Here is a 72089-nt window from a genome sequence, read left to right as displayed (position 1 = left end):
GACCTTCACTACCGTGGTGAGAAAAGAGCGAGCTGCGCTTTTGCTTGAAACTAGAACGCAGCACCCCAACGAAGGAGTCGTGATTTTCGTTGAGGAGATGAAGCGACTTTTTCGTCGTGCGGACCCTGAAATGACCGAGGAAAAGAAGCTCAGGTTTCTAATGCGAGGAGTGAAGCAAGAGCTTTTTGCTTGTCTAGTCCGTAACCCTCCGAAGACAGTGGCCGAATTCGCGTCTGAGGCGGCCGCGATGGAGAAGACGCTAGAAATTCGAACCAGGCAGTACGACCGCCCCGTCAACGCGCTGTTCTCGGAGACCATCGGTGCTGCAAATGGAAGCTCCGATACATTGCGAGAGACCATCCGAGCAGTGGTCAGGGAGGAGCTTCGGAAGCTTTTTCCAACGACGCCGCAACCTCAAGTGGCTTCCCTGACCGACGTAATTCGAGAAGAAGTCCAAAACGCACTGGGAACTTCTACGCCGTCGGAAGCACCCCGCGAACCACAAGCCATGACCTACTCCTCGGCTGTTCGTCAACCCCGCCCTGCTCCAACCCGTCGTCAAGAGGCTGAGCCATACCGCCGTCCAACGCCGCCCGCCCGACGCCCTGTAGACCAATACCAGACGCCAAGGAAGACCGACGTGTGGCGAACGCCCGATAATCGCCCGCTGTACTACCACTGCGGAGAGGCCGACCACATCTACCGTCGCTGTCCCTACAAGAGGCTCGGTTTGCGAGGGTTCTCCGTCGACGCCCCACGCCCCCGATACGGCCAGCGCCCTGCTGAGATCGAAGAATACCTCTCCAACACCAACCGAGGACCAGCCCGCTTCAACCGTTCACCGTCGCCCTACCCGTCTCAGTCACCAAACCGCCGCAGCACTGCTGACTTCTCACGTGGAAGGTCCCCCAGCCCACGCGGGGGAAACTAAAAGCAGCAACTTCGGGAGGTAAAGTTGCACAACGGCGGAAAAATGAAAACCCTCCAACGACGCAGCGACTAGCTGAAGACCATCATTCACGACATGCCCTCATCCCGACGACCCGACCTAGCCCTAACGAGACTCCTGAACACGACGACAGCTACACGGCGCGACGCGTACCCGACCTGACCAAGACGTCCGTTGAGAAGACGACGACAACGACGATGCACAGTGCCCGACCATCAACACGTACAAGCAGAGATACGACGCCCCGACGAACCCGCAACTCGAGGACGACTGCATCTGACGTCAAGGTGTCCATCGACGGCTTTGACGTAGTCGCCCTCGTAGACACGGGAGCTGACTATTCGGTAATGAGCGGACCATTTGCGTCTAAACTGAAGAAAGTTATGACCAGATGGGACGGTCCGCACATACGTACAGCAGGAGGCCACCTCGTGACGCCAAGTGGAACGTGCACATCGCGCGTCACCATAGACGGCACAACGTACCCTGCGGCGTTCGTCGTTCTGCCTAACTGCTCCCGCGACGTGATTCTCGGAATGGACTTTTTGACGGACAACGGCGCAATAATTGATCTGCAGGCCAAGTCGATAACATTTTCCTCCAATCACTCCACGACGCCGCAGCCGAACCCCGATCACCGTGCTGCTGTCAGGATCGCCGACGATCACATCACCCTGCCACCCCGCGCAAGCTTGATGATCGCCGTCTACTGTGAGGATGCTGCTTCGGACATCGACGCTATCGTAGAGAGTGATCGAAGGTTGCTTCTCGACCGCGGTGTCTCCGTCGCAAGAGGCATTGCGCACTTTAAGCAACGCCAATCTCACGTTTTGGTCACTAATTTCACCGAAGAGTACCAGCATTTAAACAAGGGAGCTGCAATTGCGTTCCTCGAAGAAACGCAAGAAGCAAGTGATGTGATCGCAGTCGCCGACTTTGAACGCACACCCGTAGAAACATTCAAGCTCCCGCAGCCATTCGACGTGAATCCGGCGCTACCGCAAGAACAACGGAAAAAATTATTGGCTTTGCTGCGTCGCTATAGCGAATGTTTTTCGTCGAGCGCAAAACTACGTCAGAACCCGCTAGCGAAGCACCGAATAATAACCGAAGATGGAGCCCGACCTAACCGACAGTCACCGTACCGCGTCTCTTCGCACGAACGGGAAGCCATCCGGACTTAGAGTTACATAATTTGTTTCAAACCAATAACATAGCAATGGTAGCATGCATACAGGAAACCGTGCATACTGCAACGAATAGGGCAATAAATATTTTATTGGTCAAGGTTGAAGCCGTAGGGTCTCAACCCGTCGGAGGCAAACTTGCGCCTCTGGAAGTTTATTTATTTATTTATTTTTATTAATTTTTTTATTTATGTATTTATTTATTTATTTATTTTTATTCATTTATTTATTCACTGTTTTGTTTATTTATTTATTTATTTATTTATTTATTTATTTTTATTCATTTATTTATACATTGTTTTGTTTGTTTATTTATTTATTTATTTATTTATTTATTTATTTATTTATTTATTTATTTGATGCCTGCTTGCCTTTGCATGCATTACAGAAGGGAGATACATAACACTAAGCATTAAATATGAGACAAAATAACAAAATAATTCTACAAAGCGCGCTGAAAATCGTCAATATAAACAGTTAATGCAATCATACGTGGAAGATAATTACACTGCAGTATTGATGTAAAATAAAATGAATCGCGCAAGGCGTCACCTTTAAAGGAAAGTTAATAATTTGCTTTAAGCTAGCGGTCCCACTTTGCGATATGTAGAATGGCGCTTGGACATACTTCTCCCCTTCTACTCCAGTTTTCGAATGATAGATATTACGAAAAAAGTTCAACCTGTGGTCTCGTCTGTGATCTTTCACGTCCTGCCATTTCAGTTTACTTTTACTTTCTCGCATGCTAAGTTGAGCGTGACAATTACCTAATACGAATCGCACTGACATATTCTGTATGTTTTCGAGCGTATCAACCAGCTATTTGGTGTAGGGATCCACGAAAACACATGCGTACTCCAAGATTGAGCGCACATGAGTGAAATACGGTTGTTCTTTTCAGTTAGATGGAGGTCCACTGAAATTTCGTCTCAGAAAGCCAAAACCATATGCAGCCGTAACTTTTATGGTGTGAACCTGCCTATCTAACCTCTCACCACTCCCTAAAGAAACTCCTAGGTATTTTTATTCCTCGGCCGTTGTCACAGCAGCATAATTTACGGTATACGTATTCAATTGGAATGAAGGTTTTCTTGTAAAGGTGCCACGTTAACACACTGTTTAACATCCAAAAACGTTTCTGAATCAGCACACCAGGATGTTATTAAATTCGAATAAAGCTGCAGGTACACGGAATCACGTTCATTCGCTGTAGTCCGGTAAACTACACAGTACTTTTGGACAAAGCTATAGGGCCAATAGTAATAACAATGCAAAAACCGATTCATTCAGTTCATAGGATGAAATGTACTACGCAGAAGGGGATATGGAACACCATCATTTGCGTTTTTGCAGTCCAAGAATATACAGTCAACCACTTTAAGCTTATCTATTGCAAGAGCCAAATCATGCGTGAACTCAACAATCTGCGTTGAGCAAGAAAATCCTGACAAAATCCGTGTTTCCTAGGATGCTGGCGATTATGTTTAACCAAATGAGTCATATCCCAAGAGTAGCTAAGCTCACCTTCAAACATCGGAACTAAATTAACAGCTAGGCTTCGTCAGTGACAAGGCTCTGTTGTTATTGAAAATTTAAAATAGTTTTTTTTCCAAATAGGCAGTCGTAAAATCCCATGAAGTAACATAGTGTAGGGCATGCAGTTGATCCTACCAATGCGCGAGCGAGTCTCTTCTACGTTTATAGTGCAACATTGCTTGTCGCAGTTTAATTGTACGCAGAATAACTTGCGCTTTTGCTCGCACTTGCCTTTCTTGGTGGGGAGTCGTTAACATGGTGGCGTTTAAGCTCCTGCGTGGTGGCCGCTTGCTCGACGCCCTTGAAGGCCAGTTATTCTGGTGAACCATCTCCATCTCGGATCGGACATCTCTGCCGGGTCGATGTCTCCAATGCTCTCCATTTCTTGAGGGGGCGAATAGCCTCGAGCTGATGCGTCGACGAAGCGGGCGGCAGAGGCGTCGTAGAGGCGATGACTGGCAAGGCTTAGCTCACCCGTAGGTGTGGCACAGTCTTCTTGTGGCAATAAATGACATTTCGATGGCCTAAAAGGTTCCCTGCTAATGTCAGTGAGTCCTTGCGCCTTGCCCGTTCACCGAGAACACTCATTACTATTTGAAAAACGATGTTCGTTCATTTAAAACGTAGAAACACGGAGCGGATGAAAAACGCGTACCCGTCGTTCGGCTCCCTAACGGCTTTCTCTGCCCCCAGGAAAAAACCGGTCGGTCTCCTTCCAAATGAATTCTCGGCGCCCAGGCGCGTGCCGTTGTTCGGCTGTATGCCGTTTGCCGAAAAATGACGGATAACCAGATACCTTAGGTAGGCCGGTCTCCTCTTGAACACCGGTTGCCAAATATTCTGTGGCCATTCGCGTGCCGTATTTCGGCCGAGGACAGCTAACCGAATGAAAAACGTATATTCTGGGGCCGTACGTCGGCCGGTATCCTTCATAACACTGGTTGCCCGAAGAAAACGAATATCCTACCGCCGGACGCACGGTTCACCGTTGAAACAACGCATGCACGGCAGCCGCGCTCCGGCCGGTCTCCTTTCGAACACCAACGGCCGCAAGAATACGCATATTCTGTGGCCGGTCGCTAGCCGTGCTTCGGCCTGTTACCGCTTCCCGAAGAAAAAACGGATGCCCTAAGGCCGTACTTCGGCCGTTCTCTTTCTCAACATCGGCAGCCGTAAGAGAACTGAATATCTGGCAGCCGGTTAGCTGCCGTTGTGCGTCCGTCCACGGGCGGACGGAAATATACCGAAGCGCTGTTTGCCGAATTTTGGCCGTTCAACCCATGATCAGTGGCTGCCAGAACCTGGATGCTGGCCGGACATGCCAGAAAGCGGCCATAGACGGGCCGGTCTTGGGGCACACTTTCCGTGCCGCCTGGGCTCATAGCAGTTAAAACGTGCGTGTTTGTATAGCCGCACCCAAGCACACACCGAACCGCTAATGGCTGATTACGTGGAACAGACATGTACGAGGCGACAGCGTAGTCAACTGAAAGCCCAAGCTTTTTCATCGCACCTCGTGACATATATAAACAGTTAAGATACGCTTCCCACACCCTTGCCCGGCTATTTTGCATTACAGCCTTTCATATCCATAATGTGTGCATCCACAGCCAGCCATTTGATCATAGCCTGGAAAGGAAAGCTTTCAAAACAAGCTATACGACATTATAATAAATGCATAATTACGTTATATCACGTGATGCTAAACCGTGAGGCTGTTATTTTGTGTCTCCTAGAGCGCACGTAGAAATAGAAAAAAAAAATAAGTGCGTCAGAAAGTTGATGAAACACGTGGTAAAATGGTTGACGAATCTTGTGAAAAGGAAATAGACGGCAGACGCCCATCAAAAAAGCTCTCAAACAATGCTTGTTAAGGATTTTTTATGACTGCGTTTTTTTCTCAACACTAACACACGGTCCAATTGGACACCAAGACTTATTTCCTCAAAAAATGAAAGACCTTGTAAAATTCGCCCACCAAGCCTCGCCGACGGTAACCGATGCAAACGAGCCCAAAACGCGCCCTAAAAGGCAAGCACCAGCAATGACCAACTCACGTCGTTCGACATGGCCTCAACCAGTGCGCCACACTGTAAATGTTGTATCGGTTTTATTCTCTGGCGTGGAAGGCATCAGGGCAAACCTGCGTTCGCGCCAGCTTGCATGTGCTGCAGATCCTGTTTACGAAGGGCTCCAAAAATAGGCGGTAGTTGGCCGCGCTGGTGCCCGATGGAGCACACGCTTATTAAAAGAAGAGCTGTTTGATGTTAGAAACTGAGTCGCAGTGAACGCAAAGTAGCATATCGACGCCAAGTAACATTCTGGGACGTGCGCGGGAACTGGACACCTGGACGTAGCTCGACCGCCAATCATCAACATCGGTGCTGAGTTGCGGAATCTATCTAGAAGCGGCAAAAGCTCGGTTACCGGGCTCCCTTTTTTGGGAGAAACTTCTTTTTTTTCAATATGAGTGTTGATTTCTGTCGAGTTGTAGCGTAGTTTCCCTTTCTGAAACATCGTCTTAACTCATTATTTACCTGTTCACGTGATCGATGAAGCAGGCGGGCGGGCTAGGTCAGCACATGCAGAGGGCGTGAAAAGATTATTGCTTCCCAGCCCGGGGTATCTTGCGATACTAGTATGAAGTACATCCCATTGCTCCCCACGAGCTGGGGGTTACTTGCTTGCGAAGTGTAGGACGTGATCTTTCCGCTGAGCCACTGCGACGGACGATTCCGTTGTTAGGTTGTGCTGAGTGCCAAAAATTAACGGCTAATTCACAATTTTTTTATCGTGCCAGTGTTGCAGACCCATGAAAATGTTTACAGCAGCAGCGGTGACACAAGCCACGCTGCATGGCCGGAAAAAATTGGCGCATTCAAAAGCTGACCCCTTTTAATTTACACGAATACGTTCAGTAAAAAAACTTTCACCATCTTTTCGTAGGGGAACACTGAGTAGTATGCGAAGCAGGCATGGGGTCGACTCAAGCTCCCATTAGTTTTCAGTTCGATCGTGGCGTTGCGGGAGGAGAATGAGGGGAGCGGAGCTCAGGCGCGCGTCATTTATACAGCAGAGCTACAGTGTCGCCCCCAGCGGGTTATGCAACGGCTACCGTCGCGTCTGTTACCCTAAGCTGCTTCGCATTATCGCGGGTGGAGCCGCAGGTGTTGCCATTCATTGCGCAATCCCAGAGAGGAGAGGAGCTTCGTGGAGAAGAGGAGTAATGCCGGAGAGGAGAGGAGTGTCGGATAGGAGGAATGCCTCGCATACTACTCAGGGTTCCCCCACGGGAAGATGACGACGTTGGTTGAACGCGAAGCTATCTCGTGATGGATTCTTTGGTTGGCCAATTCTTATGGGCATCCTGCCCCAATCATCATCAGCGGTGCCTGGCCAGGCATGCGCAGTGAGTGTGCGGACGGCTCACAACAACAACGACAAGTGAGGGAGAGACACAGCCCCGAGCATGAGATGCTTCGCATGTAATCCAATCATTAGGGGCATGCTGCCACAATCATCATCAGTGGTGCCTGGCCAGGCATGCACAGTGGGTGTGCGGACGGCGGACAACAATGACAAGGGAGAAAGGGACACAGTCCTCTGCATGAGATCTTCGCATCTAAAAAACGGAAGCAATATCCTCGGGCGGTCGGGGCAGAGTTTTACCAACTTTATCGGATTTATTTTCACTCTAACTTTTGGTGTGCATTTTACTTTCTGGCAGTAATCTGGATCTGGTAATTTAGAAACAGACACACCAGAATGCTGCGGTGCGCTCGATCCCGCTGATAAAACTATCGTACTTTGTACACAACATGACCTATTTATTCGAGGACCCCGCTCGTAGATGATCTGTAGGGTCAAGGAACGAGACGGCGTCATTTCTGACTCATGCTTTTGAAGATATTTAATACGCCGCCAATAAATTTTTTTATTCCTTTCCTCACCGAGTTGTACCACGCTTTTCCACCTGCTTCATAAACACAGTAAAGAAGCATTCCGGAAATTAGGTGGTAATGTAAACAGAAGCCGAACAGAAGATTTAAAAAAATCACGCATCTCCACGAAGTTAATCATGACGAGTGGGCGAAGCACTGGGGATCGTTCTTACCGTAAATCACCCGGAAAATTGCCCACTTGCGCATGTAAATAAGAGACAACGCGTGTGTCTGGTATATACTCCGTGGTAGCGGCGTTGTCGTTCACCCGCTGCTTCCAGAGAAATCAACTCCCGGGTCCGCTTGGCATTTTTACCGTTCTGCCGCCTCTTCCCAAACTCTCGCCTCCGGGGTAGCTTGTTCTCTGCGTAGACGTTGAGCCACCGCGTGCCGCGCCTTATATTCGTTTTCATCCATGGAAGAAAGAGATTGTGTGGTCTGTAAAGCGCTTATATAGGAATTTTAACCGCAGCACTGTCTCTCTATCTCTCTCTCTCTCTCTGTTTCACCTTTTGCGAGCCTTTCATTTTGTTCTTGTTAACCATTTGTGAATCTTTCGTTAACTGATGTTTATATTTACACGGTTCTCGACGTTTCTCTCTCTCTCTCTCTCTCTCTCTCTCTCTCTCTCTCTCTCTCTCTCTCTCTCTCTCTCTCTCTCTCTCTCTCTCTCTCTAACCTTTTTTTTAACCTTTTATTTTGTTCTTAACCTTTTGCGATCCATTTGTATACAGATGTTTCGATTTACACGGTGCTGTGCCGTGAGCACGGGCGGCTGTCGGGCAAGCCTCAGCTGTAACGTGCTTCTCCCATAAAAAGAGTCTCGGGCCCTCTCCAATAATGTGAAACCTGGGAAGGCGCGAAATATGCAGTGCTTAATGTATTGCCGGCTCCTTGGTGTTTTTGCCAACGGAGATGCAACCGTTTGGAGGTACAGGTATACAGCTTTGCTGTAAAAGTCTCTCTTGTCTTTAAAGCGCGAAGCTCTCTAGCGCGAGGCGTATACGAGTGTCCCGGTAGTTTTTAGCACGCGTTACGTTCTTGCGCGAGGCGTAAATGAGTTTTCCGGTGTTTTACTACCGTGACAACATAAGACGACAATCACGACGACACCGACAGGAGACGCCAACAGCCCCAGAAACTAAGGAACTTCGCCCTTAAAGGAGCCATGAAGAGAAAACAAAAGTTTGTTTTATTCGAAAGATTAGGTGTTTCATAGTACCCCAAGCGCTTTCCCGGAAGCAAATGATGCTTTATTCACCGGGAAATTAGGCAATTTAAGCCAAACTTTTAAATCTCCCGCTAAAATTGAACATTCCGGGACGTGTACAATGGCGTCATAGAGCCGGTCCATTAAACAGATACTTAGTATGTCGACTCCATATAGCACCCACACGCGGGAGTCGATCGAGACGGCGGCCATTTTAAAAAAACTAGTAAAACCTAGTGCACCTGCAGCCCTAGTCATGGAATCGCCTGATCCGGAGAACAAAACTCTCGCCGAGGAGCTCGGGCTTGCATTTAACAACCTCACACCACAAAAACGCTCAATGCTTCTAAGTGCACGAGCGGCAAGAGTTGTGGGATACGCGGTGGACGGGAAAGCGACCATTCCGCGATAGCCACAACAGACGAACGCCCAGCCGTCGGCACCGCTGCTTCGTCAGCCCCGTCGCGACGGATGAATATAGACTGGAACGTATGTGCCGCATTTTGATTACGGTTAATAATAGTTCAATTTCAGTAGCAGTATCACTTATGCCAGTTGGCCGGTGTCGTGTATGGAAAGCCGTTCGCGCGAGCTCTCTGCTTCGACCAGAAAGATACGAGCGTCAATGCGCGGTGTTTACGGCATTTTTTTACCCAAGGTCAGAGCGATTTGACGAAGTCGGCGACGAGCGCCAGCATGTCCCAGGAGTGAGCTAAGGTAAGGGTCCCTGCCGTAACTGAACAAACTGAAGTTTTCACTGGTTGTAAACTGGAAACGAGCTCGTAACGACAGCAGCAAGCCAACACCATTCGAAACGTACGCGACGACTGGCACTATCTCGTCGCTTCTTGCTGTTCCTTACTCCCCTCGTTTCTATTTTTACTTTTGCTGGTTGGCGATATGACGGCCAACCTCCTGTGAAGGGATTACGCTACGAAGCAAGGTCGCGGCTGTGCGTGCTGGAACGGTTCGTTGGCCTCGAAGAGCCTCGAACCCGAAAATTCGTCTGCGCGACGGTGAGATGTCGAGCTCGGCCGGCGCTAGTTTCGTATGCAATGGCGCACACGCTTGCGAGTTCGTTCGTACCTTCAACCGTTTACTCCACCGTTCTTTGTCATAAAAAGAATGTGCAGTATGTTTCACTGGCACTTAGCTCGCTATGCAAGCTGTAAGCCCTGCCTAACAAGCGTTTGCTTTTGCCGGCCTCCGCCAATCGCAGAGCATTCCCAAGTGACATCACAGGTTCTGTTGTGGAAAATGAGCTGGTGGGTCGCATGGTCATTTCCTTTTTTCCTAATTATGTAGCTTATTTGAGCGAAGTTTGCGTTATAAGTGGTGTCGTTATGGTTCTAACGAGGCAATCTTTCGAATGAACCAAACTTGTGTTTTGTCTTCATGGCTCCTTTAAACGTATCAGTTAATTCAAAATTCCCTTTAGTACATCGCAGTGAAAGAATTAATGAAAAACCTCGAAATGTCCCAGACAATATGGAAATATATATTCACCCTAATGAAAATATTTTACCCTAAAATTTCTACTTCACTTCATTACAGCAAAGCATCACCAAAAGCCAGTCAAATAGCACTTAGTAAGCAGTACAAAGCGGAAATGATTTTTTTAACTTGCCGAACTCATTCAAGTGAGTAATCAATAAATCTTTCGGTGAGTGTTTGAAGTACTAACGGTTTGGGCGATAGTTTGGAGATAAAAGCCTGTAAAACCCTCTGGACACCATCAGTACCAAGCAGAAGTGAGCTTTTGTTCTAACTTGTGTATATTCAAGTAAACGCATGTTCAATTTTATTTGGTACCTAAATATACAGTGAAACCTAAAATTAGGCTTCAAGAGGAATTTTGTTATTTACGGGTCACTCGCCGCTTCTGAGCATTTGCCTAAAAATATATGTTACTTCAAAAATGCACCACATTCTCCTCACTGCTTGCGGTTAAATGTAGTTCAACAGCAGGTATTGATTTGTTGCATTGTCCTTATTAACCTAAATTAAAGTACAGATAACGAAGCGTATCATTTACGTTATTCCAGCGATTTTAGACTACGCCGTGTAGCAAGGATGAGAGCAAGCTCCACGCACACGTGTGAAGGGAAGTCACAATCCAACGCTGTGCATACCACAGAATGCAAACGTGGAGAGAACAGCATTAGTCGATCTGTTTGCGCTATTCCTTAATACACTTGAATACGGGTAAGCGCCGCCGCTGTGGCTTACGACAGCCATTCCCTGTGGCGCTTTTCTTCTGAGCTTTAATGCGTTTGATGTTTTTGTTTACAGGAAGGGACTGTAACAACTGCTGTTCAGTTCTTTGGGAATGAATATTGTAACTGAGCTCTATTATAGTTTGTCTGCTTCGGTAAACTTGATGATAAAAAACAGTAGTCAGAACTGTTAGCTCCGTATTAGTTTAGTTATTCAGAACAATATCAGATGTACGGCTCGGATATTTTGGTGCTCTTGTCGTCGCAAATGAGAATTAAGATTTTCTGAATGGAACATTAAGGCTACTGAAATAAAACCCCATCTCTTTGGTTACACAAAAATATCTGCGAAATATACCGCGGCATTTGGCATTTTAGGCTAATTTATTGCTCTCGTGACTCGAAACTGATGGTGAAAAATGAAATATTTAGTATTGGGAAAATCCAAATGTTGTTTAAGCGAAATATTCTTAGGTGATTTTACGAAAGAAGATGCAGTTTCTGCCATTATAGAATAGAATGTTTGGGACGTTAAAATACAAATTTATGTCGTCTGAAATACAGTATCGTGATGAGCTTTCTTTTTCCGTGAAAACATCAGAATCACCATCTTACCAAAAACATTTCTCCACGAGAGCGACAAAGCATTCCTGGTTGGATGCTGGAATGTTCTTTTGCTAGGTGGACTTTATTTGATGAGACATAAAAATTCAATTTGCGGTGGGTACTTAGCTGGACACGCAAATGTTGGCAATGAAAAGAGTTGATACCGCTTTTTTTTATTTAAAAAAACTAAAATATATATATTGTCTCGTTTTCTTACTCCGAAAGAGAGAAAAATTGCTATATTGCATTTTGCCCCTCAAGCACATCCTATGCTCTCAGAAGAAGAAAGTAATTCTTGTAGCGTTGTCGTAGGCTCAGCGGAATAGAAAACCATGGACATAATGAATCCTGGCAAGCAAACATCCCGGTATAGAAAGCACAAACGTCACCCTTTATCATATATTTTTCCAACACTCCGTATGTCACCGGTAGACACGTTCGTTCTTGAATTTATACCTGCTTTCAATTTTCTTTTGCTGCCGTAGGAAGCCGTTATTCTAGCCTTCTAATCCCAAGGGATTCTAATATTTTCTAAGGACGTTTTCTTTTTCCCAGTCTAGAGAACTTTAGGTAGAGAAGCGATTAAGAAAAATATGTTGGAGTAAATTTAGGATTGATGCAATCCTTCAACTTGTTCTTCAATTCAGGCCAGAGGAATGTTCTTCCTCGAAGGGAGAGATGGCGATAATTAGAACACCATTCTTGGGAACAAAATGCGGCCTTCGATTCCCCGCACAGATATGAGTTCTCTGCGAATGAAGACCATTTGTATGCAAACGATGGAAAATGCATCTTCTGGGGAGGTGGTGATCAGAAATTCACCGCCTTAGTGTGTGACCGAGCTGTGTTGCCATTAGTTAAAGTTATCATTTTTTGATTGCAAACACAAGGGATTGAGTTTCAATGTCGATTGGCTCATTTTTTACAGATCCAAAAACGTTTTGAACACTGCATCCTCTTCAAAAAAGACAAAACGAAAAAAAAACATTTTCAGTGCTACAATACTGCGCGTGTAGCGAAGCTTTCAGAAATTATTTTCAGTGTCATGTAGGGAAGTGAAATTTTTTTGTGTGTTCCAGTTCAACGAACAAACTGAGATTCGCATTCGAAGACTGCTTTGGATGTCTTCGTTGAAACATAATTGTTTTCCAATTGTTTTCGAGAAATATTCGTCAAGGGGCATGCTAAATTTGGAAATTTGGTTGGGAAAGATAAGTACTTTTTTACTTGTGTACATTTGTACTTTTGTACTTATGTAATTAAAGAATTTAGAAAGATAAGTACTTTTTCGCTTTGCTGGAACACATCAAAAATGAAAGTGTGCGATTACTGGATATACAAAATGTTTTTTTAGAGTAAAGAGGTAGGAGTCATTTATTGGTAACTGCCAGCATAAACTATTCATGATGACATGATGCAAAAATAGAGAAATCAGTGCAATTGTTCATTTTAAATTTGTAGATTTCAAAGCTGTCACCATACAATGATATATAACATCCCCGAGAGAACATTCTATTCCTGTTTCACAAGGACCGTGTTATGTGTGGGGCGCCGTGGAAACGCTCGTGCCTAATGCGTATTGTATATGATGTGGTTAGGAAAGAGAGAGCCACGTTGCTTCGAAGCATCACTCTGATCGCTGCTAGGCATCGCGAGGCTTCAATACTTAAATGTGAAAAATGTAAACCGCACGAAACTATCCGGACGCCGAGTTCAAACTGAGCCACTTCCCTTTCAGGCATCCAAAAAAGGCGGAATACATACTGTATTTTTTTGGCAGTTCTTAGCTGCAGAGGGGAATGAACCCTGATTGTTCCTGGAGGCCTGATACCGGAATCCCTTATCGGCGGACTGGTTTGCTATCAAATTCGAAAGTGTGCCCCGCCATTGTATAACGGTGATATGTGCGTGCACATCATTGCGACCATTCACTTTGACGAGAGCCGTTTGTGGTGGTGGAGTTCGCGGCGGGGAATATCGTCTCCATGGAAGGGCTTCGATGCATTGCTCCGGGCATTCTATTGAAGTAAAAAAAATTTTGCCCAATGGTAATATGTCGCCCCTCTTTTTCTGAAGAAATCATCCCGACATGCAGCGCGCGAAGTCGAAACTGACAGCTGATGAGACGTATCCTCTTGCTGTGACGTAGGAAGTCACGGTTGACTCAAAATGGGTTCACTATACACCACTGCAGCGCTCCTCCTTGCTTTATGTGACGACCTTCAACGAGACACTAAAGGCTCTCAATGAAAGTTTCTCTTAACTGAAAGGTCGCAGGTTTCGTATTTTTCTGGGGGTTTTGTTCGACAAGCCACTCGGCGTTATTTACCGATAGATAAGAAAATAAAGCTGGTGTTTATCCCTCCCAATTCCCTTTCATTTTTATGACGTTGCCATCGCGCAGCTATCGCGTCACAAAGCAGGAGCGAGGCTCTGGCGCGGTCTCGAGCCTAAACGGTTTGCGCTAGGGGGCCCTAGCGCTCTCACGCCGGCACCGTTTGCGTTTACGACGTCAAGCCCACGTTGACCACCGAGTTTCGACAACGGTTCTGAGGTCAAGGGGATTGCCTTGTACTTTTAATATTTGACAATTACGAAACGAGAAATGTTTACAATACTCGAGGGTCTTAGCGGCCTCGCACACCAAACACCAAGACCACTGATCGCGGCCCGCGAGCAAAGTCCCTTCAGATGTGAAAATGTCGGCTTGATATATCACGCTAGCCCTTCCGCCCGGCACGGCGTCGCTCAGGCTCGCGTCTGCATGTGGCGAGAACGCCATTTCTTATTCTTATTTTCACGCGAAAGTTCCGTGAAATAAACACGCTCTCACCGGCCCCAGCGCCGAGTAGTCCTAGTCGCCAAGGCTTGACCCGGTCGTCCGGAGACAAACACAACAAGCGTAGAGCTACGGCTACGGTAGAGAACAGCGGCTTGCGGCGTAGACAATAGCACAAGGTCCGATCGGTCGGATAAGAACTGCAGTAAGTATCCTGGATCTTTCACGGCCAATACAGTTCGAACTGGGCGCGGTAACTCTTTACCCAGCGCATAGCAACAGCCACGCGCGACAACGGAAGACAGAAAGCCAGGGCGGGTTGCTTAAACACCCGAAGGGAATCTTCTATCTTTTGCCGCTTTCATAATCCTTTCAGAAGCACGTGAGTACAACGTCGTGGATTACTGACTTTGCTAACTGCGCACCGGCGCTTTTCCAAAACGAGATTGAAAACATGATGGCTGGCTGAAGCCCTAGGAAACCAGCACATGTAAAGTCTGCCTCGCAATGTATAAAACATGTAGTCTGTTTTTTTTAACAAGATTACCTCACGAAAAGTTTCTTTTTACGATTACTTCACAGACTCAAGACTTAAAAACTGCGTATTTGAGGAAAATATTGATAAATGCTTCTCCAATGGGCGCTTGCGTTTACAACATCTGTGACGTTACAAACCGTAGTACCCAAATGCGTACGCAGGGTCTTCCCCAATTTTCATGTTTCCGGGGTTTTCTTTCCTAATAAACAACTGGTATTGGCGAGAATGGCTTATTTAGATTCTTCATACCGTCAACTTCTTTTTAAACTTTAAAGTCCCTTTAATGTTTCTGTTCAGATCCGTGAGAGCATCCGAATTACAAATATTGCGGAAATTCAGGTAATCTTCTACTAATGCTCTGCATTCTTGCGCCGCTTGCTACAATGTGTGCTCCTTATAGTCGCATCTGGCTATCGCTAGCCAGACACGTTGAGGAATTTTATGGCTTTACAGTGTTTGATTTCTTGGAACCAATAAATGATTTTTGTCAATATAGCGCTTTGTTTCTTTTCCCAAATGATGTTACTTTCTATCATGATAGAAATGATGCAGCTTTATTTTGCAAATAGTTCTCCGCAGGCTCAAGAACAGTGCTGAGTTGCTCCGTTGGGCTTTTTTACTCGAACTTCTAACGTTTTCATGCGTGCTTTTTGTGTTTACTCTTCTGAATTCATTATAGATTAAATGCATATGTGATTCTACCAGATCATTTTTGAAGTTTCTCTATTTTCAATTTCGAATTGGTGATTTGTTGTTTTTCAAAATCGGTCTTGACCAAATATTTCGATTTCCGCCGTACGGGGCATTACAAGGCATAACAGGGTTTATTAATTTCGCTCTTTCTATTTCCATTTTCTATATTTATTTTCGGTCATTTTAATTTACTCCGCTTTTTTAAACATAGTGTGTAAGGTGCATACTTTTGATTTAATGAAGTAATTTTTATGAAAACTTCATTGTTTTCTGTTTGTCTTATTTTTTATAGGTGTATTCTACCAATGTCGCTGTGTACGATAATATCAGGATAGAATGTGTTAATTCCTTCGGTTATTTATTTTTGCGGCAATGCCGGAGTTTGACAGCTTGCTCATTTTCAATGTTTTATTTGTATTTCCAGCGCCCTTTTACGAACTCTTTTAGATAAGTCTTCGGTACACAACTTGATTTCGTATCATCAAGATTTCAAATTTTCTATGTTTAATGTTTCCCATTTTTCTGTTTTTCAAAGTATTGTTTGACATACTATTTTTGTTTAAGTTATTGTCACGATTATAATGCGCAACTTCGGCGAATTTTGAATGTTTGTGCGAATGCAAGACATTAAAAAGTCCTGGCGTGATGGGTGTTACTTGGCGAAGAATGCTAAGTACTAAAAAACAGTCGCGCTGCGAGTCCCTAGATTAGCCCGGAAGTTTGCGCAAGAGCTCGGGCTCGTCATAGCAGTACGCTATCCAGCGCCCTTTCCGACGCGTCTGGAACTTGTCTGCCCCGAGTCGCAGTTTAAACTCAAACGTGCAGATACGGCACATATCAGTGACAAGCACGAGAGCCGTTTGTCTTGTGCGTCTAGCGATATTGCTGATGCGCTTGGTGGCGTGATACCTACGTTGTCGATAGCAAACTGCACCCTGTTGTCTTTTCTTCCGACATCACACCTTTCAGCGTAATCTTCAGGTTTCTCTTGTACGTCGTGTAGGAACCATTACATGACGTCTAACTAGCCTTGACCGATACGAAAAATCTTAGTGTCCGGCTTTCTGAGATGACCGTGAAGAACTCTCCATTTCGGCCTTTCTGCGGTTCAGCTTCCACCGTAATTCATTGGAGACAGGGATTGTCGGCATGACATAAAATATAGGACGTTCCGTGTTCAGCAACTAGGCAGCTTTAAGAACCCTGGTAGTGCTGCAGTGACATGTGTGGCGTGATGAACACTTTTGTTGCCCTAAATGTTGATATATCTCAGAAGGTCGAACCGCCTTGGCCTGTTTTTTCCTCGCGCCTGCGATAGACTAGATTAAAAATAACCAATTCATTCGTAATCCCAATATTGTGTTTCCTTGTATTTAACAAGTATAATCCCAATATGCCATAAATACTTATATTTTGGTTTTCTAGCGGTGCTTTCATATTCGTGACAGCTTTTTTAGATGGAGTGTCGCAAATATACCACGAAGCTCAAAACCAAGGCGCCGTTTCTGTTATTTGGCTCCTAGAATTCAGCTATATACGACACCCCAAATTCCGCTCATGGGACCAATGAGCTCATTACCTGAGCTTTTTTTCTTAGAACGGTTATCAGGTACGATAAATCAAGACGCTTAAGATCGCGTTGAGGCAGCCATCCCCGTTTTTTCGTGCCACAAAGACTTCACGTTTGTTGGGCCAGCTGAAGCCAATACACCGGCATCTTAGTTTAGAAAACTGTGTGCGTCTGGGGCATCTTCTCTCTCTATGGTGTAAAGAGTAAAAGTTGTAAAAGTGTGAAAGGAACTTAGATAGGCAGTGAGAGCAGCAAACAATAAAGAAGGCAGTCATAACGGTGCGTGAAACTACGACGGGAGAGAAAAAATCACGCCACCGAGGAGTCAAAATGTGTCAAGTTCGATAGCTAGGCCTGAAACGTGGCAGGTTGTGGAGCGTCGCCCAACCTAATGTACTGGCTCCACTGCTTATTTTACGTCTCCTCTGGTCCTGCCGCATCATTGTGCCACATTCTGAGCATAAATTGTAATTTGTCCTTTGTCCATTTGCCATAGCTAAGTTTGGAGTGATGAAGTCTACGGCGTCGTAAACGGGAAGTTAGCGCTGTTGTACTATTGAAGAGCCCAGCTAACTGGCATGCAACCTCCACGTATGGTACCCTTAGGTCAGGGGTTCATGACGTTTTGGTTGTAAATTTCTGCGCTGCAACACTTGAACTCTGTTTTCAATACTACCGGTGAAAATGGTGACAACTTGTTCGCGCCCAACGTCAAAAAATAACAAAGTGCTTTGCATATCGGCCAGTTATTTTTTATTACTACTTATCTCTGCAATCAATATGCAGAGACAAGCGCAGTGGAGCTGTTACTTCGCTGTAACACGCTTCACCTTACGTGCACTGGAGAAGAAGGAAATACCGCTTCATCAAAGAAGGTCGACAATTTTATTTTTTGCGAAGAACCACACCTGAATATTTTCAGTAAAGGAACAAAACATCCAGGGACATATAAGCAACATCTCTTTTCAGAAAAGCTAGCATAATGGTTGGGGTTAATCCGTAGATGCTATTTTATACCAAGTGGGGATTTCAGCAAACTTAAGACACGAGTGTTCGGAGTTCTTCTTCCGGCGGAATACTCAAAGCAGAAAACTCTTCCTTAGCTTGGCGCAAAATTTCGGGGTCAGTAAACAGGTCAAGTACAGTTAACGCCATGATCTTTGCCGCCCTTAACGTAGGAGCCTGCGACTCAGCTGCCCCTGCCCAGTCGGTGAACTCCCTGGTGTGGTTCATTGGCCCTCTAGCAGCCGCTGTATCTCCCAAGCCGAACATTGGGTGCACGGTGGGAATGCGGTGCGACACGTTGCCACAATCAGTCGATGCGCCCGCCGGTGGCATGTTCTGTACGAAGTCATCCACGAAGGAAACGCCTGCAGCAAAGAAAAGAAAGATGCAGAAAAACTTGCAGCCGTTCCTTGTAAGCCTTCTGATTTTGACCAGAAGGGGCGGAAGCAATCGCCCCAAGTTGTTAATAAGCTTTTATTTTAACGGAAATGACAAAACATAGCATTCATTCAACAGCTGTGTGCGTATAAATAAGTAAAATGTTCATGCTGAATTCGGGGAGCCATTATCGCAGTCTGAGCCATTTTTTCGAGCACGCAGAATTTCGGCACTGATTATTTTTTTCTTTTTCATACGTCACATCTCAACGTTGAGTGTGACATTAGCTTGCATTACAATTCAATGGTTTTAATATTACAGAAAACAAATGCTGGACGAAAACAGGCAAAGTAAACTTGATGAGGGAGACGCTCTGAATATTCCACTGTGCAATGTCAAATCTTTATTCCAAAACATAGCTATCCCAGCAACATTTTTTTCGCAACGCAATGATACCCACCTAGTGAATTGGCGTGCTTGCGGTAAGCCTTGGCAATGGTGGCATTGTGAATAACGTGCATGTACGTCCCCATCGTCTCGATGGTAACAGTGCATCCAGTTGCCTCAGCCGCGCCGCGGAAGCACGCTTCGACTTTTCCCAGCGCCTCTACGAGCTCCTCGGTGGATGGCGACCGTACAAAGAAGCGCATCTCAGTCGCCTCGGGAATGATGTTGGGATACTTGCCGCCTTCGGTAATCACGCCTGTAAAAGACAGTGATATTATGCACATCTTAACCACGAGTTTTGTCCTCCTGAGTTTCACAGTTTTTAAAGAATTTTTTCATAAATATTTTTAACTAGGTGCCATGACAGACACCCATTTGGAACGCTAGTGTAACTCGTTGCAAAGCGCATTCATCTACAACAGTTTTGTTAATGTACCTGCGGAAGTTTACTGTAGTGCGTAGGTGTACCTGCTCATAGGTGCAGACTTGAGTGCATCTCTATGCCTGTCGAGGCGTGTTCCTGGCAGCCTTTATCCAGATGCGCAGATTCATTTCCAGAAACATTATCGGCGTTTTGTTATGATTATGAGCAATTGAAGTATTGTCTTAAGGTGCCTTCTCGCACTAGCAACCCTCTGGGATGTTATCACTTGTAACCCTTACTGCTGCGGCACCAGCATTGTTAATTGTCGGTTTCCTTAGTGCGTAATTTGGTGTACCTCGTGTTGAAACTTAGGGCATTGGGCAAATTTGATCTCTCCGGACAGTAATGCCTTAGAAGCCTTTTTTTTTGGTAGCGGGCGTTTAGGCGTAATACGGAACTCGTGGCGCGGCGGAGCGCTTGGCGTGATGGTGTCAGCGGGGAATTAATGCGAGCTGGAGTGGTGGACGACAGTATTAACCTAGTCGGCATTGATGCCCGTGTGCGTAATCCATTTCTTTGCGCGTTTCTATATACGCGCTTTGAGGCGGCCGTCGGGAATAACGGTTGATTTTATGAGCCGTACCGAGAGAGCCAATTACCAAATAACCCCCCGCTGAGGAAGTAGTACAGAACTTCCAATTCTTGTTTGGGCTTTGGAAAAGTTGAAAAATGTTGACCTACCAGCGGCGCGCAATGGAAGAACAATGTGCACCAGCGCTCGTGCTATCTCTAATGTGGCACCTACTAATTCTGGCAACATTCTTCTAATTAAGGGAAGCAGCTTCGGCCATGAAGTCTTGATTAATTTAACCATTCAGTGGCGTCTCTTTTTTCGTAATACGTATGCCGTATCGGAAACAGATTGGGAGCAATCCAGTATCTCATCATTTCTAGACCGGCCACCCCCGCTCGACTGCACACGAAATCTAGCTTGCTCTTATCCGCGTATTAAAACGTTTTGCGTCTTTCGAACGATACTTTGCTTTCCGGTAGACAGAAGATATTAGTGCAATGCGTTAAGGGCCTTTTCTAGGTCATTTACAGCACTGGATGGGGTTTTCTGTTCATTCGCTTCTGGCCAGGTCAAAGTGTCGTCGGTATACATGCTAAATTGAATGCTTTCTACATGCTGTATATTGTTCGACAGTGAGCTCACCACAATATTAAAAAGTATTGGCGATAAAATGCCTTTCTGCGGTAATTCGGCATGGTTCACGAATGTGTTAGTATTTGGCTTCGCATATGTGAGCTACACCATGCTGCTCTGCAAAGCCCGTTTTACGATGTTGATCATCCGTATTCTCGAACTAAGCTTTCTCCAGGTCCTTGATCATGAACTCATGCGACATGGTGTTAAATGGTTTAGCGGGTCCACCGCTACAATAATCCTCGTGAGCATTGGCGTGCTTCCTCGCTCTCTCTCAAGTAGTCATAGCATAAGTTAATGGTTGTCGTGAGAATCGAGATTGCGTGGAGAGTGCGCGAGAGTGCAAATCTCGCTCTTTCTACGTTCAAACTACCGGTACCCAACGCCTCACGCCATACGACATTACTGCACAAGGTCCATCTTCTTCCAGGAATCGGCTGCTAACACCTCGCCCACTTTCCCTGTCTAGGCTTTCTGTAGTGGGAGGGTTCGCGGCTACTGTAGGTTTCTCTGAATGCATGAAATTTTCACCACATGTTCTTGTGGTAAAGGTCTGCGCAACAGAAAGTTATCGAATGAATATTCCGCAGATGCATGGTTGGCTAATTATTTCCTGTAGGACGGGGAGTGTCACTAGCACCTTTTCCCAGTATGAATGGCACGAAATTGTAGCTTTACCTATATTCTAAGGTGGGACAACCTACTCAAAGCGATAACTCATGCGATCCCGCCGTTCATTTAAAGGGACACTGAAGTGATATGTAAACATTGCGGGATTACTTGCGCAAATTGTAGTCCGGAGTCCCCAGACCATGTTTCGACCACCCTGGGCGCGTTTACGCGATTTTATTTAGTAGAAAAATTAATTCGAAAATGCTGTCCTCCTCTCTTTACGCTCGCCCATTTTCTGCGGCGTTTTCGTGTGACGTCGAGAGGAGCCGAGCTCGCAATTGGCTGTGCTACTGCACGGCTCCCCTGCCTTCAGACAGTCAGTCGGCCCAGCGTTTCGTCCGCCGGCCGCCGACGGGTCGTCGCAATTCGTTCGCTCAGTTGAAACGAAGCCAGGACACGTTTGTGAATGGTAGAATCTGCCTTTCGTTACTTGGTTAGTTTGTACACTGTATCTAGCTCCAAGTCAAGGTCCCTTCACACAAGCGCTGCACAAGCGCACATGCGACGCTTCGCTGACTGGTACGCCAGTAGGAAAATATAAGGCCTCTTGAAGGCGGGAGAAGAGTCAGCGAAGTCAATATAGGTACTAAGGAAACAAAATCAACTGATATTTTTACCGTACAGCGTAAAACTAGGGTGCGGGAAGCACTTTTTTGCGCTGGGCGAACAAGCACAGCGGTCAGCAGCACGACTACGCATCTGCGAACGCTTTTCCGTCTACGAAATGCAATTGCTAGACGTGAGCTATTGTGGAAACTCGGGCGACGCTTATTGCACGAGCGCAATACAACAAATAGTCACCTAAGCTGCTTGAAATGCCAAGAATAAATAAAAGTGTAAACTGGTTGTACAATATATACCGTATATTACAAAGGCATGGGAAGCCCGCTCCGTGGCCGAGTTGTTTGGGGCGCTAGATATGCCACCGCAAGTGTTTTGCAAGTCAGGAGTTCGAATCCCCGCGGGTACGTGCTTTTTTTTTCTGTAAGTTAACTTTTTCGTTTTCCGCCGATGTTTTCTATATTGAGTTCACCTTTTTTTGGGCCGCAACGTTCATGGCTACACGAATTAGTTCACAAAACGCGCGCAGGCTGGCAGTGGCGCGCTAGCGAGTTCTCGTTGGTGTGCTGTTGCCATAAGCACCGACTGCTTGCAGGCAGTGGGCACAGGCCAGATTGAACAGACCCTTGGCCTGGTGCGAACACACTTTTTACGATACAGGCATGAGGGAGGCAAGCTCCAAATATGGGGGAAAAGAGCATGACATTTGGGCGTCTGCGGGTAGGCGGAGGGCGTTCATGCACTGCGCAGGTTTCGGCTAGTGAATGCTACGGTTCCAAGCCGTCCTGGGAGGCTTATCTTTATGCATTTTTACAGCTGACAACATGGCAGAAGCGCGGTACTACGATTACTGAGTTATTGAGAATGCCCATCCAACAACGCCAACGGTTGTGTTTTACAGAACCGAAAATGAAACCGAAACTTGTTTGGTTGCTCACCTTGGGCATCGTCCAATCACGGTGCCCGCTCCTCCTAACGTCACAGCTTTAGTTGGTGCGGCCGCCGCAAACCGCGCATGGTAGTTTTTCTTCTTTCGCGCTTTGTAAAATAATTACCTATTTGTCAATCGTAAACACGATGAAAAGTGTGCTAATTTGAGCCAGTCTACACAGTGCAAGCAAAAACGGGAGATTGACAAATTCACTTCAGTGTCCCTTTAAAGTTGTAAAAGGCAAAAAATGAGGCTGTTTAAGTGCTAAGACGAAATTTTGTGCGGATGGTCTTGGCATGTGTGCCGCAGCCCTTGTTCTTACCACACGTACACGAAATTTAAATTTCAAGTTATAGCTGGCCTTGTGCATAATGTATAGTTGTCGTCAAATTTTTTGGGTGGTACAGGCTCCGTATACGCCGGGAGAGTTTGGATATGATTAGAATATTATTTAGCATACGACTGCTGGTTGAATGAGGGCAGGTAATTTTTACTCTCCCCTTCGCTAATCTTTTCACTAAACCCTCAAAACAGGAACAGGCACGCCCCGGGACATCGTCTTGCGAAAGCCTAACGGATAAAGATTAAGGGAAGGAGTTGACAGTATACATATATAAACAATACGTGCGTACCATGAATCCTTGAAGACGGTTTCATTTGTTGTCGGAGAAGGCCGATGTTGTTGTAAGACGCTACAGCAGCGTCAAGAGCATTCAGGCCTTCCCAAGGTGAAGCTCCAGCGTGTGCGGTCTTGCCCTTGAAGCGCACCGCCAACTGCGACCGATAAAATAAAGGCATACATTATTGCGGGTAAGATTATTACTAAAAATTCCTCCTAAATATATCGAAGATGGCCAGCTGGTGGAGGTGGTTGGAGGACAACCAAGCGTACGAGGCAACAGGGATGCTAGCATTCTCGGTTGCCAGCGAGTTAGGAGTTCATTAAAATTGTTGGTTCTTGCTTATGCAGCAGCTCTTTCTCACACACTAAATTGACAATTCGTGCAGAGCGGGAAACAATGAGTGGCTTGAAACAGAAATGTTTCCGTCTGTTCATTGCAATTTCATCTCCCGCTCCTAATTTACTGCGAAACACATACTATCCTTTTCAAGTATACTCAGGTTTTCTTTATTGAAGCACCGCGCTTAGCACAAATCAAACATACTCCAGTTTCCCCTAAAAACAAGTTCCAAATTTATCTAATGCTCAGTAAAGTACCCTAATTAGTGATAAAGTAACAAGAAACCTAGGCGCGCGCCTTCATTTTAAATTTTTAGATGGTTTCCAAGAGTCAACACATTGACATTTGTACGACTTAGGAGCAACAATGAGACGAAGTATGGCATGTGTTTAAAAAGCTTACAAAATAAAGAAGTAACAATCGTGTTCTACAAGATTGTTCCCATTTAATGTTTGGAAGACCGCTTCGTTATTAGTAGAAAATTTGGCTACAAAGTTTTTTTTTTCTGTGGAACCAGCCCTTGACCCTCACAGGGCAATGCCGAAATTCTTTTATTTTTCGTGCAGACGTTTTATACATTCCAGCAAAATTTTGGAACGGAAAAGTTCAGAAATGTATTTCCACCCCTTAACGGGATGTTGCAAAAATTGGCTGCCGTTCCTTAGCCATCAGAAATAGAATATTTGGCAAGGCCCAGAAACGCCGCCGTTTCTTTGCCTTGAACATTCCCTACAAATCATGAGAACCCTACAACGCATAAGGATGGCATCAGAAAAACATGACCGTTGCTGATTTCACCACGTCACCGAGATGGAATGGCGATAACCCTTTTGTCAAAAATCCAAAAACTGCTTTCCCCTGAGCTTTTCATGCAGCAGGTGTATGTGCTTCGTCGGCGCAGGGTTGCCATTACAGCATGAAGCGGTCACTACGAAGGAACATACGGAGAGCTGAGCGTTCTTCGTAGCTCATATGAAAATATTGCCGCTTCACCACCCGAGCATATGTCAGGTGAGCGGTGTTGAGCGTTAATTTTGTCAGGGCAAAGCATCAAATGTTTGAATTTCGATTTTCGGTCTAGGTCAACTTGGAAGCGAGTTCTCTCTCTCTCTCTCTCTCTCTCTCTGTGTGTGTGTGTGTGTGTGTGTATTTGTCCGTGCGTGCGTGCGTGTGCGTGGGTGTTTGGGTTGGGTGTGTTTGTGTGAGTTTGTGAGTGTGTGTGTGTGTGAGTGCGTGCGCGTGTCCGTGTGAGTGCGAGCGCGTGTGCGTGTTAGTGCGTGTGGGCATGTATGTGCGTGTGCGTGTGCATGTGCGTGCGTGTGCGTGTGCGTTTAATGTGTGTGTGTGGGTGTTTGTGTGTGTTTGTGTTGCGTGTTTGTGTGCGTGTGTTTGCGTGTGCGTGCGTGTGCGTGCGTGTTTGTGTGCGTGCGTGTTTGTGTGCGTGCGCGCACGTGTGTGTGTGTGCGTGTGTGTGTGCACGCGCGTGCCTCTGTATATGTGTGTGTGTGTGTGTGGTGTGCGTGTGTGTGAGTGTGTGTGGGGTGTGTGTCCGTTTGCTTGTGTGTGCGCGTGCTGGTACACATGCCTGCACGTGTGTCTGTGTGTAGGGGGTGTCAGAAATTCAACGGCCATACGCTTACCGGCGGGTTGGGGCCCAGAAGGACACAGCGAGATCTCTGGTATTGTGACCCATTGTATTTTTCCTCTTTTTAAACGCACAGCTTCGCCCACCTTCGTAACACTATATTACACAAATGCAAACCTGTAAGATTGAACGATGCTTTTACGCCCATTATATTTTTATCCAAACAAGATTTTAAATGTTCTTTATATCTTAAAATGAGAAAGATGGGCCATAATGTAAATTTTATAATATTTTACTACCACGAAGCGAAGCAGAAGGCAAGGATTTTTTTATTTCAAATTGGACGCGCGTCCGCTCGCGTCGCTGCAAATCTCCTGGAAGTAATCTGTTACCCCTGCCATGTTACCTAGTCTCCTGTGTCACCCGCGCTTCTCTAACTTTCCCCGTCTAAGCCCGTCCCCCGCAATAAATATTTGAGGCGTTCAATTTTATTGCGTTTTCACTGCTGCGTCCACTGGTCGGACTGTGCGGACATTGCGCTTGCGTCAAGAGCGCGAGCCTCGGTCGCCATAAAATTCAAACTCTTATTTTCATTTTGTGTTTAATACTTTCTTCTAAAACCTTTTCTTTCTATAAATTGGTATTGCGAAATTTGAGCACGAAACGACACGTAATTTTGATGAAGCGTTTGATGTAGTTCCGCATACTGACTTAATAACCAAACTGTTCTCTATGGGCATTGAGCGCAATATTGTCCGTTCGATAGCATGTTACTTGTCCTCACGAAAACAATACGTGGCTGTGAATGACTGCGTTTCCGATACATTGGATGTGCACTCAGGAGTGCCACAAGGATCAGTGCTCGTTCCTTTAATGTACTTAGTCTATATAAAGGATTTCTTCTTATCTGTTCAATCGCCTGTGAAGATCCGGCTGTTTGCGGACGATTGTGTTGTTTATGCCAATGTAACTCAACACTCCGATCAAATAAGACTCAAAGATGCGTTGCACTCAATCAGTGTATGATCTGAAACATGGGGCTTGAAGCTTAATACTTGTAAGACGGCGGCTATTACATTTACCAACAAAAAAGAACCTTTGGAATGTTCTTATAATAATAATAATGCTTATATAAGTAAAACCCAGAGAGTGAAGTATTTAGGTGTTACACTGGCAAGCAATTTCCGTTGGGAACCCCATATAGAAAACGTTTGCAGCAATGCGCTAAAAAAGCTGGCATTTTTGAAACGAAAATTGCGTCGTGCATCATCGGCCGTTAAGTTAACAGCGTACAAAGCTCTCGTTAGACCAAAATTAGAATATGCGGATCTGATATGGAGCCCGCATCAAAAATACTTAATCAAGAAAATAGAAAGAGTGCAAAATTTAGGCTTGCGGTTTATATACTCCACATACTCGCGTTTTTCCAGCGTGTCCGTTCTTCGCGACAGGGCAAAATTAAAAAAAAAAACTAGCTCATCGCAGAACTGTGTCTCGTATTAAGTTTTTATATCAGTTGTACCACGGTCACTACAAAATACCTCGTGAAAGTTACTTAACTGAGCCCCCCATGCGGTCTGATCGTACAAACCACAGCAAAACAGTTAGGCAACCATTTAGTAATAATAACGTACATCAATATTCTCTTTTTCCGCATGCAATTTCCGTATGGAATAAATTACCCGAAGAAGTAGTTAACGCTAATACAACAGAATCGTTCATTCAGCTTGCAAACAACCTTTCCTTTGACCAATAAATTTTCGTTTTTTTTTGACACAATGAAGGCAGATGCTTCCTGCATTCGTTTTTCATTTTATGTGTAGTACGTAATTTCTTTGTGTATTCCATCGCTGTGTCTACATGTTATTACTGTTATATTACTCTTGTGTATTGTGTTGCATTGATGTGTGTGCACATTTTATTACTGCTGTATTACTGTCGTGTTCCGAATTACGAAGCACTTTTTTTTTCTAATCAAATATATGTTAGCGGTAGTTGCAATTAATGTATGTGTATTGTGTATGTACCCACTCGTGCTTGGGCCCGAATAGGGCCTGAAGTATTTGTAAATAAATAAAAAAAAATTATACAACACTAAACACATTCGTTGCATGTTATTCAAAAGAGTATTTTCGCGCACAGAAATGGGACATAGTCCAAGATTTATAGGAGTGAAAATGTTTGCCCTATTTGAACGTCTAATTCCTTGTTTACTTTAATACTTCGGCGAGCGCCACAGCAAGGACCATAAACACAAACAAAAATTTTTTTTCTATTCAGCAATCACTGAACTATTATCACTTTAGCATTTATTGGAGCTAGTTCGTGCTTATGAAGTTTTGAGTTGAATGATTTGTGTTCAATGAAGTGCACTTAGCCCAAAAACACGTTCACTGTGTTTGTCAAACCGAGTAGGGAGAGGAATGCCTTAGGTGAAGAGGTTAAAGAGAGCAGCGGAAGTCTAGTCCGTCGAACAATCGTCTGTCGAAGTATTTGAAGCGAATCAATGAAGGAAGAGACGAAGCAAGCATGATAAGACTTTTGTGGCTCTTCGTGGTAAAGCAAACGCCCACCGTTTCTCTTTTTTTCCAAGGACGATAAGGCACTGGAACGTTCTTTCGTACGACGTGGTAAACGCGTCATCCTTTGATTCTTTTTTGGCGACGCTCGGCTCTAATCCTTGAACACAGAACTCAATCGGCATGTCTTATTGGAAACCCGATAACTGCTGCACTCTGGTTTCGTACATATGAGTGTCGTTGGGCCATTCAATAATGTGAATTCAGACGTGTTGGTGTTTGTCTCTGGTTTTTTTTTTTCTACGCGTGGATTTCTGCTGATCATGTATGTCTTGTGTTGATGCCATTGAGAGAATGTTTGGCCTATATATGACGTTATTGCCTTTTTTTGTTCTACATAACCTGCAACCAGTGCTATGCCTGTCCTATTCCTTTTTCCCGTGTGCACTTGGTAATTTACATGCCCAATCATACTGTTGCAAACATGTTCCTCGCACATTACAGAATTCCGCAATATTTGTTTTTTTTTGTTCTTGTTGCTGTTCTTTGAATACTCTGCATATTAGTGTTGTGTGTCTAATTTATCTCTTGTTCCTCTTCTGTGCTCTCAGTTTGCAAAATGCATCATTTCACTGCTTTGTACACTCCTGATTTGGCAGCCAAAAGGCTGCTGGCATTATTGACCAAATAAATAAATAAATATATAAAGAAATAAATAAAAATGAGGCAGGTGGCACATTTTAACACCAGACGACGGAATTGGGCACAAGCGTTCAAGCGGGGTGTGTGCGCCGGCATAAGACGCTCCTCCTTCAGCGTATGCATTTATAGTGAAGTGATTACGCTCAAGTAAATAACGGAAGCACTGCACTACAGATATCGCCAAACTCAGTTGGACGTCGCCTTCGTTCAACGAAATGCAGAGACAGGACTATATAGGAGAGAATAAGATAGCCTACAGAAAAGAGATTCTTGCAATAGAAACTGTGTAACAAACAACAAAAAGTAAGAGAGCTTCGCTTAGTGCGTGGAGTTGCCGTGAAAAAAAACACATCACGAACGCTGGTCTGGCATTGGGCTGTGCCTGGTAAATCACTCTCGACAGGTGAGCTGAAGCTACACGGAAACTCGTTGTGAAATGCGATAGACGCGGCGATAGACGCGGCGATGTTTGGCTTTTCTTTGGAAATGAACCGGCAGTATTGTGCACTAAACGCATGAATTCAAACTGCGTTGATTACGAATGCTTGCAAACGTTTCTTATAGAGCACTTTTTATGTTGGCGAATGTGTAATAGATCTAGCGTTACAGACAGTCTGACCGTTTTTCTTAAGAGGCCGTATAGAAGAGCTTGAGGCATCGACAACGGCTGACGATTACGATGGTTCCTAAGGCGAAGTAGAAGCGCAGCGTGATCTTCACTTTTCTGCAACAGCGCATAACTGCGGCGTCTCGTTAAATTATCGAGTTATCACCAGCGCACGAGAGCGTGCGCTATCCTGTGGCGTAGTCTCGTAGCGACTCGTCACCTGGCAGCATACATCGGGCCCCCTAGGTATAACGCTTTACCCCTCACACACTCCCATTACATTCATCCACCCATTTCCTGCCCATTCTAGGTACGACGGCCTCTTCGTTCGTGCGGTAATCTAGTAGTATGTCACCGCCAGATGGCATACCTCTCGACTCCTCGGTTTACCGCCCGCCTCCTCTCCTGACACTTTCGCCACACTTTCATTCGTTGCTTTCCTGCTCGATCTATCGCGTATATTTTAGGTGTCCTCTGGATGCGCCGGTTGCCCAAGGCTGATGCCATGGGCCAAATTGAAACCACCAGGGCGGGCGCTTAAATGCTGCGCCATAAAAAAATCATGACACAGAACATTTAGACTGCCTATGGTACCAATAACTCAGATTTCACCTAAAATCCAAAACCTTCACTATTAATCGGGTACCGCTCTCGCTACGAGGCGGCTCACATAAAAGTGTCGCTTAAACGAAGACACCAAACAAAGCAACAAAAACCGCCTTATGGCTCAAGGGGGTTGGAAAGCCAGAACGCTTGCAAGCTGGGATAGCCGAAGTTGTCGAGACACTGAGGGTCGAGCCCACTTGGATCATTCGATGGAGAATAACCTACAGATACCTCATCGAGATGCACATTTCCGTAAGGTGAATTTGTTCACCCCTTATTAAACAACTACGCTAGAATTATTCGGGGGACAAACCGCTGTATCAAAAATGGCATTTCCGCCGTGTTTGCACGAGAAACGGCCACGAGGAAAACGTACTGCGATGCCCTAAGTCTCATCTTATACATTGCATTTCCTTCTGTCCCTTTCATAATATTTTCCAGCACATAAACTGGCTGGCAGAGCTAAGTCTAAAGGGCAGGTAATTGTTACACAAATAACTTCTTGAATTAATTCGTACAAGTGACAAAAGTGTGCGAAAGGTTAAGAGCCGTTTCGAAATGGTATAGCTATCAAAACTGAGTTATCAGTGTATTTACGTTGGTTTAACAATCGGGTGTCATGAACAGACTTAACTATAAGCACTGCCTCAATCACACTTTTTTTTCGGGGGGGGGGGGGGGGGGGCGGAGGGGAGGAAATGTCGGAGGGTGGTGGGACGCCTTTTGTCCGTGTTTGCAATTTATTAGTACATCATGGGGGATGTGTGACAAAAGTGCCACATTAGTTGTTTCCGTTCTTTCTACTTTTTCTGTGTAGAATACATGCGGAAATTTTATGTCAAATTGGCATCAACCCTGTTTGGACCAGCGCAGCCAATTATCATCTGAGCAGCATATTTTTTGTATTCAGAATTCGTTTGAAACTGCCTGGTTAAAAGAATTTAAATGTCACAATTGGTATCGAGCTTTTGGGATGACTATGGTAATCTAATTCATTTTCTTTTTTTTTTCCTTTGGGGTAAAATTACTACTTTCTTAGATCAGCGCAATCTGTATTTCTTGTACTGTGATATATGAACTGCTGCTGTGGTTATTGGATACAAATGCACATCACTGTTTAAAAGACGCGCATATCTCGATTTCTCGTTTCAGTTCACCGTTCGGTAGAATATGTTGTAGAGGTGATGGTTAGTGCTGTGAGCAGAACACATACGCAATGGCAAACACGCAAGCACGCACTCATGCAAACGTGCACTCAACAATAGAAGAGCAATAACGCCAGGCTCTTGCACCAAGTGGTTCATCCCAGCATCCGAATGCATATAATGTACAGCCAATATTCTCAGATAAACTGTGTCAGTAATTTCATTCTCTTGTTGTGTACATGCAACTTGATTGCCAAACCCAAGAAATAAATTATCGCCCCGAAAACTACACTACGCAACCTCGGGCGCTCTTTGCGGGGTGACGAGTTTTGACCTTGAAAGATAGAGGTATACCACAACCCCTTGCGCAAGCGCCCGGAGCCGAACAGCGATCGATGGCGGGGACAGGTAGGCGGCAGGAGAGACATAGCCTTATTATTCGATGAAATCAGCGCGAACTTAAAGCCGACAGCAAGGACCGCCGCTGGTCTAAAAAGTGAAGTTGAATATCAAGAAGGCTGAATATAAACACTTAACAGCACACATTAAAAAGCAGTAGGCATTAGCAAAAGAAGTTTATCAAAGCCATAGTAATAGGATAACTAGATAGATAATGGCAGCAATCAAGGTCCTCGCAGACATGCAATCTCTTTGGGATTAAGACACACCTTTGCATGCCTGCACACTTGTCTACTCTTTCTTCAATGTGGAATGCTTCCAAAATTTCGCGGGGCGTTTGTTCACGGTTGATAAATAAAATGTCAGTGCAGAAACGTTAGGTTTACATCCGCGACATTTAGTACAATGTGAAGAAAGGTGAGATGGGGGGGGGGGAGGGGGGGGGAGGGGGCTTTTAATGGCAGTTCATGCACTCTCAAACGCAAGTCGTTACAATTTAGGTTTCAATTCCATTTTCTTTGTTAGGTTCGACTGGTTTCATCCAAGCATGTGTCTTTCCAACCAGCCCAGCTTGCAACCGTACTGGAGTGAGATTGGCGAGGAGGTTGCGTACACGTTCGTGGAACTCCTGTCGCCACCTGGCGTAGCGCCCGGCACCGAGCAGATGTCATACGGTTATGGGAGAGATAGGCGGCAGAGCAGAGATAGGCTTGAAGTGAACGCAGACTTGCGCGGAACACATGTCGCCACGTGGCGGATGAAGGCGAGGAGGAAGCCACCGCAGGGATAATTGCGCGCCGCAAAGAAAGCACAGGAAGGGGCGTGCGGCGCAGACGCGTGTGCCACAGAGGAAGACGATCATCCATCTGTGGTCGCACGTACAGCGGCGAGGGTTAAAAGACGCCGTGAATTGAAAAAATAAACCGACGCACCTCTACAAAGTGAATCACGAAGAGTGGGCGACGCACTTGTGATCATTCTTACCGCAAACCACACGTGAGAGTGCTTACTGCTGCTAAAAAGATTTAAAATCCAATCTAATTAATTTCAATTCAATAATCCAACCTAAATACAATCCAATTCAATGCTCCTTACACATGAGGTGCCCGGCTCTCCACGAGCTTCCTCTCTCCCCTCTCTCTGTAAACTTTTGTGAACCTTTAGTTCGCAGATGTTTCGAGTTGCACGGTGCTTTGCGTCTGTCTCTTTCTCCCTTCCCCTCCGTCTCTCTCTCTCTCTCTCTTTCAAACCTCTTGTGAACCTTTTATTTGGTCCTTGTTTACATTTTTTCAACGTTTGGTTTACAGATGTTTCGATTTACACGTTGCTTTGGCCTGAGCACGGACGCTGCACGCCGGACAAGTCTCGGCCTTGAGGTGCTGCACCCCTAAAAAGATGATGAATAAGCAGTGCATTCCTTATAAACAAGTCTGTACACCATACAAAATCACACTTCGACCCCAGTTCGACAATGGGCCCAGCCGGGGCAGTAAAGCTTTCGCTATACACCACGGTTAACCAAAGATAAACCACAGCAATTTCTTTGTTACGTTGGATATCCTTCGACGTGCCTTCCTTTGTAGATTTTTACTGACCCATGTAAGATGCTCCGGCAATAGCCTCAAGTGATTTCTGATTTATGTGCTTTCATTGGGACAACAGTGTACCCGATTTACCACTGTTCTTCTTTTTTTTTTTTGCTAGGACACGTTGACCCAAGGCAGAGTTGATGCTACGCCGTCTATTGACATAGACAGCCGTCAATACCGTCTTCCCTGAGTATTTAAAAAGCCCGGGTTGTCCAGCAGAGAATGATTAATAAAATGACGAGTTCTTGAATCCGCCTCACCTGCTTTGACGCTGAAAACCCAACCAGTAGAACATCCTTCGGTGACGGATGCGACATAATGGCCGCGTCTATTCCATTGAGAGCCCCCTTCTGGATGAGAAGCTCCTTGCCGCAAAAGCTTTCTTCAGCCGGAGTACCAAGGACGATTACCTGCAAAAACAAAGTGTGAGCAATTATTTGAAAGTAGTACATTTGCTGTGCAGGGTAACGTAACACCCCAGAGGAGCATAATTCAGGATAGACATTTTTGCATTCACTAATTTGCTTTTTTAATTTTAAATTTGCTTTTGGAGGCGCAGCAATATTATCTTTTCATTACGGTCGATTCACTTCAGAGAGGTCCATCGATTTCAAGTAATCCATAATCAGTAGAAGTGCGACTTGCACCACCACTATTTCAGAGTGGATGCGCACAGCAAAGAAGCATTGCTACGCCGGCACTTCATTATTACCTTCTGAATATTTCACTTTTATTCGCAGGAGTTTGGCTGAACAGTGTTGACAGTTTTGGGTAGCCCGATCGGCACGGGAGAACGAAAGATTGCTATGTACAAAAAATTGATTATTTATGAGTCTTATTAGGGAAGGAAAAACACGCATTGAATTAGGCACTAACTGCATTTAGCGAATCTTCTCATTTAAACTTGATGTTGTGAAGATCTTCTTTCAAAAATGCCAAAATGAACTCTTTTCTCTAGAGAAATTTGTCTGGAGGCGGTATTGAGGTGGTCTGACCTAGTTAAATTAAATTAATAAATGGTTTGGTGAAGGAGTAACATAGCCAATCTTACGGCGCGGCTATTCTTGGAACACAGTTGATAAAAGAGGACGTAGACTTTCATTTCGGTTTTTTGAGTTGCATAAAATCGCGTTTAGTGTATTACCGAGCACGTTGCTTAGAAATTACGGGGGAAAGTACCCGTTTCACCACTATTAAACTCCGGAAAAGCATGCCTTTTACTCCAAAATCACCAATTTTGTGAACTGTATGTAAAACAGCAATTACGGTAATTCTCTCAGGGCGCACTCAAATGCTTTTTGTTCTTTTTCTTAACCTGTGTATTTACTCTCATCGGTACTTTGGTGTAAAACAAAAAAAAAGACACCGTGCAATGGTTTTGCCTGTTGAAGAAAGCATTTCGTAGTAGTTGGTGGGTTAGTAGGTATCGGGAATTCACTTGATGGACTGGCAAATCTAATTTTTTATATGTTTATTGTTCAAAGGATCGAATTTGTTTCGATAAGTATGTGCGAATAACTTTTTTCGTTTGCTGCAATTACGTTTTTTAATAGCAATGAGCAACCTGGGGCCTGCTTCAGCATTTTGGGTCTGAGACCCTTGTCTGTATATCCTCGTGTATGCAATTTTTTTTAACTCAAGTAACCTTTCATCCTTTGAAAATAATCCGGCAGAGTATCGAAGACCCCGGTATTCCTTGACACATGAGGTTTATCGCGTACCCAAGGTTTCTGTGCTGATGGCTCTTTCGGATGTTAGCATTTGATGAAGCTAACGTTTGGCTTGGTACCGGGTTTGTGCACGGTACAGGAAGGTAAGCAAGTCGGGTTGTTAAGTAAATCAATTTTTTCCTATCGGTTTCAAACATCACTCTAAATGACCGGTTCAAATAACTGAACATTTTGTACGTACTATCAGAGCGTCCTTAACCGCAAAATGTGGCGCGAAAGGAACGTTGTAGGAGCAGTTGCCACTGGCTTCCGGGGAAAAATGGCCATAGGTTTTCTTTGAGAATTTGTGTAGGTAAATAATGTACTCGGGATAGTAGTCCCGCAGTTAATATGAAAAATTTGACGTAACAAGCCTTATTTGGTGCTAATACTGACGTGGGCTGCTCAAAAGTATTTTTTGCCAGGTTGACGCAGACAATTTTGAACTCTCAATATTGAGCAATTAAATTTTGTTTGGAAGGGGTATTTTCCGCAAGCCCCGATTAACTGAAAATAGACCACCCGGACGTGGAGCAGCGCAAGCACTTTGGGAGGTCGGTTTGTGTGCATGTTTTCTCCGCGTGTCATTGGTAAGAGGTCTAGCAATTGCAAAAGCGGAACGAATGAAATGAAAGTAAAATATACATTTTTAAAACAGCTCAATAAACAAATTAATTACGGGTAAATTTAGCGAAAAATGAGCACAAGCCATTTTCTTTACTTTTCAGATTAGGCACCCTCAATTGTAGGCTAACCTGATCTCTAGGCAGACGATCCTGTACTCTGACGGAGAGCTTCAGTACGAACGCTACTCCGTTTCCTTCTCCGTCGCGGTTTCTTGACGTGGGTTCCGTGACGGAGAAGGTGACGGTTGTGTGAATGAGGGCTAAGACTGTGAATAAGACTACTCGGACCAGGCTTATTCACAGTTGTATCCCAATATTATTTAGAGCCTTATTCGCTGTCTTATAAGTTTATGGAAAGTATCTTATAGACTAGGGAACATAAGTCCCCGAAAAAGACTCCCAATAAGATTAAACTAGGAATAAGACTGTCTTACTGGTCTTCGACGAAGCGGGCACAGGGCCCGCTTGCACGAACAAACATGCTCATTTACAGTCTTATTCACAGTCTAGTCTTATTCACGGACTTCAATAAGTCCGCGAATAAGATTAGACTAGTTCTCATGCTCGAAAGTACTCAGGCCAGGCTACAGAGCGGTCTTATTGAAGACTATAGGGACAGCCGGCACCTAGACGAGCACGAGAGAGCCCCCTACCGAAAAGCGGGGAATACGCCGCAAAACTGCTAGTTGCCGTCACCGGTGTTGGGAAGCGTTTACTTCGGAGCATGATTGGATAAATTGAAGAAATCCTGACCTTCAGGCGGCGTATTTGGACCTTGTCACAGATAGGTTACAATGATCCGCCATTTTTGGTATGCACTCATGCGGCTGGGCCTCGGCCCGGCCGCTCGGCCGCTTAAGCGAAGCCTTAAACAAAGATCGTCTGCTACTAAGCGTGGGGCCGAGATACCCACTGGGATCACTCGAAAAGCATTCACTTTGTCTCACGTTGTCGGAACAGTACTTGTGCTTTTCATCTCGCCGTGAATTAGACATTTGCGAATTTGCTTCAGGTTTATCGTCGTCCACTCGGATGCAACGAGAACACCAGCGGCTCACGTGACGGGAGCTGAGACGCGATCGCAATAACCCTCTGCCTAGGTGGTAGCTCGCTCTCCGAGGGCTCCAGCTGTAAACAATCGCTCTGTAGAATATAGAACATAGCCAAATGTTGATATCATACATGCTATTAATCTCAAAAGATACCGACTGCTGAAGCAGAATGCGCAATGAAAGTACAAAGCAAAACAATCAAGATCCGTGACCGCCGCTTTCGAAGGGACTGATGGAAGGGCGGGAAGTCTGCGCAGCTTTTCTTTGAAAACGCTATTTTATTTAACGCTCTCGGGCAGAGGTATAACAAGCTGTAAATATATTGATGTTTTGTGAAGAATATTTATGACGTTGAAGCTCTATTGTGAATGCTATTAGTTGTTTCTGAGTAAAGGGGCATGATTTTATAAAAAAATATGTTTGTTCCGCCACTAACGTGCCGCCTTTTCGTAGCCACTGCTGTGACAGCCGACGTAGCAGACAATGACACGTTCACACCGCGCGCTCGGCAGCCCGATGTCTGCTCGGAAAAAATATCCGACCGCAGAAGATCATTCCAGTCCATCTTTGTTTGACGTGAGGGAGAAATAAAGCCGCGCTACCCGGAATATACAAAAAAAACGGCCATACCGCACAGCGAAAGTTGAAAACGGTGGTTGACTGCAGCCGTCGCTTGTACCTAAAATTAGGTAGGCTTCGCAGCTTCCTGTGCCGGCGTTGTCTGGCACTTGCCACCCGCTCTCCCTACGGAGTTCCCAACGGCGCCGATCTCCGCGGAACAGGCATTTATTTGTTCCAGGCAGACGGTAAAGGGGCCACCGCGTTGCATCGTTCGCCACTTCTAAGGTTTCTGCACTCGTTTTCACGGTATGGATGTCGATCTTTACGATGAAATGACCGCCACGTCAGTCAAAATAAAACTGTTAATAAGACTGCTCAGAGCAGGCTTATTCCAAGTCGAGTCTTATTGCGTTCTTATTTAGGGTCTTATTCGCTGTCTAATAAGTTTCCGGAAATAGTCTTATAGGCTATGGAACCCAACACCCCGAATGAGACTGCCAATAAGATTAGACTGCGAATAAGACTGTCTTATTGCGCTTCCAGCAAGCGGGCCCTGGTGTTTGAGATATTGAATACGATACCATAAACACACCCAAGCAATCAGCCTCTTACACAACCACAAACGTTTTTTTTTTTGTTTCAGCTTACCTTACCGCGCACGTTCTTGTATTTTGTCATTGCCTCTTTGACCGCAAGAGCTGCGCCTATGGACGCCTCGGCGATCAGGTTGTGACCGCAACCATGGCCAATGTCCGGCAGAGCGTCATATTCACACATCAAGGCGATACAGGGTCCTGCATGGATTTACGCGCACATCATACAAACATGTTTGTTAGTAAGAAGACCTGAACACCAAAATCTATTCCCAACACGCATTTCAAAGTTTGGCAGCCCCAACATGAGACACGTTATTTAGGGTGTGTTTTTAAATTAAAATAATAAGTAACAATTGTTGAGCCTATTGCAAGTGAAGCTTTTATATTCCTGTTTGGCGTGTAGAGTTTTGTACCGGTATTACCGGGGATAAACGGTCGCTGAAGTGACGCGACGTCACAGATGTTGCAGCTGCAGCTAGCACGTTTTCTTTATTCGGTTGGACTTCCTGCAGTTCCGCTTGTAATCTAGTTATGCAAGGTTGCAACGTGTTTGGTTAAGTACTTGTGAAGGTTCTGGTATTTTGCAAAAAGGGTTTTATTACCCATGCTTTTTATCATAAAATACAGGTATGCAGAGATATAACAATATAAAAGATTTTTTTTTGAAATACAGCAAAGTTTTGAACGTGTTGCGGAGCCGCGAGGAAGAAATGCAACCGGTCCTCTCTATACATGACGGCAGGTTCGTTGAAGCACGGTATACCTAAACTTAGAGACCAAATTTTGTGTGGGTAGGTATTGTTATGAAACTTGAGGTTTTCGCAAGCCACACCGCCGTTCCTTTGGAATGTGCAATAGACGTACGTGCTGTGAAAGTTGCACTCAGGACGCCATTGGTCCCGCTTCAAGAGAGGCATTGTTCGCGGCGCCGAGAATACATAGGCATTTGAAAAGTGGTGCAATCTCATCAGGCAGAATTTAGTTGCAATCAATCCAAGGAAGTCTCTGTGTCCACTGCGACAATTTCAATTTTTCGAAGGTTGAGTAACGTGATACTGATATGAGCGGCGTAAAAATATAGCAGAAATACCGGCTTGCTATATTCACTTTGAGATTAAATCGATTTTATACAAAGAACCGCTGAACAAACTGAAGTCTTCGGGGCAAAACGTTTCTACAGCTTGCTTCGTTTTAAAAGCGGGGACGTGAGTATTTCAAAATAGTGAAACTAAGTGTGTGTTTTATACCTGGAAGTTTTAAACAATTGCATCGCTTGTATAAGAGAGTTTGTAAATATTTTTTGAGAGATTGTAAGAGGTTTGTAGGTATAGGCTTCAGCACAAAGCTGGAGTTCTTGCATGTGTGTTTTTTTATTTATACTGGAAGAGCCACACCTAACCAAAATTTGTAGTCAACAATCTTGCATTATATAAACGTACGGAAGTCCCTATGAAGAATGAATGTGCCGGAACAAAGTCCCATCTTGAATTTCCTTCATTATGAGTACGTTTTTGCTTAATAGGAAATTGAACGAACATTTGACCATAGAATGAATTCGGAACTGTGCTTACTCAACAATACATTTGGTAGAAAGTTCAAAATACACGCACTTGTTTTAGCTCCTTGAGATTATTAGAGATATTTGCAAAAAAAAAAATGAACCGGTTCAGTTGGTTTCTGCAATAATTTTTTAAATGGTGGTTTTGACGCCTGATTTATTTGTTCGATACCTGTTATATAGATATTACGCGGCTGACTACGGGGTTTTATAAGATTAGTTACTTCTTCCATCACAAAGCAAATGCGCACAGTTGCAGAAAAAGCACCGTATGGTTTTTGCAAGATGGCTTCACTTGTGCTGAGCTGCCTGAACTGTTTTAAAGAGTATTCTCATGAAATTATGTGTTAATTCTGTCCGCTTGCGAATAAAAGAATGCCACGCCTGTAATGCGTTCTTGTAAGCGTCTACGCATCTGCTACTTAATTTTATTTATTTATTTATTTATTTATTTATTTATTTATTTACTTATTTATTTATTTATTTATTTATTTATTTATTTATTATAATGCCAAGGCCAATAGAACATAACAGAAAGTAAAGGTAGAATTGTATTGATACTCTTAGTTACCCACAAAAGGTAGAAAAGAATTTTTAACTTACAGAAAACACAGATCACGCATACTGACAAACAGCTCAATTGCAGACAATTAAGACGAATATTTTTCCTGGTAATTTAAACTGATATGCTGGTCGTTTGTTTTTGTTCTTGTTATAAACGCAAACAATTTAACAAAAATCGAGCCCCTTTTCGAACAGCATGACGTAGACAAATTAGTTACATGCAAGGTTCGGCTCTTGTGGCCAGGATATTAGGCGTGGTGCTTTGGAAAAGTTCCTCTCCTTATTTTATTCCACCAGAACAGCTTACACATAGAATTTAGGCATGTTACCTAGTAAGTCATGGGTAGCAATATTTACTCTCACGTATCAGACGTGACATACCCCACATAGCGTTGAACGTACCGTCAAATCCACCGGGTGCTTGAAACTCCGCTCGGAATGCCGTATCTAGAAGGTATCGACGCTCCACGGTGAAACCACGTCGCTCTAGAAAGGCCGTCAGAAGATTGTGTGCTTTCGTCTCTTGTAGGGCAAGCTCCGGATGTGACCACAAAAAGCAACTTAGCTCTGCCAGCTCGGCAGAGTTCAACTCCATCACCTCGTGGACGACGTCTTTAAGGTCTGAAGCCATTGTTCTCCAGGAGACAAAACTTGTGCGAAGCAATGAAGGTCCGTTTGTGTCCGAGGCTGTTGTACTTTTTTCGCAGGTGTTTCTTCAACACCCCAAGACGGAAGGTGCTGAAACGTGAAAAAAGGACAAGCTTTGCAAGATCCGTAAGACTTCCAGATAGCCCTTATCGCGGTGTTTTGGAGTAAGCCGGGGCATCCTGAAGACTTCGGTCTGCAGTTTTAAGTAGAGCGTCTGGAACTGAAGCCATAAATAGCATTTGCTTGGTAAAGCTGTGTGTTTCAGGTGGCTTGTGAGGTTCTTTGATTTTCCGAGGAGTACATTTCTGCCCGGAAAATATATACCCAAAGAGAGCCAAAGCAACATTTGTCCCAAAATTGCGGTACGTTTGGCGAAACCTTCCGTCTTGGCTGTGTCAAACATATTCTTTGGTGTAGTTACGACTGGAAATTAACGAATGTAAATATATGGCTTAGACAAAATGTTTAACACCTAGAAAATATGTAGAATAAAATAGATGATTTTCTAACGCCGCACTAGGAGTGAGGCGTGACCTGTTCGAATAATGGAAGAACAGGCAGCTGGTAGAGAATATTACATCAAAAATTGTCGAACAGCGCCACGTTTGACCAGAAGAACAAGTTTTGAAACAAACGCTACATAAATAAGCATAAAGAGACAAATTTTTTTTGTGCACCTGCTTATGTGTTGTACACATGTTTTTTGGGGGATAGAGGCTACAAAAAGTGTGTTTAATTACTTGTTTACAATGTTTATCCGATGATTCATTATTTCAACAATGTGACAGATACGTCTCCGGCTAGCAAACCATACGGCTTTCTATGACATATGTCCAGAAATGGTCGCGTTTTATCAGCCACCTACGTTTACAATTTATGCGCGATTTTCATGGCAGTGCACCCATATTATTTTCAGTTCAGAAAAGTTCAGTCTCTCTTAAAAAATTTAAAAGTGCATTGCATTGTTATTGTTATTACAGAAAAAGTAACTAAAATGTTTTGTAGCAAACGCTTTATGTTATTCAGCATAATCGGTCACTGGGTGCGGAAAACAGCCAACATTCTTTCTCTACTTCTATGTAGTGCTGAATTATCGCCGCGGAAGAACTTCTGTTTAAGTAGACAACTGTAACCAATTCTGTGTGCGAATTACTGCGCACATGGAAGCGCGCCCTATTTTGCCCTCGTAACCCACGACCATTCATGATCTCTGTCAGCGAAATTTAGGTTTCTTGCCCGGTGTCTCTGCGTTACAGACGCCGTTAGTGGGATCACTTAAGCATTGCTTTAAAATGCTCCAACCCTGTTTTGCGATACTGCAAAGGCAGTCGAAACATACCCCGTATCGACAATAGAGCTGCGACTTTCACCACAAGCACAGAGTTCTGGACCAGATCCTTTCCTTAAAATAGCTCAAACGTGAATCCAACACGGGCCAATTTTATTTCATAGCAAGTAAAAAAACAAACATGTCAGTACTTCGAATGACATGCAAATGCACAGTACTAAAATCTCCGATAACAAATAAACCCTGGTAAACTTACTCTAAATGTGTATGTTGGGTGTGTACGTCCGGGAGATGAAATAAAATCAAGCAGTTATTTATTTTCACATAAATTAAACGCCGCTACCAATAGTTGTTCATTGGTTGTTTTATACGATGTGTATCAAATGTTTATGTAGGCTCTACGACGTTCACAATGATGAAGTGTGGTAGAGGAATCAGTGGTTTGAAAATGGTTTGCCAGCACAAACTTCTCGTACCCGAAAATCTCGTTTCCGTTATCACGCGCCCATCATACGCCATACATCTTTAACATCACCTGGTTGTGCATCCTCGGTGACTTGGTTATAATGGGAAACACGTTCACCATCAAAGCTGGGCAAGTAACTGAATATTTACCTTTCCATGTTTTAGCGTGCATTTTTAGAAGTTTAGTTTAAAAAGGGCAAATATTGATTACCATCATCATCATCATCATCACTCACGGGCCTATGTACGATCACTACTGGGCAAAGGCCTCTAACATTAATCTCAAATTTTCCCGGTCCTGCACTAACTGCGACCAATTAGTCCCCACAAACTTGATCTCATCCGCCAACCTAACGTTCTGCCTCCACCTTCCACACCCCGCAACGCTTGCCTTCTCTAGGGATCCACTCTGTTACCCTTACTGTTCAAGGGTTATCTTGCCTTATCATTACATGCCCTGCCCACATCCATTTCTGCTTCATCATTTCTACTGATATGTCCCTAACACGCGTTTGTTCCCTGACCCACTCCGCTCTCTTCTTGTCCCTTAATTACACCTACAATCTTCCGTTACATTGCGCGCTTAGTCGTCCTCAATTTATGTTGAACCCTCTTTGCAAGCCTCCAAGTTTCTGCCCCGTAGGTAACTACCGGTAAGATGCAGGTGTCATTCACCTTCTTTTTCAGGGACAATGGTAGGCTGCCATTCATTATCTGAGAATGCCTGAAGAATGCACACCACCCCATTCGTATCATTCGAAATATCTCTGCCTTATGGTTGGGAACCAGGGCCACAACTTGGCCTAAGTAGATAGATTTGCTTACTACTTCTACCGCCTCGCCAATTATCTTCAACCGCTGTGCTGTCCGGAGGTTAATGATCATTACTTTAGTTTTCTTCATATTAAGTTTCGGGCCCACGGTTCTACCCTGTTTGTCCAGTGCGGTAAGCATGCTTTGAAATTCCTCCCCTGAGTCACGGGGCGGCCTCTCTCGCATCCACCGTGGTCCCACGTAATTCGCGCCAGCAGCGCCAAATCCTCCCCTAGTAGTACGCGGCCTCTGAGAAACGTTGCATTAATCGCCATGGCAACGAGTGGCGAGGGGGGAAAGGGTGTTTGCTGACGTCGCGGACGCTGCTGACGTCATTTATCCCGCGGCAGCCAGGCCGTGCCGCCGCGCGCCAGCCCCTGAAACCGACGCTCCTCCAACTTTCGCGTCTGCCGCCGGTCGCTGCCTCATGGGCCGCTCGGCAATGGCACCAGGCGCGAAAGTTGGACGAGCGGCGCCGATGACTCGAAATGGCTGCCGCCCGTCGTTTGTTATGTGTGCAGTAACGTGTTTAATAATTGAAAGAAGAAAACATGTAGGTAATAGTACGTTTTCTGGTGTCGAATTGTTGTCTTTGTGGCGATAATAATTGGAGTGTTACACAAACATTATTTTTGCTATGCATTTATTCAAAATTCATATGAGGACGTCTTTGATTCGAAGTCATGAAAACACATGTACTACACCCATATATTGCGCATACATTTTATGTATACAGTATTGGACTAAGCAAAATATGACATATGCAAATTTAGGCATACAATATAGTACAATAGGGAAAAAACGTGCTACATACACATTTACAATAACACGGTTAGGCGGGCTAGTTGGTATTCTGAATTCATGGCTGTAACTTTTCCGCAACTTTACACGGTGACAGGTACAGGTCTTCGAGTCCCTTTTTGTATCGGTCTCCGTCTAAAGTTGCGCGAAAGTTACAGCCATGAATACACATTTAGGTACACAATACTTGATTACGAAAGAAGAACTTCGAAAGTTCTAGTCCCTACACAGATTTTTTTTTCGCGCACACCTCGGCGGGAGAAGAAATGAACTTGAAAGTTCCACTCAATGTATACTTATTTCTTGGGCTCACCTCGAGACAGGAATGTTTTTTAGACATTAAAAAAATTCGTTTCAGTTCAGAGACACAATAATTGGGAATCTATATGTTAAAAGAAAGCACGCACACGTATGCTTCAAGCCCTGCCTTTCGGGCGAGTTAACGCAAACTCTGAAAGAAAGCGTTGACCCGGCCATTAACCTGCATACACTTCCGAGAAATCATGTTCACACCAACAAAATGCAGCCATAAAAAACTGTTGCAACACAATGACCGCACTGTAGACACTCTTTGCTGGATTATATCTACGTACAAAAACAATGCCCAACCATGTGCACGTCGTAGAACACAGAACACAAATCGAACGCACCCGTCTTTTCTTTTAATGGCGCGTGAATTAACAGTCTGCTTACCGGGGGTGGGAGGAAAAGCGGGGGGGAGAAGACACCCAGAAAAAAAAGTAGCTTTCCTGTATTTTAAGCCGCAGATATCGGCCAGGTTGTTACAAGCTACCCTCTAACTCGTGTCTGGGCAGCGCCTTTTATCTCATCCTGTCCGATACGGCATGACCATTCTAACTTCAGAACTATGGAACACAAAACCCATTCGCGATAAGATGACAAGGCGCGGGCGCGCAGTTTAGATTGAACAGCAAAGCCGGCAATGCTACTTGGTTTTATTTATTTTTTAATGAGCGAAACGCTTGCAATGGCGGCTGCAGACAACGCATGTATTTCGGTTCGGCCTTCCACTGCTTCATGTGAAAATCGACTTGCATTAAACACCGCGGAGTTACGTCAGATTTTTCGGAGCTCTGAAGCAACGCTTGGCAGTAGTTCCGCCGCAAATATACGTTTTGGAGCAAGACGGGGGAGGAAAAAATGCTTATGGCGCAGCACCTCCACGCCATCAATCGATGTGGTAGTATGTACGCCATGAAAGGCAAGAACCGCGTACAGTTGAGCTTGCCTTCTTTGTGAGCAGGTGCGTCGTGATGACATTGGATGGATTGAGGAGAGTCACCGGAGGAAACGTCCAATGCAGTCGCAAACCGTCCTCGACTTGGGGCCCAAACCTAGACTCATACCTGCTGCACGAAACAACAAAAAATACCTTGATAAGTATACTGAATCGACGTTCCAGCAGTTACTAAGCCAATCATCAAAAAACGGCAATGCCACCACAAATTGTTCTTGCGAGCTAGTGTGTGCGTGCCAAAGACGCGTTTACTTCTACTAAAACTTTGCGTACCTGCACAGCTGGGATATATTTGCACATTAGTTTCCACTCCAAGACGAGTGACATGTCTCATTAACTTCACGTTACATGCGCGAATTATTTTGAAAGCAGAAGAGTGCAATCAGTCGGCTTTTAAGGAATTCACTATAACTTGTACAAAGCTAATTTGCTTACCTGTCGTCTTTGGCGAAGGCGAGAAACTTCGTGGAACTGTACCGCCCTGTGTTGCAGCACCACAGAGCTGCGCAGGAGTGGTAACACTCCTTCCTCCGCTGCCCCAGATTTAGAATACATTCGAATGTATTTTATAATGCAGCGAAACTTTCCGCCCGTCGAAGCGTTTAGGCAACCCCCGCAACCCTTCGCACGCCGGCTCGCTCACGCACGTACCGAACTGGCCCGCCGTGCGCGCCGAGAGAAAGAAAAAAAAATTGCCGCGGGTGAGCTGTTGCGCATGCGTGAGGAGGCGCGGAAGCGTTGACGGTGTGGAAAGAAAGAAACACTGAGGGAAAGGGAAGGGCCACGCCGCAGCACCGTGCCGCTAGGATCGCCACAATTTCGGAAACCGAAACTAGCCAAAGTCGCCGACCAGTGCCTGAGTTTCTTAACAAGGCAACGTCATCAGCAAACCTGAGGTTACTCAGGTATTCTCCACTAACCGTTACTCCCACCTGATCCCAATTCTATTTTCTGAACGCTTCTTGTAAACATGCTGTGAATTAACATCGGAGAGATTGTGTCTCATTGTCTGACGCCCTCCTTTATAGGTATTTTACTGCTCTCCTAATGGAGGATGATTATAGCTGTGGACCCACTGTAAATATTCTCTAGTATTCTTGCATAATGCTCGTCTACACCCTGATTCCGTAGTGCCTAAATGAATCCTCAGGATTCGACCGAGTCAAATCTTTTCTCATAGTCTATGGAGGCTATATATGGCGGTACAGTATACACCCAGGGTACTTCTCTATCATCTGATTAATCGTGTGAAAATGGTCTATTGTTGAATAGCCTTTACGAAACCCTGCTTTTTTGTTAGGTTGACTGAAATCTAAGGTGGGAGAAATTCTGCTACCGCTTATTTTGGTAAGTATACCTTGTAGACGACAGACGGTAAGCTGATCGGCCCGTTATTTTTCATGTCCATCATGTTGCCTTTCTTATAGTTTATGATCATGTTTCCGTTCTTCCAAGATTCCGGTACACTCGCGGTCATTAGGCATTGCGGGTACAGGTTTTCCAGTTTTGCTAGTACAATGTGCCCGCCATACTTCAAGAGGTCTGCTGTTACCTGATCTTCACCAGGTGCTTTGCGCCCTTTCATTTCTTTCAAAGTCTTCCTTACTTTTTCTGTAGTTATTGGTGGGATGTTCATCTCCTCTGAACTACTTTCTCGTTCGGCATTATCCTGGATGTCCCGGCTACTGTAGATATCTCTATAGAACTCCTCGGCTTCTATGACTATACTATCCCAATTTGTTAGGCCATTGCCTTGCTTGTCTTTCAGTGGATACATCTGATTTTTCCCCACGCCTAGATGCCTCTTCACTGCTTTATGACTGCCTCCGTTCTCTACAGCGTATTCGATCCTCTCCATATTATACTTCCGTATGTCAGCTGTGTTACGCTTACTGATTAACTGCGAAAGCTCCGCTGGTTGTATTCGGTCAGCTGGGGTGGAGATTGTAATACTTTGCTGTTTTCTAATTAGATATTTCGTTTTCCGGGAAAGTTTACCAGTATCCTGTTTAGCCATTGTGCCCCTGACTTCTACTGCACACTCCGTGATAATGCGTGCAAGGTTGTCCCTGGCTTCCCGCATGGTAAACTCTGCTTCCCCGGTAAGAGCTGAATATCGATACTGTACCGCGATCCTAAACTTTCCAACTTTACATCTTACTGTTACCTCATCGATCGGCTTCTTTCGTACTAGCTTGTTACGGTCCTTCCTCAAACCTAGCCTAATTCGACATCTTACCATATGGCGGACACTGCACTTTACCCTTCCAAGCACTCCCACATCCGTCACGACACCAGGGTTATCCCATAATAGGAAGTTTATTTAATTTCTTTGCTTATTTCTTTTTCATTTTTATTGACGTCCTGTAGATTCAAAAGAGAAGTTTGTGGGTGTAGGTATCTCCTATCGCTTAGGCCATAAACACTCAAGAGTGATCAAATTTCATATCAATTTAACCTGTATTGTTCGTCGCTGGTAGGTGCGGTGCCAAAATATTCGCTCTCCTTCCGCGCTCGAAGGCTCTAATGGCGTGTCATTTACTGTTTAATATTTTTGTTAATGCGCAGGGAAGCGGTTGTTTTCTTCGCAATTCATCGCTATAGTTTTTCGTACACTTTTTTTTAAATTACTTTCTTAAATATGAGTATCTTTGATGGCTTTGTTTATTTAAAAATAAAATTTGATCACCAAAACTATGGCACGAAATGTAATTTCCAAAGTAGTAGTCTATATTCTATGAGCAAAGGAGCTTGGTATTAGTGACTTGATGGGGTCTAAGCGTATGTGACGTAGAGTAAACGCCTGTTTGGCGTTCGAACCGTTGTGTTTGCAAAAAGTATTATTGCCGTTTTTAGCGGTGTGTTATTTTATGCAAAAAGAACGTCATGGTGAAGATGTTTGTCCGCAAATACATTTCACCCTCTATACATGTCCACGTCAGGTGTGCCGTCGGAACAGGCTTTCTGGTGTTGAAGATACAGATTTCACAGTTTTCGGTTCTAACTTTTGTACCAAACGGCGGAACATTAATGCAGTGGTGTTATGAAACTATGCTTTCTAAGAAGTTACTTATTAGACACTGTTGTGGAATGAAATGTATCTGTGAATTTGTTTTCCTAACACGCCGGTACTTCGCGCTTGAAAGGTTAAATAAACAGAGGAACCTGAAATAATAGTGTCATATATTCGGTTTATGAACAGCTGAGCAGCAATTCATGAAAGCTACTGCCATAGCTTTTTCTTCTAACAAGAGGTTTTCTTTGTTTAAATGGAAAGATTCGGTTCAGTGTCTATAATTCAAGCTTAAGATTACGCGTTACTATTCCTGCAGAAGAATTTCATTAATGCCGCTTGCAATAAATAGTTATTATCAATGGTGATTCTGTATTATTAGCGGTTCAAAGCAGTATCATCCGCGTGTAGATTCCCTAGATTTCTTCTGAAGGCTGCAATGAAGAAAAGTCCCTGCTTCTTCCCATACGAAAAATATAAGTAATGCAGGAGCATCTATCCCATTTAGAACTTTTCCCGGGCAGTAGTAATAGTTGCGCTATGAAATTCAAGCTTGCGATGCCTCGCTTAGGGCGCATGTAGCATCAGGCAACTGCAGGGCAGGAAAGCCAACTTGTTTTCACAGTGATGATGACCGTAGTTGAATTGAAAAAAAAACACGATTCCTAAACTGGGAATCGTACCTGGGTCTCTCACGCTATGAAGCAGAGGTGTACCATAATACGCCAGTCTGACATGCTTGGAGCAGCGTGGATAAGAAAATGAGTACACGGATGAGAAAAATTAGACTAAGACATTGTCAGCACGGCCCTCTTTACCACGAAGCAAAATGGAGAGACGAACTAGGTGGTGAACATCCATGAGTGAAACTTAAGTGACACAGGGACGAGAAAGGGAAACGACACCAGCGCTTACCCTCAACTGAAAGTTTCATTAAAATCGAAAACACATATATACCCTCCCAGGACCCAACAATCACGCGCGCGTGATCGTCGCACATGCGTACAGTCGTACATGAGAACAACCGCCCTTTTTTCCTGTCTTCTCTTTTCATTTTTTTCCTCTTCTATCCCTTCAGGAAAAACACTTCTTTGGAATGCTCAGTTACGGGTGACTTATACAATCAGAACAACCAATACGGATATGGAAGGCTTCGGCAAATTCCCTGCTAGCACGGTCTATTTGTTTAAAAAGCATTTGCGTGTCTGTGAAGCATTGCTTAAAGCCGCAGTCTTAAGGAGATTCTACTTCTCCAAAAGAGGACAAAGGAAAGGGGGCGGTTAACCTTATGTATGGCAGTACGCATGTGCGACAGTCACGCGTGCCGGATTGTTGGCACTTGGCAGGCTACATATGTGCTTTCAATTTTTAACAAAACTTCAGTTGATGGTAAGCGCTTGTGTCATTTTTATTACTTTCCCTGTGTACGTTAGCACTTCAGTTTTAATAATGGATGCTTAACCAGCCCGATTGCTGAGCGCGAACCTTTTTTTCAGGAGGATTCACTGCCAAAACTGATCAAGCAAAAGTCCAAAGCCCCTGCGAGTCAAATGTGAACTTGGCCAAAAACAGGAAATTCATCACGAGGCAGCGTCGCGTTGAACCATCGACATCGTTAGACGCAGGGATGCGTGGTTTACCAGAAGTTCTCTAAATGCTACCAAAGAAAAATGTATGAAATTGCGCCTCCTTATCAAATGAATAAATGCATCAACTAATGCCTGATAACTTGGTATGACAAGATTCAGATACTTACGATTGATTTGGGCCCTGGAGTTGTCCGGCTTGCTGGTCGTTTGTGTTCTCTTTATGAGTAAAAACAAACCAAATAGGGTTATAAGTACCTTGGCTACACGCGTTTTACTAAGAATTGCTACACGTCACAACGGCCATTTGCTTTCGGGTAATCTGATGGAGCTGCACGCTAGATGTGTGCCACAGAATAAAGAAGACTTGTGACAAAGTAAATTTTTGTTTCAAAGAGGTACGACCGGGAGACAAGAGCGGACATTTATTCAGATGTTCTGCGAATATCTGCACGCGCTCCCGTCACACTCACTGTCAGCAGAGAAGAGTAGGCAAATACGGCCCGCTAATGGGGTTTTGAGCGTAGGACATGTAGAATTCCGGAGCACCCTCTATAATTGCAACAACCGGACCGCATAACATCATACCTCGTCTTCAGCATTGGAATGCAACTAATGGATGGTTAGCGGCAGCAAAGTGACTGAAGCCGAGGTACAGGTGCTGTCAGAAGTAATTGGTATGCATGTACTGTGACTGAACCTTATCAGGTCTCCGTGCAGCTGCACCGCCACTAAGCGAAATGGACAGAACACACCTGCTTGCATGACGATGGTGGTAGTCGGTATATAGCTGTAAGACTCAATTTATCCTGGCTGCGACGAAATTTCGCATTAAATTGCTGCCGGCGGTCGCGCTGATAGAAGACTTCCCAGAAAAGTATTTTATGAATTGCTACGGCTTATCCTAGACAATCTTGGATGTGCAAAGCAAAAGTTTGCTTGTTTAACCTAGGTTTGACCTTTGATTTACTTGTAATTACTATCCTATTCGTCCAAATCCTGCCTTTCTATACGGTTGCGGTCCCGCTACTGCCGTTTTCACAGCCTAACAATAAGGCGCCGCTGTCGATGGTGCTCAAAGCCTTCAGGTACCGCGCAACGTTAAGAGAAGACGGTGCGGCCTCGCTCCGTTAATGGGAAATCTCCCATGCACGCGGCGAGTCACGTGGTGAGGCGCGAACCAGCTGAGGAGAGAGTATGCGTGGAGCGGAACGCGGTGTCAGGACTGGCGTATGGTTTGTTTTTTATGTATTGTTTGGACAGGCCAATCGGGGGCATAGAGTTTCATCAAAAATACTACAGTAAGGAATCTTACGCTAGAGCCAAACGGCTCACACCCAGGCCATCTGTGTCTTTATGGGTCGTCATTATACCGTGCGCTCGCCTTAGTATCATCATTGGCTGAAGTTGAAGAAATTTATTGGCCGTACATTTAAATACAGTGCATCGAGAACGCATACCAGAGTCTGTTATATAACTTCAAAATATTAAAACGATGATTTAGTTAAAAAATAAAAAAGACTGTTCTTTTTACGGAAAGAGATCCAGAAGGGTTATGCCTAATAGTATAAACTCGCACGAGGTTTTCCCCCGAAACCGCCGTTCCGTACAATGCCCCACGACGGTGTGCACCGAAATGAAGCGTTGACCAATGACTAACAGCGCCGTTTACACCAGTGCCACCTCTCGGGCTATGAGAGCAATTCATCAAATCGTTGACAAGTTCCAATAAACAGCTAAATTGTCACAGCGCTGCTGCAAACTAATATATAATGAAAGCCACCACACAGCGATATCCCCCACGCATGCGGACAACATATTCCTCCTTCTACAAAAAAGCCATAAAAAAACCTCCTGCGAACGTATTCCCCTCTTCGGACAGCCATAACTATGCGAGTGCGCAGTCACGGCCGCTCACTTAGCTACAGCAAAATACGTTTATGGTCGAGGGACTCCTGTGACTGTGCGCGATACCCCATTCGAACAAAACGACTGTAAAGCTCCAATATTTACCTGGACATGGAGCATTTGCAGTAAGCAAAATTACCATATGGCACATATTGTTTGGGCGGTTATATGCAATATGGCCCTTATTAGCAGCCGTTCTGAGCCTGTCGCACCGCCGTCTGAGGAATACGTAAAACTAATTCTTTAAACAATAATATGCACACGTTACCGCCTTACACGAGCGCGTCGAGGCGCCATCGCTGCAGTAGACGGCGCAGGAAGTCGCTGTCTCGGCGTCCTTCACAATGCATCTCGCGATTGCACCCCGGTGCTAAGTTGACTCACTGGGTGCGCGACTGGGCAACCCGAATTTGCCCTGCGGCGGTACGCGCTGCTTTATCCAGGACAAATGCTGCGCTCCGGAGTAGTCAATCGAAGACAATAAGGTGCACTATTGCGGACCGGTGCTCAATAGTGCCGTTTATAATATGCTATAATATTGTGCAGGCCAAGCTGGTAGTTAGCAGCAATCTAAATTTTAGGAGAAACCTATAAAAGACTCATTTTTCAAACAGATCAAATAATGAATTTTGTGAAACGCTGAAAAAGATTTTAACCCCGTACCACTGTAAACAATGTCTTCGCGGTGTTTTCGTTCGTATATTGGACCGTCTTCTACAACTTTTATGGCAGAAATTTACCCACTCAGGCATCACTACCGGCGGTGTTAACATGTGTACTGCTACTGCAAAAAAAAAAAGAAATAGAGAAACGCACTCTCGTTACCACAAAGCATCGTGTTTGCATTGTGTATTTGTACATGTGTAAATATTTATTAATATTCATTCCCAGGCACTCGTCCTTCCACTTCGTTGCTAAAAATCACACCTGTTATAGCACAAACTAATGGAGAGAATTTTAAGTTTCAAAGCGAATCGAGGGAAGCCAAGCGAGCTTTAGCAATTTTGAGCGGACCGGCTACCTCGTAGACAGCAATGCAGAGAAAAAAAATTTGCTCCAATCCACCCACTGAACGTGTTTGGATATAAAAGCTTTAAATGACACCTACAACATTTACCCATACGACATCACTTGAGTTTCACACATGGCTCCACAAAGAGTGAAACCAAAGATTCTGCCAGCCGTTACCGTAAAAACCCGCGTATAATACGAGGCTTTTTTCCAAATATTACTATGTAAATTTTGTGCCTCGTATTATATGTGGATCCCAAAGTTTTCAGCCGGAAATTTGCAGTTTCGGTTTTGGTTTCAGTGGAGGGTGCGCCATCTTGCGGTGGCGTTAGCTGGTTGCCGCTTCTCTGTTCCCTCAGCCGGCGCCATTTTGATTGTTTTGACCACGCGAAGGATCGGCACGTTCACAGCAAGTCTATCACGATGTCGGGTGCACAAGGCAGTATTCGGCTGTAATTAAAAGAATTAAAAGAAAAGTTATTTTATGTGCCGAGACCATCAGGAATTACGCCGCAGGACGGCAGTTCGGCGTCACCGAAGGCAACGTTCGCGGGTGGAGAAAGCAACTGGTGCTTGACTGGATAAAATCTGTGTGGTGTCGGCGGCCTGGAGCACTGTTGGGGGTTCCCGTCAGTGCTCGTGTTGGACGCCTTTCGGTGCCACCTGGCTGATTCCGTGAAGAAGTTGTTGCGCGAACCCCGCACCGAACTCATTGTCATTCCACGAGGAAGGACATCCCGGCTGCAACTGCTAGACGTTTGCATCAACAAGCCTTTCGAAGACTGCATCAGGTCCTGCTACCAAGACTGGATAAGGTCAGGAGACCCGTAAGTGACAGCTACCGGATGGCTGACGCGGGCTTCTCCAGCGGTGCTTTGTGGCTGGATCGTGGATGCGTGGGCCAGCATCCCAGAGGAGCTCGTCAGTCGTTTTTTTTAAGAAATGCGGCATCTCGAACGCCCTTGATGGCACTGAGGACCCCTTTCTGTGGGAAGACATTTCCGACAAGGCGACTTCAGGAGACAGCGGAAGCGAACCTGACGATGACTGAACCGACGTCGGCAGACAGTGCCAGCGAAAACTGAAAATGGCTGAACGGTAACTGCAGTGCAAATAAATGTTTTCTGCGCTCTTTACCTCGCATTATATGCGGATGAAATTTTTTTTCTGATTTGGATGTCTCCGAATTGCACCTCGTATTATACGCGGGTTCGTATTATACGCGGGTTTTTACGGTACCTGGAATTCTCGGGAGCGGGGTACCGAACGCAGAAGCAGCGTCGGCCACGGTCGGGCTGGAGCGGCGGACGCCGCCTCTGTAGGCAGGGCGTGAGTCGGGAGGACTGAAACGCAGAGGGGCGCCTTTCGAAGGGTGAAACAGCGGAACCTAGGTATCCTGATGTGCTGACTTTGGGCTACACCACCGCGCGACAGAAGCGCAGACACCGAAACAATTCGGCATGTGAGATCATTGTTCTCCCGTTTATACCGATTTATTGTAGTTAGTTGTGTAAGTTTGAGAATGGCGAGAAAGCTGAGGGAACGTTTCTCATCGCTATTTATCAGAACCATTGTTCCTTTTGCCTTTTATAATACCTCTTAAAACACAACCGAATCGTTATTCAATAATTTAGAAAACGGAGCCCCATTCGCAGGAAGCAGTTCGCAAAATGGTAGGGTTTGTCTAGAGACCAGATGTCTGCCTGTATGTGGTTTGTGCACCTTGTTTTCCCGCCCTGCAAGCCAATCGTGAACCTATTTATACCGTACGATCCCCTCATTCTGTTGCGTGCAGGGTACGCTGGAGATGCTATCGAACAAGTTAATCAAGTTGTGAGAAAGCAGCGCGCCATATACGTGAAGCTGAGCCAAAACAGGCCTAAAACACCCGTCGCTAAAGCAGACGACAAAGCCGTAGTGCCGCTACTGCTTCCAGTGAGCAGGCACTTCCGCGCGAGGAACGCTGGGTAAATTGACCGCGCTATCTACAGTGTGCTGCGTTTGTGAAACCCTCACCCTCACTCCTCCCCCCCCCCCCTTCCGCTGCTGCCTCCGCCGCGTTTGGAGTTTGTTGTCCCACACGCCACGAAACAACCATTGGCTGGCAGAGGTACAGAGGAGGAGGAATCAATTTTTACTGAGCCCAAGAAATCGGTGGTGCGCGCTGGCCCCAGACGGGGTGGTTCCCTAGTTACGGGACCCATATGTTCCCAGCAGCTCCTGGCCCCTGTCAGTGCGAGCTGAGTCGGCAGGGCGGGGCTGGTCAACAAGGTCTCCCATCGCTCAAGGGGTTGGGGATTGGGGGTGTTGTGGGGAAGGGAAGGAGGGGGGGTCTTGAGTTCTGTACACTCTGCCAAGATGTGTGGCAGGGTGCCTCTCTTTTGCAAAACGGACAGAGCGTATCGTGTTCCGCAGGGTACATGCGGTTCATCAGTACGGGATGCGCAAGCGATCCCGCCTGCGCTCGACGCAGGATCGTCTGTTGCTGCCTAGTCAGTTTGGGGTGCGGTTCCGGCAGTCTGCACCTCTCCTCTCGGTACATCCGGGTAATGTCCCGAAAGCTGGTAACCGGGTGCGGTAGCTCTTCCGGCTCGTTCTCGGCCCGGATTGACATTTCTCGGGCATGGTAGTCGGCGATGGTGTTGCCTGCTACCCGCGAGTGAGCCGGGACCCACACGAGCTCTATGGCTCTTCCCGGTGGCTTGCACTTGGATAGAATGGCTCGGGCCGCAGAAGAGATTACCCTCCTGCGGAAGCTTCCGTACGCTGTCATTGAGTCGGTGACCAGAGGTACAGAGCTTTGCTTTAAAAAGCAAACACACGAAGACGCTTAAGAATCTCATAGACATGCAAGGCAGGAGCTGTGGCCTTCTCATAATGGCGTAAGTGCCCCACGCCGACATGGATTCCCAGTGGCAGCTTTCTCTCTGCTATACATACTCAGAACCTTTATGATCGGCGGAGGTCATTCCACAGTGCTCGCCCCAACGAGTCACGTGATGCCTTATCAATGGTATGGCGCAGATACTCTCAAATGAACGTCAACTTTACCGTGATGGCGGAACCGCTTTACGATAATAGTGAAACATTGCTCTAAAAAGTGCCACAAGTGGTCAATTCATAGAGCCGCTTGTTCAGCAACTGGAATGCGCTGTAATTGCGCGAGAGACGCTCCCTGGTGAGTATCTGCAACCAGCCACATCACTGAGAGGAGTATTCATCAAACAGTGGTCTTGACGACATTAAAATGATGAGTAATAGAACTATACATTCGTTTTCATCCTGGGCAGGTGCACGTGAGAGTTATGCTCCTTTCGGGTACCACGGATGCAACACACGGCCGTCCAAAACGGTTCCGCCGCAGCTCCCAAGATTAAAATAATTCCAAAGGCAGCTATTATAAGGAAAATCCTTAGGCTTACTGAAGCGGCACGTTGTGCTGAGGGCACTTAAACTTTAAGCTTTTTAGAACTTGAAGCAAACATTCAAAAGTTTGAAACCTCCAGAAATAGTCAACTGAAGGCTGCATGGCGGACGTATACATACGCGTGACAAATACACGTGATGTCTGTTGTCCGAAAGAACCCAGCTGTTTGAACCTTGAAGAGGAGCTTACCAGCCCCTTGGTTTTAGTGAAGTGTCATAAAAATTCTGCGTTATTGAATGTTTTACCTCACAGTTTTTCATTCACCGCCAGTTAAGGCGATGGGGAAGTTTGCGGAGAAAAGTTTCTGAAAGCTTCGTCTTGAAAAAGGTAATATATTAAATAGTATTTTAACAATATTGGAAGCAGAACGCTGCTGTAAAACCAGCCGCACTAAATGAACATTGTTGACTGAGGTGCTAGAAAACGACGTAGGATGACTCCAAGTGCCAAAAACGCCGCCAATACAAAACAGCTTACTTCATCTTAGAGCTACATCCCTGTTATAGACGCATGTTGTTTAATTTCTTGACTTCGAAGAACCTGAAATTCAGGCGTTTTTTATCGATGTGTGGGGAAATGTTCACATTTACAGCGAAACAAAGCTGTCCGTGGTCCGAGGTTCGGTTGCACGAAAAGGTCTCTGAGTTGTCAAAATTATGCGGGAGACTTTGATACTGCGAATTTTAATCCCAGAACTGCGCAACCCAAGCAATTGAACTCTGAGAACATAATTTTTGGGTTCAAAACACTGCACTCGGGGATTTCATGGTTACATTTCCTATATTTTATAATAGGGTTTTAGTTTTGTGTCCAAAGTGAAAGTGTTCATTAGTTCAAGTCCGCGATGGCGGCTTGAAGCTAACAGCAATCGGGACTTCGACGTCCCCATAACCTTGATCACATATTTGAGTACGGTTGTATATTATGCAACTTGGGCGCAAGAACGTAATACTGAAGCAGAGCTATTTCGGACCGGAAACTGCCCCATGTCGTGCGTAAGCTTTCGGGAAGACGCTTGCTGCTTTCGCCCAGAAATACATGTACCTTCACATTAGTCAAAAGCAGTTTTGCGTCGACTGACAGCATCTTATCCAACCCGTCGGGATAAATCTTGTTTTCCGGTTCACGTAAATTCTTATATCTGCGGAAACACAATAAAGTGCTTCTTACCCCCAAGTATTCACTAGGGCCCTATCCTTGAAAATTATTTTGGCAGGTTTTGTTCACTCGTAGATATTTGCGGATACATTTCCAATAGGAGCACTGCCTTTGACCAAACACGGTCTCATGAAATCAGACAAAATAAACGCAAGCTTGATTTATCCAAAAGCACTTCATAATCCTTTAAAGTAGAGAAAGCACAATAAAATGCGCAAGAACTATTAACCGATAGCCCTAACATAAATTATGCTCTTTTGGTGTGATCGGCTTTGCGGCACTCGGGGTTGTCGTACGTTGTGTGTTGTGCTTGATTCTTAGTTATGTTTCTCCAGCAACTCTGTACAAAAATTTACATCCACTGTGGTAAATGGTAGTAACCACAACGTTATGTTCCCAGTTTTCTTAAGTTACATTTAGTGATATAATAAGCGTATGAAAGATTCGACGGGACAAAAATATTCGCTACGTAATTTTCCGGAGTCGGAGGAGGCAATAAATACAGTATATTAGGTTAACCTTTTAATGAGGTAGAGTAGGTTTCACGCTCAGGCAAGTGGGCGCTTTTATACCGCTCTAGCTTGCGAGACATTACAAGCAACAGTCAAGTTACTTCCGAAGTTTTATAAACTTGCCACGTAGGAGTAAATCAAGGATTTCGGGGTTTTTCATTGTATAACCGTGAAATGAATAAAACGCTTACTTTAACGGGACAATTCAAATCGATAACCGGTGTTCGATGTTTTATTTCCCGATATACGATTGTTGTAGTCATTTATCATGCAATCGATGCACCCAGTGGTTAACCTACGTACTGAAATATTAAAATAAATTTTAATTTTCCCGCAGCAGCGACACTCACTTTGTTTTGCACCGTTTTTTTTTTTGCGAGCTGAATTGCGTGTTTTTGTGAAAAGGGGCGTGGTTGTTGTGCTTGACAAAAAAGCTTAGAGCTCGTGGTTATGCTGCATTGCCATCACATTTCCTTGATGAAAGGGCTCCAGAAAGTAATATATCTAACTATGATAACTGTTTTGAAACTAGACCGGGTTGCAAGGTAAGACTAACCAGAAAAAGACACCTGATGTTTCCTCGTCAGTTTTGGTTAGGAGAAAGCATGTAGTTTTTTTCCGCCAAAGCTTGTTTCTGAAGGTCCCCCGTATAGCTAACAAGTAAACCTGGTATTTTAAGTCGGTATTCAGCAGTTTCGGTTTTGATTTTCGGTAACAAACTTCACGTTGGCCGCTGCTACGCAGTTAACAAACTTCCTTTTAATTTTCCCTTGCGCCGCAGTCGTAAGCTACTTTTCTTGAAAAAAGCACTCCGCACATCAGTTCACTTCATTCACGCCTTAACCAATACCAGCTCTATCTGAAAATGTAAAGATAACACAAAGTCGTAGGCAATCAGTTCTAACAAAGCAGCGCTTCAAATTAGCCCTGAACGCACCCGTGTTTTCATCGCCCAGTTTCCTTTCCTTAGGAGCATTGAGTTTCTTAGTAACTATACTGGACAGGAAACTGCGCCTCGGAATCCATGTCGTTTTTGGGTGTTATAGGAACATCATTGCATAGGAAGAGCATAGCATTGCTACGTGTATAAGGTACCTGAACTGAGCAAAACACCGGAACGTTACCTGTTTGTTGGTCGCAGCGTTGTCGCCGTAGCCGTGAACCATGCAAGATGTATGATAGCCGAAGCGCGGCGCGTTTGGTGGAACAGCGGGTGATCGTGCATAAGGTCGGCGATACCGGAGGCGAAGGAACCTGCGTCTGCAGCTTTTCCTCTCGCTCATCCGCTATCATCAGGCCGTAGGCCGGTGGATGTGAGTAAGCCATGCGAGGTAACAGATGTTTTGCAGGTGCACGTTTTTTCGAATATTGTACGGGCAAAAAATGTTCATAGCCATTCAGCTATCGTTGCCAGAAGAGGTAAAATGAGTTGAAATTTATCATATTTTGTAGACGTGTCTCCCAGACACCACTCGTTGTGTCAATTTCTTCGACATCGATGACGTCGCTATATGTCAACTGCAAAACACGAGCATACAAAAAAAACACACAAAAAAAAATTCAACACGTTATGTCTTAACATCTGCCAACCGGTGAGGAAACTTTACACTATCTACAACATCAGCAGTTATCTCTCAGCACAAAAACCTCAAGGAAAATATGGAGAAAAGAGAACTATCCTCCGAACGCCAATGCAATGCAAGAATGGCTCCTACATCTGTAGAGTATCTTTAGAGAACCCCAATAGGAAAATGAGGTGAAGATTCGGTATACCAGTAACGCACCATGCACAAATGCACCTGCCCGTAGCCTACTTCACCATAATTACGTCTTTGAGCGACTTCCAGGCCATTGGCAAAAACGCCCGTGTGTTCGATATTTTGGCACATATTAGAGATGCCCAGGCGGTCAAAATTAATCCGGATAATCCGGAGCCCTCCACTACGGCGCGCCTCATCACCTTTGTTGCGTCGGCGCGTTTAACCCTACAATCAATCAATCAATCAATCAATCAATCAATCAATCAATCAATCAATCAATCAATCAATCAATCAATCAATCAATCAATCAATCAATCAATCAATCAATCAATCAATCAATCAATCAATCAATCAATCAATCAATCAATCAATCAATCAACCAGTCAACCAATCAATCAATCAATCAATCGACTTTCATGCTATTAAATGCGCAGGGCAATTTCGTAGTACATTGCCCAATGTGAAACTGCCAAGCATAGTCCACAACTTTTATTCCTCTCTGCATATGAATCAAAACATGTTTTTTTCTTTGTTTTAAAGCGTACTGCAAAAATATTAGCACTCTAATTATTTACTTCAGCACAAAAATAAAGCACCGCTTCTGAGAACGACTTTTGTGAACCTACCGTAAAAGGCCAACTTTGCAATGAACAGCGCAGATTCAAACAATAAGGCACTGCCTGACGCTTTCTTCACTGTATCTAGTTGTTCCTTTGTCCTGCTGGTGTTTCCTAGATACATTGGGTATTAATATTATGACCTTTCTGTATGGAGAGGACAAGCGTTAGAAAACGGAAGCTTTTTGTATGCGGCTCCTTCAATTTGCTTGTATTAGTTACGTCTGTTTTACTTCCCTCACGAAACAACGCGAAGATTAATAGCAGCTAGCCAGACCTGAAGCATTTTTAGAGGTCTATGCACGTCCTCCTTGTGGATTGATTCCCAGTAGCCTTTGACATTGTTTTAAAGCACGCGTGAAGCCTGTAACTGCATATTTACATCACCCTCTTCAGAACAAAACTGCGATTAGGGTTGGAATGTTTACATTTCAGAACATTTAAAATCTGTCTGTCGCAGATTCGACTATATTTTGACAGGCGTTTTATCAGAACAGACGAGTCCGAAAATTTCCTTGGCTTTCTGTGCAGTAATCTTCACGTGTTACAAAATAAATAAGGGTATAATCTTAGAACATCAGGAAGAAAGTAACAAGTATACAGATGCCGTGTGCGTCATTCGTTATCTGGTTTGATAAAACGTCCACATGGGTCATTCCAGCCACTTCAAAGGACCGATGAAGCGATTTGGACAACAATATCAGCTCAACATAAGTGCCCTGAAGTTCCCCCGCCGTCAACTCCGATACGGCATCGCAAGGAATGAACGACATCACTGCGCTAGTGATAGTGACAAATATGGTTGTTATCATGAATAGATCAACATATAAACAAATGTGCACCTCTTCATTTCAACTCAAACAACATGCGGCTACTTATCGCAAGCTCTATTGTCACCATCGTAAGGCGTTCTCGCTTGCTTTACTATTGCCGCATACGCTCTTAAGAGTGACCCTAAATCTTACATTGACTGATTTAGGGGTTCGCCGCAGTTCATGTACAATTGAATTACAGTCAAAGCCTTTGACGTTTTTTTTTTTAATTATAATGGTACACACTTGCATTTCATTGGTAATGAAACACTCACAGGCGCTCATTACCTCTTACGACTGGTGGCTGTAGTATCAAACACTCAAAGTCCCCCCGAAATAAATGTCTGCCCTTTCTAAATGCGTTCTGAGTACTCCAAAGGTATTTATGGTCATATGCTGTGGTGGGCACAATAGTAGAAAATAAAACACCGCGGAAGGACCGTGAACTGAGAAACATGAGTATCACTTCGAAATATCAATTTTACCTGCTCGAATGGCGATACCATTCTCTTTGGTACCCATGTTACCCTATGAGATGAGTTTTCAAATGACACGAGCGTTATTTAACGGGAGAGGCAAATACGCCAAGAAGATAAATAAAAACGGTTTTATTATATTCACAGCGTGCGATTTGATGCTCTGGTTGTTTGTGTAACTTGAATGCTTGTTTTCTCTCCCTCTCCTGTTCATATTGGTCCGCGGCTGCTGCCGGTCCTCTAATCTTGATTGTACATGCCGCTGCAAGCACGCTCCGGCTCATCCAGGCCGGCGCCACCACAGTGCATCCTGTCACCGTGTGGGTGTCGCTGTGATCTTCGGTGTGAGGACTGAAGAGCATGGTGGGGATTTATTCAAAAAGAGCTCGGCAACAGGCATCCGCAAACTGTTTTTTAACCGCGTGCCACAGCTTACTCTTCTCCAATATTTATAGCTGTGCCGGGCAGAACGCAATTTTCCAAAAACTCCCAAGCTACGTTTGTTGGAAGAACGCAATTACGCCCAGAAGCCTTCGCATCTTTTCGCAAGTTTTACCTACCACAAAATTGTGCACTTAAGAATACTCGCAAGAGGTATGTAAACATCAACAAAAGCTGAAACAAAACAGTTTTACAGACATAACACTGCCTGGGAACGGTCGACGTAAGAATTAAAAGACGTCGACCACATATAAAAAACTGACACGTGAGGTGTATGCGCCCTTCACGAATTTCTTGTTCGGAATGTGACAAAATCATCAAAAGATTCGTTTTGCGCCCATTTTCTGCTCCGCGTGAACGCACAGTTCTTTTGGTATCGTCAGGAAAGACCCCCCGTAGTGCGTGAAAGTGAGCATACTGTGCTTTTGGAACGTCATAATTAAACCGCTCTCTCGCGGCTGTGGAAATGTTCCGGAACTCATCGTCCAGGAAATTTCTGCAAAGTAATCTACGCGAAAGTACTCTCCCTGATAGTTTTGTTAGATAGCATGCCACAAGGCGGAAGCTGGCATTCTGTGTCATTTGCTCATGTAGACTGCGGTTCTGAGCTTTTCATTTCCGTTTGCGGTCGCTGTTTCGCTATGTGTTATTCATGCTTCTTCCTCCTCCAAGAGAGCTTTTTAACATGAACATTTTCTCTATAACATGATGGTAATTAACAGCTGATTGGTTTAACGTTTTTTATTTCCGCTCGGGTTATTAACAAAATTTTCCACTCAGAAAAGTCGAGAGGGGAAAAACGGTAGGCCAAGATGTGTGAGTGAAAGAGGCCGGGGAGCAAGGGGCCCACGAGCAGGTGTTGGAAGTGTGCGCCTCAATGTGGTTAGTTAATTCTCGGAAAGCAAACCCGCTGCCTTTACTCCGTGAAATGGAAACCAAAGCACCGGGCAAACCCAGAGGTATCAGGAGGGGGTGCGATAAGAATAACGGAGAAAAATAACATGTGCATCCCATCCGAAAGCCACAAAAATGTTTCCTGTGTTCAAAATCGATCTTCGGTACTCCGCGTTTTGAAAACTGCGTCTATCCCATTTCACTATGAACGCATTCGGGACCCACAGAATTTTCTTGAGGTTCGTACCACAGCGTTGGCTTTCCCTTAAGCAGATGTAAAGTGGAGTTTGGCTTCGGACATTCCAAGTTTCATTTAAAAAATACGAGTGCGGATTGGGAACCTTTATATAAGTTTGTTCTCACGGGGAGAGAGTCACTTTGTAATTGCCTTTCTTTAGGATGGGGTCAGGCCCATTTAAAGTGCAGTTAATACTAGTCAAGACCATCAGCTGCGTCATTTCCTTAGTGTTCGCATTTCAGGTGCGACGGTGGCTGATTTTTTGTGCTTGTTCTACATTGCGTCTTTCCTTGTACAGTCGCACCTTGAGTCTACGAAAGTTTGTGGCTCTTTCAAAAGTATTTTTTTTTCCGAAAACACACGGTCACTATTGCTGAGCCTTAATGAGTCTTACTTCTCATTTGAGTGGACTGTGGTCACTTCCGCGCTTGCAAAATAATAATAGCCGTGGCATCCGGCCAATTTTGGGCGGAATGCGTACCGAAGGGCTCGCACGCGTATGCAACTAGCATTATCGCCCGTCTCGCCCACGCATCCTCCCAGCTTTTTGAAATCTTTTGAAAAGTGGCGATACCGGTACTGATTGCATAAGTGCATCCAATCGTTCGCCTAATCACGAGATGTAGTGACAACAGCACACGCAAACTCGCCATCACAGTTGGGAGTGGGTGTGTGCAATGAAAGACCAGTTTTGAGTACTTTTCGACCTAGAAGTCATGGTTTAGTTAACTGAATGGCCCATTTTCGCGCGAAGAGAGACTCGATAAAATATTGGCATGACTATAACGTTGCACGCCAAATTTTCCACTCGTACTACGTAACTTTGTATCATTGTGGGTTCACGTAAAGAACGAAAGAAGCCTCGGGCTGTGCCAATATAACAAGCGGAAAGACTCCACTGAAGACCGCATTGGGTTTTTCTAGCTGTGGAATCGTTAGTCACTGCTAACACAAGTTCGCTCTCTAAATAGCCCCATTTACTCTTTCTTGTTGAGTTCATGGCTTCAGTATTATTACCGGCGAACTTTGAAGCCATGGCTGTTTATGACTAGAGGAAGGGATATTCGACTGTGCTGTTTGTACAGCGAGCATTTTCCGTTGAAATCGGTAAGAATGCCGAGATAAAAGTGAAAGGACAGAGTGTGGCGGGGTTTATTTTTGTCGCTTCAGAACGCCCGGGCAGCGACCCATGTGCGAAGCCCAAATGGAGCGATAACAGCGGGCCGAGTCGCCGCACTTCAAGCGTCAACGTGGCAATTGCAAACACCGGTCGCACGTCATTGCGCCGTCGGGAGGCAATGGTTCATGCGTTCCTCAGAGGAGCAGCAGAGTAAAATCAATGATGCTGGATCAGAAATGAGAACGAGAGAAAATGCAGCAATCAGACCGCCTATAACAAAAGTTTTAATATACATAACCAGTAGCACAGGAGTGAAAACTGGCCGCACGCTACACCTTTCCTAGATATCCTCCTGTACGTAGTACATGTGGGTGGACATTTTCTCCCATAAAACGTCGTGTAAGACAGCCAAATTTTGACACATGAAGCATTAAAGGTTGGCATTCAAGGGTTCTCTTTGGGGGTAAATAGGGTTTCCATTTATTTTATTTATTTAAACAACGTTGTCTATTCCCAAGGCGGAATATAACAGGCGAGAGCATACACATTCAAATTTACAGAAAAGATGCGCAACTTTCACAGGTAAAGTGCCAGGATTATCGCAGCATTTCATGCACATTCAGAGTAGGCATAATCAAAACATTTCGGTAAAAAAAACAATTATGCATAATCAAACAATACCGACACCAAGTTGCATGCAGGCATCACATCAGATAGATTTTGAGGTATTCAGGCAAATGACGCCGTAATATTGCACACCATTTACGTACAAGGTAAGTAAGAACAGCATCCATCAAGACACACAACCTATCGTAGTTTTTTCCGTGAGTTGCAGAAATTTTTGAATGGTTCGTTGCTGAGTGTTAACAGGGCCTAATGCATTTCATTCACGAATGCGGCAACGAAAAAAAGTTCTTCGCACTTATGACATAAAGAATGTTTGTCTTAAATGCAGCAGACGCTTTGCTTGGCGGCGAGCAAAAGCGCATGTGTGTTTGTGATATCGGTGCCATTAAAGATTATCAAGTTTTTAAAATTATCCGGAGCACTTCACTATGGCACCCCTCATCGAGTGTGTAGTGTCGGCGCGTTAAACGTTATGTTTAGAATTCAGATCATATTCATGTTATCAATCTGAAAGTTCAGCTGTTACGGAAGATTGGGGGAACGTTCGGTGCCTCACTGACAATTTATGGACTACGGCTTTTCCGACAGAGCTACTAACTACACGATGATGACGAATACGAAAGGTGGGTTTACCATACTTTCGCTGCCACAGTTCACCCAAATACGAAGGCAAGTTCGTGATTTCGAACCGTACACCAACATCGCACATGCTGGCTGTTTGACAACTTTTATTGCTACCGCAACTTTTCGAATATGTTGAGGGATTGCAGGAATGTGTGCCCGTCTCTAAGCGCGTTCGACTCCGTCTAATAGTCTCACAGTGAGTCCCTCTGTCCCTCTGTTAGCCAAAACGTTTGCAGCTAAGCTCGCACTCCTCGGAAGGCTACGCCCTGGAGCGCCGGTAATGACTCGTCTCGGATACCTCTGCGCCAAAGCGCAAATCCGCAGCAAACTCGCGAATGTGGCCGGCCTCTACCGCAAGATTTCGGGGCTATATTTTCAGGAGCGCATATCGGCATTGGTGTGTTTGGTGGCGCGATGCTGTGCTCACCGTATTCAAATGAAGCCTGTTGCCTTTTGTTCGAAGTCTTGAGGCCTCTTACGGTAACTTCACTTTCTCCGTGCTTCCATTACAGCGCCTTTGATATCGAGGTGATTTTTCCTGGCTGTTTCGTGGAAAGTGATGATCGGCGTAGTCTGAGATTGAGCCCGTTGCAGTCTGCAGTGACTCACTAGCTCAAAGCAGCGAAAGCCTCTGGTACTGTTAAGGAGACATGTGTTTCCCCGAAAACGAGATCTTACTTAACGCAAAGTGAATCCCAAAGGGTCCAGCCAGGTTCTCCCCGCGTTTGCGGGACTGCAAATTATACTCGATGGAAAAGGAGTAATGCATCCGTAATGCTAATATGCTTTGCCATACTCAGTTTTTATTGGGGTATGAAGCCGTCTGTTTTGTTTACTTAAAGGTTGTGCCTCCAGCGTCTGGCCCCACCCTGTGTCTTATCTGCTTTACAAGCCAAGATGTCTTCTGGTATTTTTTTTAATCCGGCACAGGCTATCATATTGTTATGAGATGGATTTATTTACAGTGATGTCGGACGGTGTAGCACGAGCGTAGATGGTAGAGCAGTCCGTGAATGATGGTGCCAAGCCGGAGTGCAACCTCGTTCTCCTCTTCTTCCAATCAGCTTGCTCAGATGGTTGACCGTTGAAATGTCCTAAACGCATCGGCGAATATACGGCACTGATGGTGTGCGTAACATTTCCCCCGTCGCAGACGAAGCCCCCAGGGCGAGTCAGCTTGTGGAGCGTTCTTCACAACGTTTGAGCCGGGCAACATGGACTACTTGCGTTCTTTTGCTCTGTCCGCCAGTCGAAGTCAATCGCGAGACGACGTATGTGACATCTCTGGGACGTTGTAGCACAACAAACGGACCTACGTAATGAGGCAGGAACTTCTCACACAAGCCGCGCTTACGCAGTGGTGTCCAAAGCCACACTAAATCACCCGGTGTGTATCTTACATCACGACGACTGTCGTAACGCTGCTTAGAGCGCTTCTGGGAGGCCAGGTTTCGCAGGCGGGCAAGCCGACGTGCTTCTTCGGCAAGGCAGAGCGTGCTAGCTAAGGAAGGATCGTCATGGTTGAAGAAAGGGAAAATCGTGTCGAGACAGCTACCGGGCTGCCTTACATAAAGGACGAAGAAGGGGCTGCAGCCGGTTGTTTCGTGCTTCCCAGTATTGTACGCGTATGTGATAAATGGTAGCAGATCGTCCCAGTTCTTGTGGTCTGAGCTGACATACATAGATAACATGATCGCTAACGCGCGGTTGGTACGTTCCGTCAGTCGATTTGTTTTAGGGTGGTACGGCGTAGCATGGCGAAATTGGACAGAACAAAGGCGGAGCAACTCTTCAACGAAATTTGCAGTAAACTGACGTCCACGGTCACTGATTATGACTTGGGGTGGTCCATGGCGTAACAAAATGTAGCGAAGCAAAAAGACGGCGATCTCTGTAGCAGTGGCAGACTGTAGAGCAGCCGTCTCAGCATAGCGAGAGAGGTAATTCACACATACAATGACCCAGCGATGTCCATGCGATGAGCGGGGGAAAGGCCCTAACAAGTCAATCCCAACTTGTTGGAAAGGACGACTTGGCGGGTCAACAGGGTGGAGTCGTCCTGCTGGAGCAGTTGTTGGATTTTTGTACCGCTGGCATTGGGTACAAGTGGCGACATAGCGATCAATAGTCTTGCGCATGTTCGGCCAGTAAAACCGTTGTTGAGCGCGGTGCCGAGTGCGCGCGAGCCCCATGTGGCCCGATGTGACGTCGTCATGCACAAAACTTAGAACAGCGCTACGGAGGCTTTTTGGCACAACAAGTAGGAGACGAGGTCCGACCGCCGAATAGTTCTTCTTGTAAAGTATTTCGTTTCGTACGCAGAAACGACTAGTAGGCTTCGATTCATCGGCTAAAGCGAAAAGCGAGTCCAAAGTTTTGTCGTTGCACTACTCCCTTTTGAAAACAGCCGGCTCAGGGAAAGATGTCGTAAAGGAGGCGAGATACTGGTCAAAGGTGTCTTCGTCAGAGGCCACTGATTCCAGTGGCAGCCGGGAGAGGCAGTCAGCGTCGGCATGCTTGCGGCCGCTTTTGTATGATACGGTGAAATCATACTCCTGCAGACGGAGAGCCCAGCGTGCCAGCCGCCCACAAGGATCACGAAGGTTGACAAGCCAGCAGAGTGAGTGGTGGTCTGTGACGATGGTAAAAGGATGCCTATAGAGATAGGAGCGAAATCGCTGTGTGGCAAAAATTACTGCCAGACACTCTTGCTCCGTGACAGTATAATTCCGCTCCGACTTGCTGAGAGTGCGGCTGGCGTAAGCAATAACATGCTCACCATAACTGTGGCGCCGAACAAGCACGGCCCCAACTCCAACCACACTGGCATCGGTGTGAACTTCAGTAGGCGCCTGGGCATCAAAATTGCGGACAATCGGTCCGGACGTCAGAAGATGTTTCAAGTGACGAAAAGTGACGGCACAGTCGGTACTCCATTTGAATGGAACGTTTTTCCGCAGAAGACATGTCGGAGGATGGGCTATCTCAGCAAAGCCAGGTATAAAACGACGAAAATAGGAGCAAAGTCCCAAGAAGCTGCGAAGTTCCTTCGCAGAGGTAGGTTGTTTAAAGCAGCTAACGGCTCGTATCTTGTGTGGATCTGGTCTGACGCCATGTTTGTCGACAACGAGGGCTAAGACAAGAGTTTGCCGCTCTCCGAATCGACATTTTTTTGAGTTCAAGATGAGACAAGCCTTTTCTAAACAGTCCAAAACAGTGGCCAAGCGCGTGTTGTGTTCACGAAATGTGCGACCAAAAATGACGATATCGTCGAGGCAGCACATGCACACTTCCCACTTGAGGCCCCGAAGTACCGTATCCATGAAACGCTCAAACGTAGCAGGGGCGTTACAGAGTCCAAAGGGCATAACTATAAATTCAAATAGTCCATCGGGTGTGATAAACGCTGTTTTTTCTTTATGGTCGGGGTTTACGGGAATTTGCTAGTAGCCTGATCGCAAGTCAACTGAAGAGAAGTACGAAGCCGAATGAAGACAATCTATTGCATCATCTATGTGGGGAAGAGGGTTGACGTCTTTTTTAGTAATTTCGTTGAGGCGCCGATAGTCAACACAGAAGCGCCTGGACCCGTCTTTCTTTCTGACCAATATCACCGGAGCTGCCCAGGTACTTGAAGACTCTTGAATCACGCCATTCTGCAACATGTCTCGTACTTGTTCATTGATAATCTTGCGCTCGGATGGTGAAACGCGGTACGGCTTTTGTCGTATGGGCCGGGTTTCCCCAGTATGTATTTAATGGTGGGTCCGTGTGGGCGGTATTGACGAGCATCGATGTGTTCGCCCGAAGTCAAATACGCGTGAGTATTGTGTAAGCACGGCAACCAACACATGGCGTTTTTCTGGTTCAAGGGATTCGTCGATCATACTTTGCAATTTGGCAGGGTCCACCGGTCAAGGATCAGTGGACGGATTTATGGCTTCGGACAAAACTCCTACTGAAGTTGAAACATATTCGATCGCTTCGGAAAGTTTCAGCCCGCGTGGAAGTAGAGTGGGTTCGGGCGAAGAGTTGATAGTCCCCACAGAGGTTTGTCCCCTGTTTACCGTAACAACCGATCGAGGCGCCAATACATTTTTCTTTGCACAGTTTAGGGAAATCGGCTCCAGCAAAGCTACACATTTATCCAGATCAGTTTCCGCGCAAAGGACTGACACGAATGCGGCTGACCGCGCCGGCATGATGGTGTCGCTCAATACGCAGAGTGCGTGGGTGGTATCGGGACAAGAATCTTCTACAAGGGCAGATAGGGCGGTCCCATCCACATATATCTCCCCATTACGAAAGTCAACTGTGGCACCACACTGCTTCAAGAAGTCTAGACCTAAAATCACATTGTGAGTTGACCGTGGCAATACTGCAAACTCCGCCCTGAATGTGTGGCCGCCAAACGAAACAGTCACTGAGCAGATACCAAGTGGGCATATGGACTCACCACCGACACCTTGAAATGCTACCATTTTGTGCCAGTGAAACATTACTTTGCGGCCAAGACGGGATTTAAACGCAGAACTCATTACCGACACTGTTGCACCCGTATCGATCAAAGCCATCGTTCGGGTGCCATCGACCAATACTTCCACTGTGTTTTTTAGCATTGATACAGACGAAGGTAGTTCCCAGTTAGGCTGTCCGGTAAGAGGCATTTCACGTGACAGTTGTGACGCGGCCTCACCTCCATTGGCCGCGCTGGCTAGTTTTCCGGCGGCAATGACCGACGCCGGGGTGATGGTGAACGCCGCTGTCGTGAAGCGGGTGGGGTTAAGCTGCGGTCAGAAGCCGGTGAATCGCGGCGCGGTGGTGCCTCGGAGAACAAAGCTGTTGGCAGACGAGTGTCGTAGCGGGCATTTCGGGCGTTCGCGTGGTTCCACATGGGAGTTTGCTGGTACCGTGGCGCTTGGCGGCGACGGCGGCAGTAGCGAGAAATATGGCCCTCAAAACCACAGTTGTAGCAGACGGGAAGGTCACGCTCACGGGGAGGGAAGGATCTCTCGTAGACGCCATCAAAACGGCGATCATAAGCCGGGCGCTGAGGACGCTGGTCGTAAGTTGGACGTTGAGGGCGCCGAGAGAACTGCTGGACGTCGTGACTGTAACGTGTTGAATCACAATTGTCGAGGCGCTGCGGGCTTTCGTTGCGAGGCGTATAGCTCGGTTCACGGAACTGAGCACTCGAAGGCGAGAGGCTATTGGCCTGTACATCTTGCAGCACGTAACTTTCGTGAACGAGCAAGCCGTCAGTATAGCGCCGAGGCTCTTGGTGTCGCAGCAACTCCGCGCGGCCGATGCGCCGGATAGTTTCAGCGAAGTCCGGTGGTGGGGTCACATCAACGCTTGCCACAGTAGTTACATTAGCCAAGCGACCGAACTCTGGCGTAATACGACGCCTCTTCAACGCCTCGAAGGTGCGACAGTGCTGGACAACGTCTAACGCCGATTCCAACTTTTCACGCCCTATTAAAAAGTTGTAGACGTCTTCAGCGATCCCCTTTAATAAGTGACCCACTTTATCGTCCTCAGACATTTGCGGGTCGACGAGGCTGCAGAGCTTTAGCACCTCTTCAGTGTAGGTGGTGCATGTCTCACCTGGGACTTGGGCGCCATGCAGCAATGTCTGTTCAGCCTGCTTCTTCTTTCCGACGGAGTCGCCAAAGCAGGCTGAAATTTCTTCGACGAAACGGTCCAAGGTTGTGAGCTTGCTTTCGTTGTTCTCAAACCAGGTCAGGACAGTCTCATCTATAGCCAGAACACGACGTTCGAGAGTTGTGCAGCGGTATCCCAGCGGTTGTACCGGCTCACTCGCCGATAGTGCGTCAGCCATTCCTCAACGTCCTCATCGGCGTTCCCAGTGAACATTCGGGGCTCTCGCGGGGGATGCCAGCCAGGCGTGGAGGCCGGCACAGTGTTCCCACCTTGAGGCATCGTAGGAGACAGCGGTGGCAGACCCGCGACATGTCGGCTGCGGCGGAAATCCTGGAGGTCCGACGTGGCGTACCCCGCACCTTCACCAAACTGTTATGAGATGGATTTATTTAGTGAGGTCGGATGGTGTAGGACGAGCGTAGATGGTAGAGCGGTCCGTGAATGATGGTGCCAAGCCGGAGTGCATCCTCGTTCTCCTCTTCTTCCAATCAGCTTGCTCAGGGTTGACCGTTGAAATGTCATAAACGCATCGGCGAATATACGGCACTGATGGTGTGCGTAACAATATTTTAATATGACGGTAGAACAGATGAGGCGAGACATGGTACAGATAGATACTGGTCTATTTACATTATGTTCGAGGCAGACTTGACAGCGTCCAGGCTAGGTGCGCACCGTGCGCTTCTTTGTCATCACTTCCCTTGGGTCATAGCGCTGTGCTGCATTGTCGCTTGACAATATTTTATAAGGAGAGTATTTCACCTTATCGTCACTAAACTATAATGTGCACATTTGATAGCTGATATTCGGCATGTAAATCGACGGTTTCAGAAATAAATACACAAAAAGATAATGCACACACAGCCAGCCCAGAATCATTAGATTCTCCGACACTCGCCTGTGCACATTACATTTGTGGCTGCTCCTTCTCTGATTGCGTCTACTTTTACTTCTTAGTGGAGCACAAGTTTGCTATGATAAACTTTCTTCATTGGCGAAACCTGCGCCTTCTTTGGCTACATTACAATATCTTTATGTTACTGAGGCGGATAGCAGTTACGTCTTCGATTGTCAGAGGTGCTTCAGCAGAGTAGCAGCTTTAATACGGTCAAGTGTCGGCACAATTGAAACGGTGTTCTAGAGCAGGACATCCGTAGTCTTTTTCACTGGGCTGAAGTTCAGGCTTTCGTGAGTTCGGGGATGATAGTGCAATTCAAATAAGGGGGTTCAAATATTCCCTTCGAAGATTTTACTTGAGGCGTGAAATATTTCATTCTTTATTTCTTTTAGTACGCTGGCTTGTGTAGAGTTATCAAAGATTATTGTCTACCTGCGTTCACGGTGAAATGTGCAAGGAT

General features: G+C 45.4%; 1 protein-coding gene across 3 annotated transcripts; it reads right to left on the bottom strand.

Moving 5' to 3' along the window:
- Nucleotides 1-18101: 18101 nt before the first annotated feature.
- Nucleotides 18102-58708, bottom strand: LOC144150227 (peptidase M20 domain-containing protein 2-like). 3 transcript variants are annotated; one of them, XM_077682081.1, is made up of 8 exons: nucleotides 58583-58708; nucleotides 49613-49661; nucleotides 39952-40308; nucleotides 37501-37646; nucleotides 33165-33314; nucleotides 23423-23564; nucleotides 19069-19311; nucleotides 18102-18595 (listed from the first exon to the last, which is right to left on the bottom strand). In XM_077682081.1, the coding sequence occupies exons 3-8, from the start codon at nucleotides 40199-40201 to the stop codon at nucleotides 18264-18266; spliced, it is 1263 nt and encodes a 420-aa protein (XP_077538207.1). In that variant the 5' UTR covers nucleotides 40202-40308; nucleotides 49613-49661; nucleotides 58583-58708; the 3' UTR covers nucleotides 18102-18263. The 3 variants fall into 3 exon arrangements, with proteins under 3 accessions (XP_077538207.1, XP_077538208.1, XP_077538209.1); XM_077682083.1 differs by having other exon boundaries at nucleotides 18105-18595; nucleotides 39973-40308; nucleotides 58583-58698; XM_077682082.1 differs by lacking the exon at nucleotides 58583-58708 and having other exon boundaries at nucleotides 49613-49728.
- Between the last annotated feature and the right edge of the window lie 13381 nt (nucleotides 58709-72089).

This window comes from Haemaphysalis longicornis, unplaced genomic scaffold (assembly GCF_048455015.1).
Source record: "Haemaphysalis longicornis isolate Haplotype H1 unplaced genomic scaffold, Haemaphysalis longicornis Haplotype H1 scaffold_8, whole genome shotgun sequence".
Taxonomy (NCBI): domain Eukaryota; kingdom Metazoa; phylum Arthropoda; class Arachnida; order Ixodida; family Ixodidae; genus Haemaphysalis; species Haemaphysalis longicornis.
Note: the sequence above shows the minus strand (reverse complement) of the source record. Positions and strands in the feature narration are given on the sequence as shown.

Coding starts and splice junctions, on each gene's coding strand:
- LOC144150227 (XM_077682081.1), bottom strand. CDS start 40,201: ATGGCTTCAGACCTTAAAGACGTCGTCCACGAGGTGATGGAGTTGAAC. Junction 37,647..39,951: donor TACGTTCAACGCTATGTGGG/GTATGTCACGTC, acceptor AAATCCATGCAG/GACCCTGTATCGCCTTGATG. Junction 23,565..33,164: donor GGTTTTCAGCGTCAAAGCAG/GTGAGGCGGATT, acceptor TATCGGTCGCAG/TTGGCGGTGCGCTTCAAGGG.